At 33.5% G+C, this 72,089-nt stretch overlaps 1 pseudogene; it reads left to right on the top strand.

The window, feature by feature from the left end:
• Positions 1-45,812: 45,812 nt before the first annotated feature.
• Positions 45,813-48,275, top strand: LOC149566833 (G-type lectin S-receptor-like serine/threonine-protein kinase At2g19130 pseudogene; annotated as a pseudogene).
• The last annotated feature ends 23,814 nt before the right edge of the window (positions 48,276-72,089 follow it).

The following is a 72,089-nucleotide window of genomic DNA, read 5'->3' as shown; positions in this document are numbered from 1 at the left end:
TATTTGTTCATGGTTAAAAGTAGATGTATGTACATGTTTTTAATAAATTCACATTTTTATATGTATAATGTGTATATGTTAACTATTGATCTTAATTTATCTTATAACTAAGTGTAATTAACTATATTTAATAACACATGTCTTAAGGGGAGATCCTAAATTATATATAAGAATGTAGATTAAAATATATATTTTATTTCATAAATGTACATGTAAATATGTTCATGTGTTAGATATAGATGTGCATACATATGTTTTCAATATTCATGTTTAAATGTACATATGTTATTATCTTTAATCTCTTAATAATTAGAAGTATATAATTAACTATATAATTCGATGACATGTCTTAAGGGGAGATCCTAAATTATACATATATAAGAATGTAGATTAATTTACATATCTAGGTATGAATATAACATACATGTACATCCAAACCCTAACCCTAACCTAACCAAACCCTAACCCTAACCATTATCCATACCCTAACCCTAACCTTGATCTTAAAATTTAATTTCTAAACCCAATATTATAAATGATAATAAATACCCTAAATCATAATCTTGAACCAAATCATAAACTTCATATGCTAAGTTCCCTTACCCTAAATTCTTAATCATGGACTTTAATATTAACCCATAAATTTAATGCTAGAAATTATGTAAGTTCATGTAAACCCTGACAGTGTCATAAGGTCTTAAATCTTACCCTAAAATTGAGCCTAATTACACTAAAACCCTATTTGAAAACCTAATTGAAGCCTAACTTACATAAAATTAAAAAAGTTGACCCTAATCCTAAATTGTTAAAAATTACATTTGAGATACATTCACATGCATTCAAACACATGTACATACATGAAGTATGACCCTTGTTTTAAATGATATATATGTAACCCAACTTGAAACCTAAACCTTGAAACATTATCATTTAAGAGTAATATAAATAATTTATTACCCTTTAATTGAATTCTCTAATAATACCCCCCAAAGTATAATAAAATCTTAGAACAACAAATTAACTCTAACCATAACCAAACTCTCAACTTTAAAGTTATCTTACAATTATATGCAAATTAATCTAGGTCTGGATGTGTTACAGATTATCTAGGTCCATGATGTGTGATGTATGTTTAATTACATGTGTATAATTTTTAATGTTAAAAATAAAAAATTGTGTACAACAGGGAGTTTAGCTCTTCATACATTTCTACAGATATGGCTTCACACAATATGCTTGATGCGGCTTCTGGTGTGACACCTGATGTAGTTCCTATTGCAGCTCCTACTATGGCACAGGTTGATGCGGTTCTTGTTGCAACACTTGATGCAATTCCCGATATGGCTCCTCGTGCAACTTGATACAGAGACACACCTTGGAAAGCTCAGGAGGAATAATCACTCAACTGAGTTACTTCAAGGGGCACGCACATCACCCAAGATCGAACTGCCGCCAAACTCAATAGTCGATTATCTATATCCTTTCTAAGGCAAAAAATGAAACTTTCTCTATTACCCAAATTCGAATCCATCTCTTACATAGCCAACTAGCTTATTTAAAACTGACTCTCCTTTTCTAATAAAAGGATGAGAAACATTTTTTCGTCTTCTACCCTAAGAAAAGGATAAGAATCTGAAAACTGCCTACTACCTAATATTGGAATCTGACAATCATGCAGTAGGCCACATGTTTTTTTTTCTGTCTTCTATCCAAGAAAAGGATAAGAATTTGAAACTACCTACTACCTATTATTGGAATCTAAAAATCATTAAATACTCCACCTACGAACTAAAAAGAAAAACTATTCTAATTTAAGATCCACACACCTGGTCCTAGGTGGCTATATCTGGAGAGCTTATCGAACTGCTACTCTAGGTATGCCACCACATTTAGGACGTTATTACAAACTTCAAAAACTAAAAGCATTTAAAACATAACATTAAATTCCCTATTACATTTTCAACAATGTTGCCTACTATAGCATTTCTCTTCTCTACCACTGCAGCATACTCCCCTGTAGAATGAATCTCAAGTCCTCTTGAGATGATGTGTTGTAGAAATGAATCTCATTCTTCTTTCGAACTTTCCAATTTCTTTGAACTAGGATGATCATATCTACAAGAAAAACAAAAATAATATCCAACTTCTCCACATTGTAGCTTTGATTCTTTAATGCTGTAAATGTCACAAAAAATTCTCCAGCATGATTCACTATACATGAAATCTGTATCCCTGCATAAATATTATTAGAAGAAAACATATCATCAACATTAAGATTATTTGAGTTCTCTTTTTGAATATGAGCTTCCTTATACACCATGTAATGTGCATCATATCTATCTTCATCAATAGTAACCATAAACTTATTTGCTTCTTGACTATCAACCAGTTTCACATCTTGAATCTTAAGAATTGTATTTATCTCTTCTTCCTTTATTAAGCATTTATCATCATCTTGATCTTCTTTAGTAATCTCACTTTCAAAAATCTCTTTCTTATTACAACTTTTCTCAAGAACAATAACAGTATTGCACTCTTTCCTTTCTTCTTCAAGCTGAGTTTTCGTACTACCGCCATGCCTTTTCCATTCTCCCACAATGGCTGCAAATTTTTCCCATAAATTAGATTCTTCTTTAGAACTTGCTGTTACACATTCCTTAGCTTCATCTTCATGCCATTCCTCTTGACATTTTTCTTCGTTATGAATATTTAAGGCTTCATCAGTTGCCTCCAAAATCTTTTCCGTAGGAGTACCTTCAAGCATTGTACTCTTCTCTATTTTCAAAGGACATGTTACTGTTCCAACCACAAATTGTTCACACTCAAATCCCATAGGACTTGTCTCATTACTACTCTCACCAATAGTTACTTGCTGCACTTCTTCTTTCTGCATTTTATTTTTTCTCAACTTAGCTTCATTCTCTTCAAGTTTCGTTCTCAAACTTTTTATTTCCTCTTCTATCTTTCTTAGCTCTTCTCTTTGTTTTCTCCTTTCTCCTTTCTCTCTTTTCTTCTTTTCCTCTATCTCCTTCTGTTTAGAATCCTTTCTCTGCCAATACCTTCTAAAAAGATACAATAAAGCTGCTTCTTCTTGTCCCATCATTCCTTAGCTAGGTTATTTTCTTCTTATCTAGTCTCCTGGACTTCTTCTCAAACTATTTTTTTCAATCTTTCACAATCACACAAACATATACACAACTACTTTTTCGCAAACCTTTTGCTAAGCTCTGATACCAAAAATGATGCAGAGCCACACCTTGGAAAGCTCAGGAGGAATAATCACTCAACTGAGTTACTTCAAGGGGCGCGTACATCACCCAAGATCGAACTGCTACCAAACTCAATAGTCGATTATCTATATCCTTTCTAAGGCAAAAATTGAAACTTTCTCTATTACCCAAATTCGAATCCATCTCTTACATAGCCAACCGGCTTATTTAAAACTGACTCTCCTTTTCTAATAAAAGGATGAGAAACATTTTTTTGTCTTCTGCCCTAAGAAAAGGATAAGAATCCGAAAACTGCCTACTACCTATTATTGGAATTTGACAATCATGCAGTAGGCCACATGTTTTTTTTTTCATCTTCTATCCAAGAAAAGGATAAGAATCTGAAACTGCCTACTACCTATTATTGGAATCTAAAAATCATTAAACACTCCACCTACGAACTAAAAAAAAAAAACTATTCTAATTTAAGATCCACACACCTAGTCCTAGGTGGCTATATCTGGAGAGCTTATCGAACTACTACTCTAGGTATGCCACCACATGTAGGACGCTATTACAAACTTCAAAAACTAAAAGCATTTAAAACATAACATTAAATTTCCTATTACATTTTCAACAATGTTGCCTCCTACAACATTTCTCTTCTCTGCCACTGCAGCACAAGTCGTGGTGGGGCTCATGCTGCAGCTTCTAGTGGGGCTCGTCATGTACCTTGACATAGGGTTCGTCGTGCAGCTCATGTTCTAGCTCTTGGTGCAGCTCATGTTCTAAGTCAGGCTGCACCTACAGCTCCTGCTGGAGGTCTTGCTGCACCACCTCCATGCATCGATATCGATGCTCTATTTGCATTTTCAGAGCAGGAGGTTGCTAGACTGCAACACTTTATATCAAACTCTGATGATGGTTTTTATAGAGACATATGTACTATAATATGTAGGAGTTTACAGGATTTGACAGCTAGGTTTAGATGTCACCATTCATTTACTCCTGCCATATTAGCTTCCATATCTAGGGAGCTTAGAGCTGAGGTTTTAGGAGATGCATCATTCAATGACATCAAGAGGGTAGCCCCCAAAGATGTCATCCAGAGAGAGCTCTTTCCAGCTTATGAGGGGACACAGGGTAGGGTAAGAGGCTACAGAGTCACACGATGCAGAGACCCTATTATTGCTAGCATGATCTATCCACGATTTTTTAGCTACATGTGGTCATTATCCTAATAACAACCAAATACTCCTTTATTTTGCACAGCAGTTGTATGCTGAGTTCCTTATAGGGCTCAACGTTAGCTACTTGGATATTCCTAATTATTGTGGACAAGGGCATGGTCAGATCGCAGATCGTGACCAGTACTACGGTGTAGATCATCTGCCACCTGTAGATCTTGGACAGTTTTTTGGACCAAGGATGGCCCCTGTAATTCCTACACATGTGGCTATTGCAGATAGAGTTGTCATTGCTTCCTAGAGGGAAGCAATTGACACTATTGGGCACATTACATCTGTGGCAGCTAGTATCACATCAGATTCTATTGGTCGTTATCTTCATAATCGACATCCTCATCCACTTGGTCAACTATCTTCACAAGCATCTAGTAGCACTTCAGGTGCCTCCTCTGATGATGCATATAGAGCTGCTGGGCTACCACTGCCAGACGATAATCATGGTCTTTCAGGACAGTAGACACATATGGATATGGCACTGTATTTTTTGGAGGATATGTTGCATTTTATTAGCTATATTTTAGATACACAGAGGATTCTAGTACACGAGGTGATGGATGTTGTTAGACAACATCAAAGCCCTAACACAGTTCCACAGACACAGGCTGCCACACTAGTGACAGATGATACACCTGTGCATAGCTCACAACATTTAGCACTAGACTCATGAAACTCTACAAATGACTCAAGCATATGAGTTGGAGATGTCAATATCACAGCTGAGGGCCTTGATGATTTTGGTGAGCAGTTGCGAGGCCTATCTGAGATTGATACTAGTTCGACCTTGGGTATTTCATCATACATGGACCTATTATTTGGACCTGGTAGCACTGATTCTACACTAAATGTACCTAGCTAGTTACACAATCCACTTCACTCATATTTACTAGTAGTTAGACATAGAGTTTTAGGCTCACGTGCATCAGTAGATGATATGATGGAGTCTGTTGATCATTCTTCACCTCCAGAGACCTAGGTACATATATAATTTATTTTTAATTTTAAATATATATGAAATTAAAAAATATGTTCATTTATTGAAATATTTAGTTCAGATATATATGTAGATATTTAATTTAATCTTTAACTCGTAATAAATCATGTAGGCACAGGTCGTTGAGCACATGGTTACACATACTATTGGTTTAGGGCATCATATACATGAGAGAGATGATTCTATTGAGGCACCTGGTAGTGCTCAGGTACTTGAGTTTTAAATAGTTTGTTTAAAGTTATTTAAATATTTTGAAAACTAGATATATATCTATATATATATATATATATATATATATATATATATGCAAATTTGTATTTAATTTGAATGTATATGCAAATGATGTACGTATGTATATATATGTTTTAAAGATAGAACTCTAACACATGTATGTATATATGTATATATATTTTCAAGGCTTGGTTAATGTGCCTCAACGAGAGGATGTATAGGAGACTCGATCTGAGGGTCATTCTATTTGTATGCGTCTTGAGGGGTCCTTCTAGTAGTAGATCAGATTTATATATTTTTTGATGCATATATATTGGAGGTCCAGTTTACATGTACACATGTGTATTTCAGTTCCTTGATGACATGCATGTACTTTCACTATTTATTTGATTATTGAGTATTTCAGTGTTAGATACCATCACATGTATGTATATATGATTTTTTATATTTTTCTACATACGTATATTTATTCAAGATTTATAGTTTGCATTTCAGATACATAGAGATATATTAGATCTGTAGATGTTTATTCTTGAGACGTGTAATTGTGTACATATGTGTATGTTTTTGTGTTATAGCTATAGAACATGATCTTGAGACACGTGTGTACATGTATATCAATTATCAATTAGTAAGAAGTTAGAAAGATACATATTTCTTAAATTATCAATTACTAACCTGCTAAAGATAAATATTAGTTTTATGTGGATAAAAATATGTTAATTAGGTAAGCCAATACATTATTTTAGAGAACTTTTACAAAATATAATATTAAAAAAACATATTAATTTAAACTAATTTAAACTTTAAGAGTACATGACCATAGATGTAATAAAGTAACATTAAAATATATAGTTTTTTAATAAACTAACCTAATTGATAACTATGAACTTATAATCTTACAATTTTAAAAACACATACTTTAATTTTCACTTATGAAATTCAATCTAGTTTGAAAAAAAGTTGATAAATGAATTTAAATTATTAAATTCATCCATGGTACAATTAATTTAAATTATTAAATTATATATATTTTTACTAAACTAAATTTGATAATTAAGAACTTATGATCGTACAATTAAAAACACATTTAATTCAAGATGAAATTCAATAGTTTGAAAAAAAGTTGATATTTAAGAATTGTAACATAGATAATGAAAGTGTTGAAGTATGAAAAATACATAGAGAGTATGCAAGAAAAGAAAGAAATGTTTGAAGTATATGATGCAATCCCTAATTTGTGTCCCAAGGAACTAATTGGTTTTGGAGTTCCTAGGAAGCCTATTGGCCAGCCTTCAAAGGAAATCAATGTGTTCATGCAAGGGCCACCTTTCTTCTACTATGAGAATGAAGTTTTTGCATCGAAGGATATTTGGAAGACAATATCCAAACAATTTAATAGTGTTGAACTAGAGTTGGTGGACTCAATGTTCTTTTCAGCTTCCAGAAGAGCAAGAGGGTATGTGCATAACCTTCCAATAGAAGAGTGACTTCAAGTAGAACCTCTCCCCCCATGACTATTCAGGAAGCACTTCCACAAATAAAAAAGTATTGGCTTCATGGGATCAGACGAAAAAAAAAAATTCCATAGACTCAAGATGATGTGGCACTGTCCTTATTGATCAACTGAGAGTTATGATTCAGAATGCACGAGGGAAACTACAAGATAGTGTGCAAAAATATATACTTCAAAAGTGTGAAGAGTGGAATTTGGTATGGGTGGGGCTAGGTGACCTCATCCCTCTAGAGCTCCATGAGATAGAGCTTATATTAAAATTTGATAGAGATCACACTCATGGAACTTCTTGTCTGACTATCTGCTTGTGTTGTTTAGGTAATTCATTCCAAATAGATACAGTTGCATATCATTTATCAGTCTTGAAAGCATTATATCCTGATGGTGTCAAAGTACTTTCTCTATTTTCTGGTATTGGTGGAGCAGAAGTTGCTCTTCATCGATTTGGAATACATTTAAGTTGTGTTGTATCTGTTTTAAATTATGAGTTTCCTCGCATTATGAAGGAAGTGAGAGAAATAATGCACTCAAAAGCCTCAGCTAATAATTTTTCCTGATCAATGTGTAGGCTCATTTTTTTGTAAATAACTCAATGTTAATAGACTACTTGAAAAATGGAAAAGGATTTTAACCAGAAAAAAATGTTCTCTACTGATTTTAAATTGCCAAATCAAAGGATTACATACCCTAATTAAGAATAGTAATTTTTTTCGCTTTCAAATTAATTTTATAAAGGTCTACAAGTAGAAAATAATTTTTTTTTAACGAGAGTTCAATTTTCAGTCATCCAATGAATTTCTTTGAACTGAACCTAAGTGGTTTTTTGTGGAAGCTTATTGTAATAATAACGTTTCTGATCGTCTTTAACGGATGGTTTTTAATTATAACTTTTGGAGGACCTCTATGGGCTTAGAAAGTATCCGTTCTATTTTACAATGATACAATATCACCATATTTATTGTTTGCAACTACTTGAATTTCCTTGGAACTTTTTAAGGTGGAGTATTATTAAATTCATCCATGGTACAATTAATTTAAATTATTAAATTATATAATTTTTTAATAAATTAATGAAAATTAAGAAATTATGATCATACAATTAATCTAAACACATTTAATTCAAGATGAAATTCAAGAGTTTGAAAAGAAGTTGATATTTAAGAATTGTAACATAGATAATGAAATTGTGTAAGTTTGAACTAACTTCTAGCCTATTTATATCGATTTGTTAAATTATTAAATTCATCCATAGTACAATTAATATTATAGTTTTAAAATAAACTAATGATAACTGAAACTCAGATATTCAGATTAAAAACACAATTTCATCGAAGTTGATATTCACAATTTCACCATAGTACAATTGAAAATAGATTTCACCAAAGTTGATATTCAGATTATTATAAAATTAATCCCAAAGGTCTAATCAACCATGATGTACACTTATAACATGCAATAATTTTTCATGATCTTCACTATCTAGTCTCCACTTGCAATGTACACACTTAAGTTTGAATGGATGCAGACAAAGCCCTGTAGCAATGACCAGGTGGTTGTATTGTAAAACTTTGTTGTCAGGTTGATAATCAACAAAGTGTATTCCATGTTGGACTATTTTCTCTTGCTTGAAATATGTTCTCTTTATCACAACAGAACCTGTACCACAAATTTAATTGTTTTAAAATTTGACAGATATGAAGTTACCTATATATATATATATATATATATATATATATATATATATATATATATATATATATATATATATATATATATATATATATATATATATATATATATTTAAATATATATGTGCATGTACATGTATATGTATAATTTACCTATGGGGAACAACATTCCATCACTTTCTTTAGGGTCATATAACTTTTTCCTCTCTATAGTACATCACAATAAATAATAACTGACCCATTCATGATTTCTAGGCTCAACAATCATTGCAAAGACATCTCCTGCATAACAAGTATACATGAATGCATGTGTACAATATATATATAAAAGATAGTTGAACTTGATAATTAAATAAAAAGTTGAGATTAATTTTTATGATACTCACCTACTTTTACCAATCCAGAGATATGATTATAATCATCAGAAATCAATGGAATATCATAAAAAATTTTATCTTCTTTATCAAATGTATCTGTAACATCAAGTGGTACTGAAATCCATGCAACTGTATATCCATGTGTCTGATTGATGCATTCTTCATAGTTTTCATCAATGCAACTATCACAAAAACATGAGTACATTCTCTTGTCTTCAATGTCCAATTGCAATTATCTGTACTCATGACTGAATGTAAGGAATGTGTCTTTTCTATCCTCTTGTAACCATGCATGTTTTTTCTATTGACACCTAAAAGTTCATTAAATTGAAAATATAGAAAAATTAAATTTAAACTTCAACAAATTGAAAAATAAAACTTAACAATAAAATTTTATAATTTAATTGCATAAAAGTTAAACAGACGTACACATCCATACCTGTTATCTCCCAGAAGACTCTATATGGTGCCTGTCGACTCATTGTTGATGATGTCCTGACCTCATCTAATGCAAAATGAGTCTTACACCATTCAACAACATCATGTGCATCATTTACACAAACTCCTTGATAATTCATTTGATACTTTCGCAAAGCATGTTTGATGCAAGCTCCAACACCATCATGTTCACCTTTTCCATAGCCACTCTCAAAGAAATTCCATATGTGTTTTATATTCTCATTGCGATGATATCTACACAATGCATAAAATGGTACAGATGATTTAAACTATGTGGCACATCCATCACACCAAAAATAATGTTTATCAACATTTATGTTTCTTTCTTTCAAATAAGAAAAGAATGTATTGAAGCAATGTTCTACATAGTGAATGTCATGTTCTTTATCATCACTTATATAAAAATGATATTCCTTTATAATTACTCATGCTTGAACTGTACTCTAAACGCCATTCAAATCTAATTGTGCATGTCTATAAAAAACATGTACCATAATAGTGACCTGCTTATTAAAGGAATAATCTGATTGAACGACTTTTTGATGAACAAATGAATAGTTGTCTGCAAAATCAACAACTAATACAATTGTTCCAAGTGGAAAATTATCTCTTAGAGTTTGAAACTGTTGTGCTTGCCACTTTGCAAAAAATGCATGACAAATATAAGGTTGAATCAATTTCTTAAATATTTCCATAAATGTTAGAACAAGAAACTCCTCTTCAACATATTCCAACCTTTTGTTTCTTTCCCCAACTTTGTTTCATTCTTGACATACTTGTAACTTTTTCAATTCAATATTTTTGTTACATCAATATTTTCAGTTTTCAAAGGAAATAGAGCCAATTTACCACATGTTTCACATAATCCTTTGATGCAATTTATTTTACCAGTTGGATAATCTATGTTGTGACACAAAATGGATGATATAAACTCACTTCTCCTACTAGGAGGAGTAGCATGAAAACCATATGTGTCTTCTATAAACTTTTGAAATACCTGATAGTGGAGATCAAACTCAATATGATGATTACAACAATAAGTTTCAAACACTTTGTTTGACCTCCCAAAGTATGGCTTCAATTTTTCAAACAATGTTTGCCCAACTTTTACATTAGGATGTTCATTACAAAATGACACATATAACTCATGTTGTGTTGTGTCCAACCAATGTTTTGTATGATGTTCATATTGACCAGGTGCAATCTTATGCTTGGTAACATCTCTACTATTTGATGAAGGATGAGTGTTATCAATCCAGAATGATATGACTAAATTTTTTAATAACTCTTCAATTCTATTAGAATGAGGTGCTCTACACATGATTGCCTAGTTGCCCTCCATAGTACTGTCATCCACAATTAATCTTCTCTTAACATATTGTCTCATTGTTTTCCTACTAAAACCCATTTCAGATGAAATTGAAGATATTTGTCTATTTTGAGACATATTTTTATTTATAATAGAAATCAACATCACTTTTCTTGCTAGAGACTTATCTTTAGTTCGAGAGTGTTTTCCTATGTTTCTCAAAACTTATTTAACATTGTCAATCAAATCAGTTTGCATGCTAGAAAATCTTCTCTTCTTTGATGTTGTGTTTACACCTAACAATTTCAATGCCTCTTGCAACTTTTTTTGTGTAAGAAAAAGTGAAAGCAACTGAGCTTGTTCATGTGTTTCAGTATTATCAAATTGATTCATAATTTCTCTTATCTTCTTCTTCATTGACCTTCTTGACAAACTTAATGGTTAAACACTAGCTGCAAGTTTTCTCAATTTATCTACATCCATTTTAAGTAAATGATCTAAATTCTTATGAGAAATACCATACTTTATAGATTGGACAATATTTAAGAGTTCATCCATACCAGTTCCTGCACTTGATCTCGACTCTTCTCTGATTTCTATTATTGGAATTTCTACAGGGATTGATCTTGAGCCTTCTCCAACATCCATTGTTTGAGATTCAACAGGGAAAGATTCTGACCCTTCTCCAACTTCTATTATTTGAACCTCTGTAGGGACTGATCTTGAACCTTCTTCAACATTCATTGTTTGAGATTCCGTAGGGAGTGTTGCTAACCTCTCTCCCATACGCACTACTTCTACTTCTATTGAGCCTTCTTCAACATTTCCTTCACCTTGTTTAATTTGATGATAACATGCCACAGTCTTCTAAATATTTCTTTTTTCTATTTCATTAGATATTTTTCTTGCATATTTGTTTTGCCTTCCTTTCTTGTTTCCCATTATAAAATAAATAATAATAATCATTTATCCCTTGCCTAAAGATAAATTTTGCACAATAACCAGATAAAAAAATCACTGCATAGATTTGTTTGTCGCTGTTGGTACTTTTAAATTGTTTGATAGAAATCAATAGAATGCAGTCATCTGCAACAAAGCATAAATATTCTTCATTATAATATGACTAAAATCTGTGAGTTGCTTTCTTTACAAGTGGCAATGAACCGAATCTTTCGTAAGCCATCATTGAATCACAAACAAATAACATGGTATGAATACTAAAATGTTTCTCCTAAAAAATAAATTTCTTTTCATTTTATGAAAATATATTAGTTTTTTTTTTCAAGAATAAATTGCTGCATAAAAGACAATGGCATCAGCTATCAAAAGAATCAAACATAATGATAGAAATCCCCTCTTTCGTTTGTAGCTCTCATGTCCTTCTTTCTTCTCCAAATGATGTGAGTCCTAAAATCAAGTCTTAACATACTTTTGGGATATTTAGGAATTGGTGGTATCTAGTCAAACAAGGGATTAACATTGATGTGTTCAAATGTACCTTAGATGATTTCAATGGTTGATTCTTGATGAGACCTTATAGGTGTCATTATTGCATTTGATAACTCCAAAGGTTGTGTCCTAGTGAGTGTTGGCATGATACCTCAGAATGCAGATGCAGTGGAGGGAAACATAAATGAACTTTATGCCTCTCAAGTGCGTACCTAGACTACCAATTGTGCACTTGAAGTGTCCAGTTGATGAAAAAAGGTTGCAGTTGGTAAAATAGAGTTGCAGGGTGCCTAAAATGAAAATTTTGAGTGTTTTGAATAATTTAGAGTGTTTCCTAAGGTCTTGGGATGCAATGCAAGGTGTGGAACTATAGATTAGGGTTATTGAACCTAGAATGAAACACCTAATTACCAATTGCACCCTAGAACTACCAACTATGCCCTGAAACTACCAACTTCGTCCATGAAGTGTGCAGTTGGTAAAATAGGGTTGCAATTGGTAAAAGAGGTCAAAACTTGATAATTAAGATGTGGGTATGCAAGATATGAGTTTTTTTGAGATTTTTAAGTGTTTAGAGATGTTATGTAATGTGAGGAAATGCTAAATGACATAGGATTTTGATATGCAAAGTGCAAATGTCCTAGGGATGTTATGCAAGTGTAAATGCAAGGTGTCATTTTGAAGGTATGCAAGATGAAGATTATTATATGCAAAATGAAATTTAGGGTTATGTTTCGGACATGGTAAAGATGCTAAAGGTAGGTGTATGCAAAGTGGACTATGCAAGGGATGGTTTCCTAGGATTGATAATAACATTTAGGAAATGTAAAATGAGGATAGGTGATCAAGAAGACAAGTTGGTTGATGGATAATTTGATAGGGTTTGATAGTGTAAAGGATGCTAGGGTTTGCACAATGAAATATGAGGGGGATATACCACTAGGGTAAGTCAAAAATGACATTCAGGAATATGATTATGCTAATGATAGAGGTATACATAAAGTTTTTTGAACTTAGGTGAAATCTTGACAAGGTTTTAACAATGTTTGATATTTTGACAAGGTTTTGCAAGTTTCCAAGGTGTAAATTTGAATGTTAGATTTTATCTTGATTATGTTTAACACACATGCAAGACACATTAAGACAAGAATAGCTATTGTTAAAAGTGAACAATCACACCACAACCTAGGCTTTAGGACTGTATCCACTGAATTCCTACTTGAACCAAAGTTCAACCACGCTTATCTAGAGTGGACAACTTAGGACCTTGGCACCACAAGCTCCCCCTTACAGCACACTCACTTCTTGGGGCTACCAAGATCCTTGTCTCAAGCGGCATGACTTCCAAAGGGACTGTTGTCTCTACTAAGGACTGCGAGAATGTAGGATGTCTTCACAGGCATGGGTGACCCCTTGAGCCAGTGGATAGAAAGGATTTTGGCCACTAAAACATGATTTTTAGTAAGGGCATTCCATTCAACAAGTGAGTGATAAACTTCCTCAGAAGGTCTCTCAGCCTCGAGAACTGGGGTTTAACACACCATAAGGGTACTGAAGGAGAGTTATCACTTAGCAATACTATTGACATAGCTTTTACTGTAATCAAGTTTTATATAGCAGCTACAATGTTGACTTGGCTTTTGGCCCATTACCGCTCTGAGGTCGTCCCCTGGCATACCCAATATCAAGTATCTTGGTCCAAGGCAAGCCTCCTATAAAAGTTACATGGATTTCTCTTACACCCAAGATCTACGAATGGCGAGGGGAGAGGATACATTCAATGCAACTCTTAGGGATTTAAACACTTTAGACACATTAGACAAAAAATAAAAAGTTCATTTTAAGCACCAAATGAAGTGTTATTTAGTCTAATAAATCCACACACATGGTTTTGACAAACAAACAATGGTCTTCGACAACATCTTGCAAAACAAGCATTAGTTGTTTGTTACAAACATGTTTTTATTCCACGATTGCCACATGCTACAAGGAGACCATTAGTAACACAATAAGAATATACATTTTTTAACACCATTAATATGTTACTAATTTTTAATTTAACTTCAATGCATCTGTCAAACAACTTCACTAATGAAAGAAAGAAAGAAATAATTTAAATGTACAATATTTTTACCAAATTGATGCTTTCGATTTTGCAAATGAAATTCATGGCAACTTTACAAATGGAAACTTTTTTGGATTTTTTTGATTGTTCGCACGAACACGTTGAATTACATATATTCAGATGAACATATGCCCAAAATTTTCTAGCAACCGCAAAATTTGATGGCGCATGTTCACGCGAAAATACGTTCACACAAACATGGTAAACATGTTTGCACGAACATAAAAAATCATAAAAATTTTCACCTATTTTTTAGATTTTTTTTTTTGGCTCTTTTGACTTCCATAATTGCAGGAGAATGATCTCCTATTGTAAAATAAAAAATGTAAAAATGTACTACTCAGAGCAAGCTTTCCAATGACTATAATTTTAATACATAATTTAATCATTAAGACTTTCAAATATGAGTTTAACTCATTATAGGTTCATTACCAATTGAACATCAACCGACTTTGACACATCGGGAAAATTAGTAAACTAGGTCAAATTTTTTTTGAAAAATATGCAGGAACTGGTTTATTGAGATACCTTTCTATTAAAAAAAAATGGTTTATGATAAACTGACTTCAAATTATCTATGTCAAACGGAATGTATGTTTGAATTATGATTCATGTCACTTCAAAACTTCATAAACTATACAATATTCAACCAAAATAAATCAAACCAAATGCATCCTCTGGATATTGATGTTACAAATCTAACATCAAAAGAATTACTTCATTATCATTTCTAGAAAAAAAGTTGTGTCAAACAGACTATCACTTTTTAAAATATTGAATTTTATTATGTACCACTTTTCGGAGGAGATAAAAAAATGGACATAAATAAATTATTTTTTAAGATTAAAAAATATGGTTATAAAGTAGGAACAAAGTACTCAAAATCACTAGTTTATGTCATCTTGAAATTATTTATAGTTTTGGAGATATAGTCACTTGAACGTGACGTTTGTTGCAAAAATATTGATTTCAATGTCAAAATTGGTCAAAAAGTGGAACCCATTATTGTGTGATCACCCAAATTTATATATTATTATATTAATATGTATGTTATTAATATATATAATAATGTAATATTTTTATTAAATATAATAACGTAATATATATATATATATATATATATATATATATATATTAATATATTAATATGTATGTTATCAAGATATATGCATATTATTAATATATATGAGTCAAAGGGGGTCATAGGTTGATCTATGATCCCCTTTGACCCATTAAATGATGACATATGTCCCTAGGGGTCCTAGGACCCCTAGAGACATATTAGAATCATTCTTATGGGTCGAAGGGGGTCATAGGTTGACCTATGACCCCCTTCAACCCATTACATGACCGCATATGTCCCTAGGGGTCCTAGGACCCCTAGGGACATATTAGAATCATTCATATGGGTCAAAGGGGGTCATAGGTTGACCTATGACCCCCTTTGACCCATTAAATGATGACATATGTCCCTAGGACCCCTAGAGACATATTAGAATTGTTCATATTGGTCAAAGGGGGTCATAGGGTGACATATGACCCCCTTTGACCCATTAATTGATGACATATGTAGCATACTATATATATACACTATTAATAGGATATTTATATACTATTAATACTATTATAGTGTAATAATAATAATAATAATATAAATAAACACTATATATATATATATATACTATTATGGCATAGTATTAATATATATATTAATACTATTGTAGCATAATAATAATAATAATATAAATAAACACTAAATATTAATACTATTATATCTATCATAATAATAATAATACTACTATAGGTATAATAATAATATTGAAACTATATATTAATACTATAGCTATAATAATAATATATATATTAATACTCTTATAGCTCTAACACTATATATTAATACTAGTAAATCAAAGTCGGTTTCCCTCCAATAATTATTATAATATTAATACTATTATAGAAAAGGTTGTTCTCCCTCCAAATGTCATTGGAGAAAATCAGATATCCAATTTTTCCTGGCACCAATTTCCAACATATCCTTGTCCCTACAGACCTGACAACATCACTTTTTTAGTTCTTTTTTCACGGGTTTTGCAAAAAAGTGCATTTTGGGGCCCAACCAATAAAAAAAAATTCAAAAATATAACCTGAGGTGTTCAAATTTGTCATCTGAATGGGGAGCAACAGTTGTTGAAAGGATAAATGCAAAAGGAACATATCCAATGAAAAAATTGCGGCATATAGGGAAAGAGATAAAATTGAACACCGAAGAAAAAGACAAGGTATGCTAAATATCGATCAAGTTGATGATGAATTAGTCGAAGGTTAAATCATAGAGTCAAATAATGAATATGTATAGTTGGAGAATGAAAATGTACCTATTGAAAATGATAATGCTGGAATTGAAAATTTAGAGAATGAAAATTTTGAAGATGAAATGCCACCGAGTCATAATCCAAATTGCATAGTTGACCATGTCGAACATGACAATGCACAAGAACCTAATGCATAAGAACATTACATATCTCCTAATTATAATCGACACGAAGGTTCTAAAACACCAAAATGGATAATTGAAATTGAAGAAATTTTTATTAGTAGTTTGGAAGGGAAAAAATCAAAAAGAACCATTCGGTTATCAACTTCAAGACTATATCAGATTTTTTTTGGCAACAAGACAGTGGTAGAGCAATGTCAGCTTTTCATGCACTTATTAAAGATGCAAAAGATGAGACCTATGCTTTCCAAATTGAAGATTCATGTCAATAAAAAGTTGGAAAGAAATGTCATTATTATGAAGAATCTTTTTAGTGCTCTCAATAGCATTGGGAAAAATAGCAGGGAGAAGGATAACAGAGCTACTCAAAGGATTATTAAAACCTCTTTGCTAAGTCATCATTTGAGAAAGGGTAGATATATGAGACAAACTTGTATTGATTTGAATCTAAATCGTACTACTTTGAGAAGAGCACTTAGTCGACGAGAGAAAATTGATGATCCTCTTCAAAATGAAACATGGAAATTTGGTGGGAGACTTCCACGTTTTGATAAGAAGCTATCTGATGATGTGAAGGAAGAAATTACACAATTTTTGCACTCTAACTCACGAGTGTCACCCAATGCTAAAGACGTGTTAAAGGTCAGAATTGGCATTAGAGACTGCATGCCACATCCTAAACACTATTTGGAGGTAAGTCAAAGTATGTTGTTCAAACAATTTAGAGAGAGTCATCCAAGTCTTCATATATCACAAAGGGCTTTTGAATCTTTGAAGCCATTTTATTGTGTGCCACTCAAAATTTGAAATACATGTTGTTGCAAATATCATGTTGAGTTTTCTATGCACCATGAAATTTTACGCTCCATCCATTCTACTTTGCATAGTAAAGAAATGTTGGAGGATCGTGGGGCTAGTGGGCTTCCAAAATATCAAGAGACTTGCTAGATCAACTTTTATGTCATAGAGTTGATGGTTGTTCCTTTTATAGAAATGTTTTCTTAAATGAGAAGTGTTTAGAATGTGGCGGCTTATCCAAGTTTGACACATATTTCCATGAGGGGTGCGAACAAGATCTTGGAAAGACAATAGTGAAAAATAGGGTATATGAAACAGTGAAATAAACATTGAAGAGTGGGGGTGAGAGCTCTATATGTCAATTGGTTGGAAAAGATATCAGCGTGGCTAGTTTTATTTCAAATTTTAAGGAAAATCTTTTTTACAAGTATGCAATACATAGTCACAAGTCTCATTGGTTGGATAAAAAATTTAGAATGTGTAAGGAGACTTTTTCCATTGTCACTATTATATTAGTTGTTGATTTTGCTGAGAACTACACATTGCAACCTCAAAATGAGATACAATCACAGTATTACAACTCCATTTAGATTGCTATTTTTGTTCACATAACATATAGACATGCCTCTAATAGTGCAGAAGATAATTGAAAGATTATTAGAGAGTATCATTTTTATATTCATGAGTGATGATAGATCTCACTCTCAGGAGTTTGCGCAACATTTTTTTGAGAATTATTTTGATTTCTTACATGAGCATGCAATTGCTATGGATAGACATATCATTTGGTCAAATAACTGTACAGGTCAATTCAAGAATGCTCGCATGTTTTATTGGTTGTGTAGGATGCACATAGAGAGAGGGGTGCCTCATATTTGGAGTTTTTTTGAGTCCGACCATGGAAAAGGGGAACATGATGGAGTAGAGGCATGTGTGAAGAGAGCACTAGTTAAGGAGCAATTGAAGATTTCAACAACAGAGCTTCTTGATGCTCATAGAATTATTGATTGGTGTAGTTTAGCATTATCATAGGGAGGGACTCTTGATTCAGTGGTACATAGGTTCTTTTGGTTGGTTGAGGAAGGGTCCATAGCTGATAGATCAGATTGTGCTACAGTATGAAACTCATAAAAAATGCACTCATTTTGAAGCTCTAATTCTAGTACATGGACCATTTGGACATGATAGCTAGCTTGTTTTTGTCCTAGTTGTTCTCAGTGTGATTGGGATCCTTGTGAGCCAAGTGAGTGGGTGGACACATGGGCTCCACATTATATTACTCCATTTTCTATCATATCCTCTATTAGAAATGATTGCATGGAAAGTTCAGTTGAGCATAACCATCTATCAGATCTACTTTAGCCAAGACATGTCTTTGCATTGGTTGCACCTCAAAGGAATGATGAGAAATCCAATTATTGGTTAGCATGTTGTGTAAGAGGTAAACAAAAACTTGCACAACTGATCACAGATGATGATGGATTCACATATCCTACTGGTTCAGTGGTTGTTGTTGGAACATGGCTGCGGACATACATGCTTAGAAGGAACATAATTCCTACATTCAAAACTATCAGAAGCACAAAGTAATTCCTGTATATTCACATCTTATTATAGCAAAAAATGTAAAGTTATTGAAGCATCAGGGAAGAACAAAAGTAAAATAACTTTTTACTATTGCTAATGCTAATCATGAAGCCCTATTGGAGACCCTAAAATAGAGAGAGGACCCTATTGGAACACTCGACTAGGTATATTTACTTCTTATGTTATTTTCTTCATAATCATATTTGCATACGATACAAGGCTATAAGGACAATTTTAAGAGCATTTATAACTATATCAAAGATAATTGTTTGTGAATATCTTATTACAAGTTTGGCTTTTTCCTTATTTGACATAAAGCTGACATTATGATTATTAAAACTATTTTTATCAAACTAATCAAATAAGAAAAATCTAGAAAGTACAGATGAACAATTAGAATACTGTGTGATTTGATTTGTAAAATTTTTTGATGTAATTCTTCCCAAATTTAATTTGAAAAAGATTCATTATTGCAATTATCTACAGTTTTTGGGCCTAATTGAAATGACCATGTCCATGACATGTATCACACTCAAATGGGATTTTCTCATAGTTTAGTTAATGAGTGAGGACCACATCTTCTAGTAAAGTAGTCTAAGTTTATGGCTTCACAAAGACCTTTAACTAGATCTAATTCCTAAAATCAAGTAATAGGATAGTATCTCTATAGAGGTCTTGATCAAGTTGCAAAGATTCCAATCTTGTTAATTTTATTGTGAGTTTTGTTCCACTATAACATGCAAATTCAAATACTCAATGAAACACCAAACATTCAATACTCTCTTGATATAAAGTTATCTCTCATGCTAAGATTGCTAAGTAAGATCATGAAATGATTTTAAGGTTCCTTTAATTGTGGATGAACTGACTTAGTGAAATAATGTGATCTATGTCACCGTTTGTGATACAAAAACCTATTTTGGTCAAATCTCATTTTTCTATCGAAACTCAATTTTTTTCAAAAACTAAAAATACCCTTTTATAGATCTCAGATTCAATATCATCATTATATAAATATTTGAGTGATTTGATTATTATAATATGTTATAATCTCATAATATTATAAGTTGATATTTCAACATTTCAAAAGATGCTCTCTCAAAAAATGAAAAAAAAATAGTAAATCATATTAAAAAAAATAAAAATTTATATTTATCAATAGAGGAGAGAATCCTCTTCATAAATATGTAAATTTTTTTCAAGAAGGTATAGATTTAATAGGGAAGTTTTGACGGGAGGAAACAACTGTTCGATTCTGACAAGGTCGAACTTGATTACTTATAATAAAGAAAATATACATCAAAAATAATTATTTCTTTTTTTGTTCACTAGCTATACATGTCATCTATAAAATATTTTCAAATCAGAACAAAAAAAGATGATTTTCACATACTTGTTTGACGGGAACTACATCCTATATTTTTTATAGTTAAAAAAGGGACTTCAAAATAAAATAAAATGAATAAATTCTTAGTCAAAAAAATTATAAAAATTATAGGCATAAAATTCATACAATTCTACACATTTCATCAATTTACATCATCTTCATATTTTAAACACAAATACCATTTTTTTTTGTCATTAATGTTGAACTGTCACATTTTGATATCACATTTCTTTATAAAAGGTGACACAGGTTTGTGCTTTTACCCTTGGGTGACTTACACTATTGAGTTGAGTACTTTCACTAACTCACCACACAAGGCACTCCTACCATCAACAAGAGGCTAATGATCTAGTTTATATTCAAATTGAGCGAGTGCATCCATAATTCTTTCATCCAAAAATACTAATACTAAACAACATGAAATGAAATTCAAAGCTAAGTGAGGAAATAAGGATCATTATGCAATAATGCAAACTTGATGCATGACATCTTGGGTTCTTTAGCAATCTTGCATTCTAGCAAGGTGGTTAATGAGTGCTCCCATAGAATCATTCACCCATCCTACCTTGTGTGAAAACTTGATCACAACAATTTTCCATGCAATACACAACAATGAAAAGTAGAGCAAATTTGGCATTTAATTGGCAACAATTCTCCAACAACCTTGGTTTACAAATGAGAGGGCCAAGGATTTAAATAGGAGCCCCAATTATAATGAACAAACAAGATTGATTCGAAAATAATGATCTAGATTAGTCCATTACAATCTCTAATTAGGGGAACCAAAAATAGCCAAAAAATAAGCCAGTAAAAAACATTCAATCACCTAAGGACCAATAAGAAACAAGGAAGACACCTAGTCATCATTCAACTTATCATCCAAGATGTATAGTCCTCTCTTCCTCTCCCTTTTAGCAAAACCAATGAACTTGAACAAAATTTAACTAAGTTCCTCCATTTCAATGCTGGGAAGCCTGTTATGTTATGACTCTATGACCTTTAACTTCTCCATGTAATCTTTATCTTAATTCCACCTCCTTATTCTTAGGAATTTGTTATCATTCTAGGACTTCTTTCTTTTAGATAGGTAGACTTCATGATGCTTGAATCCTTGATATTTCCAGCTTCATTTTTTGGAATTCTTCTTTTTCATCTTCATCTTTGGGTTTGATCCTTGGAGCAATCCCTTGCATGCATTAACATCTTCCATGGCATATTAAATCCATTTCCTTACATAACTTGATCATCATTAGGATCACTCCATTGATGGGAATCTTATCCTTGCATTCTTTTGTGCCTTCAACCTCAAACTTTTCTTTATGTCCTTGTTCATGCTCCTAAGCTCACTTTGGTGGTAGATCCTCAAATATTCTTGGTGTACTTGTTTGATCCTTACAAAAAAATGATGTAAATAGAGACAATTTTATCTCCTTGTAAGATAGTCTTTGTTCTTCAAACATTTAAGTTTTTGACCAAGTGTAAAGTTGAATTGCATTGGGACACATGAATGCCTATGAATTGAATCCTTGAACTTGTCCCATGTTTTTGACTAGTGATGTTTTGGTCTTGGGATAATTCCTTCAGCTTGATCCTTGAATTTTCTTTCCTTTGCTCCACTTTCAAAGTGTATTATCTTGAAGTATTTTCCTTTGAACTCAAATGCTTTTAACGAGTCCCCTTTCATTGCTTTCCTTGGCCTTGAGCTTGAACTCATGTTTCACCTTGCTTCGTTCTCTTCCTTGTGGCTATCCTTGATTTTTCTTAAAGAGGGCAGTGTTTGTGAGTTGATTCATGTTTATGGTGATAAAACATAGATGTCTAAATTTTGAGTTAGTCCAAGAAGTTTTGGCACGTGTGAGATTGGTGATGCCCTAGGAACAAGGGTTTTGAGAAGGTGAATTGGGGCTTTTGGGGTTAGGGAACCCATAAACTGGTTCTTAGTCCAATAACATTAATGAAATACAAGGAACATTAATGAAAAGCACCTACTCATTTTTCTTTTCTTGATGTAATAAGGTCTAGGGATAGATCTAATGATCTCCCTATGACCATCCACATTTGTAATGGACATAAGACCCCATGGTGCAACTATAAGCCTTAGCCATCAATTGGTCCAATAAAGTGGATTTTTGGTAAATTCAATGTTTTCCAAGTGAGTATAGATGTTTAGAACATTATTAGGGTACCTAGGAGTTTATAGAGTCCATTTGCAATCAAATTTTCAATAAAACTTGTCTTAGCACAAAAATTGCTAAAATTGCAAAAAGTTGCTTAGCAACTTTTGCAATTTTCTTGACAAATTTTCAAAATCTAATTTCTAATGGCTACAACTATTCAAATCATCAATGCCATTAGCTCTGAGTGGGCAGGTGAACCCTAGTGGCAACCTTGTTCTTGCCATAGAGAGGATCCATCGTCTGCGGCCACCCTGTACTGAGGAGTCCCAAAGGTTCTCTAAGTGCATTTTGAGGTCGATCTTTCGAGGGTCATAACATGAAGCTCGTGAGGGCTATTGACGAACTATCAAATGCTACAAGATGGTGATGTTGAGGTCTAGAATAACCTATCTCATTTTCAAGAGATCACATTTCATTTGGATTTGGCACAGCGATCTAGCTCGATGTTAAAACTCGCAATGTGGCTCAGTTCATAGGTGCACCATAGTGTAACTTTGAAACTGCTGATCTTGGCATCAAATCGTCAATGCGATTAGCTCTGGGTGGGTGGGTGAACCCTAGTCACACCTTTTTTCTAGCCACAAAGACCATCCATCATCCATGGCCACCCCATACCGAGGAGTCTCCAAGGTGCTCTAAGTGCATTTCGAGGTCGATCTTTCAAGGGTCATAACTCAGAGCTCATGAGGGCTATCAATGAACAATTGAATGCTACGGGATGGTGATGTTAAGGCCTAAAATAACCTATCTCATTTTTGAGAGATCACATTCCATTTGGATTCGGCACAACGATCTCGCTCGATGCCAAAACTCGCAATGTGCCTCAGTTCATAGGTGCAACACAACACAATTTTGAAATCATTGATCTTGGCATTGAATCATCAATGCCATTAGCTCTGAGTGGGTGGGTGAACCCTAGTGACACCCTTGTTCTATCCATAGAGACCATCCATAATCTGCGGCCACCCTGTACTGAGGAGTCCCCAAGGTTCTCTAAGTGTGTTTTGAGGTGGATCTTCCGAGGGTCATAACTCAGAGCTCGTGAGGGCTATCAATGAACTGTCAAATGCTATAGGATGGTGATTTTGAGGCTTAAAATAACCTATCCCATTTTTTAGATATCACATTTTTTTGGATTTGGCACAATGATCTCGCTTGATGCCAAAACTCGCAGTTTGCCTCAGTTTATAGGTGCACCACAGTGCAACTTTGAAATCGCTGATCTTGGTATCGAATTGTCAACGCCATTAGCTCTAGGTGGGCAAGAAAACCCTAATGACACCTTTTTTCTAGCCATAGAGACCATCCATCATCATGGCCACCCTGTACCGAGGAGTCCCCAAGGTTCTCTAAGTGAGTTTTGAGGTCAATATTTCGAGGGTCATAACATGAAGCTCGTGAGGGATATTGATGAACTATTGAGTGCTATAGGATAGTGATGTTGAGGCCTAAAATAACCTATCTCATTTTCAAGAGATCACATTCTGTTTGGATTCAGCACAATGATCTTGATCAATGCCAAAAATCGCAGTATGCCTTAGTTCATAGGTGCACCACAGCGTAAATTTGAAACCACCGATCTTGGCATCAAATCATTAGTGCCATTAGCTCTGAGTGGGTGGGTGAACCCTAGTGACACCCTTGTTTTAGCCATGGAGACTACCCATCATCCGTGGCCACCGCATACCAAGGAGTCTCCAAGGTTCTCTAAGTGCATTTTGAGGTCAATCTTTTGAGGGTCATAACTCGAAGCTCATGAGGGTTGTCGATGAACTATCAAATGGTATAGGATGGTGATGTTGAGACCTAAAATAACCTATCTCATTTTTGAGAGATCACATTCCCTTTGGATTTGACACAGCGATCTTGCTCGATGCCAAAACTCCTACTGTGCCTCAATTCATAGGTGTACCATAGCGTAAATTTGAAACCATTGATCTTGGCATCGAATCGTCAACACCATTAGCTCGGGGTAGGCAAGTGAACTCTAGTGACACTCTTGTTCTGGTCATGGAGACCATCAATCGTCTGTGACTATCCTGTACTGAGGAGTCCCCAAGGTTCTCTAAGTGTGTTTTGAGGTCAATCTTCTGAGGGTCATAACTCAGAGCTATTGAGGGCTATCGATGAACTGTCAAATGCTATAGGACAATGATGTTGAGGCCTAAAATAACCTATCTCATTTTTGAGATATCACATTCTATTTGGATTCAGCACAATGATCTCACCTGATACCAAAACTCACAGTGTACCTCAGTTTATAGGTGCACCATAGCGTAAATTTGAAACTATTGGTCTTGGCATTGAATCGTCAGTGCCATCAGCTTCAGGTGGGTGGGTGAACCCTAGTCACACCCTTGTTCTAGCCACAAATACCATCCATCATTTGTGGCCACCCCATACCAAGGAGTCTCCAAGGTGCTCTAAGTGCATTTCGAGGTCGATCTTTCAAGGTACTTATATGTATTTTGTTCCTATTATTATCTGTATAAGTAACACATCTTTTTTATGTTATTACAGTTTATGTTTAAAAGACAAAATATATGTCAAAAGCATTTGGTTAGCTCAACCACTCAGAATAAAACTTTTCTAGTGCCAAGGACATTGAGAATAAATATTGTATTCATATGATATTAATTTTTAAATGGGCTAGTGAATTGACTGATTTTGATCTTGAAAATTTTATGGTTAAATAGGTTTGAGTTAGAGTAGTGCAAGGATGGTGATTTTTAAGAAGTTTTTTCATCTATATCAACATTGCCAGAATGCAATAAGTGTTAAATAGACCATACATTCTTATAAGTCATAAATCTGTACAAACCACTACAGATATAATATGAATCAATAATAAAAACTTGAACTGTAATATACCATTTATTAGTAATGAACATATCAAAATAGACCAGCATATCCATAGATAAAGTACTCAAATATATATCAAAATACATAGATCCATATACAAAATGTGGCTGATCATGCCATCAGAATGTGTATAATATCAATGTTTCTTTATACAATCTGGCATATGCCATCTCAAAATGTCTCATGATGCATCCTACGACAACTATACTATCCTAGCGTGCTGGTGGATGATCAAAATGCAGCCTCTTCACTGCACTAGGTGGATCAGATGCGTCCTACATAAACAAAAATGAAAAACCCAAAGTTAGACTACTAAATTTATATGATTCTTTGTATCTAACATTGAATTACTCAAATGCATAATGATCTTTTTTGTAATGAATATTTATACTATCAAAATTTTATAATAAATACCTCTCTCATTGACCTCCTGTGCCAGTCAGGAGTCCTCTCATATGCCCTCGACAATGCTTCTACCTCTCTAATTGTGGGTTGTATATGTTCAAATACGTTTGTTAGATGAATCTACAATTTAAACTATAACATTATAATTCATAGCTTGCTAAATTTATAACATATTTAATCATAAATTCAAATTACAACTTACTATTGTAGGCTCCTCCTTAGGAGAGAGTGCCCACATCATCAAATCTACATAACTCTCCTGTCGGACCTCATGTGCACTATGAGTCTCCTATGAGATACAAAATAGTAGTTGTTAATATCATGGAAATTAGTTTTGAATTCATTTATGAAGATAAGGATAATAAAAAATAAATGATACTTATACATACAATGGGGCTCTCAGTGCGAATGGAAATCCCTGATGGTCTATGACACAAAATCTGTACATGCTCATCGCCAGTAGCCACACCCTATATACAATAAAGAATTTAATTAAATGGGATTACCAAAAACATGTTACAAGAATGCATCAATATTTAATCAAATTGAAAGCACCTAATTACCTTTCCTTTGTCTATGTGTGCTGGCTCACCCTTTGCACTTTGTCCCCCCGAGACAACTGCTACCTGCAAGATTAAAGAAAGTTTAGCAACCATATATGCTATAATATCAAATAAAAAAAAAAATGTGAACACAACATAATGTACTATAGATGTCTCAAGACCAAATGAAATGGCTGAGAGGGTGGCATCATCAATCTGTTAGAGCTCCTCCTCGGTCATCAACATGAATGAAGATCACATACATATAAAAGTCAATATGGCTTAAAAATTAAAATTACTCTATTATAAAAATTAACTTTAAATCACATATTTCATAACAAAAAAATGTATACACGTACTGACACCAAAGGAGTCCATGCCTCTACATTCCCCTCCTCTCTCGCATCAGGGTTTGTAGCCTCTGCATGTGTGTCTGGTGTATCCTCATCTAATAAAAAATGATACTCAAGAAGATCACCTATGGGACCCAGGCAAATATTCTTGCATGTAATGCAAGTGTGAGGCACACAAACATGTGATGAGCTAGCCGATGATGAACTGACACCAACATCATCAACACGAGGAGGAAGGACTGACCTAGCCTGAGATATCATGAGGCTACTTAGCCTATGAGTGGCTCTGATGGTCTAAGAGCTAGCCTTTTTCACAATATCTGGATGATGCACTCGAGGAGGCAGGGAGATGTAAGTGGGGGGGACAAAAGTGCTAGCTTTCTTCTGTTGGGAAGAGGGTCTATCCTAAGGAGCTCCTAGTCTTAAGCCCATGTTGGGCTACATGCTCCAATAGTTCACTTTAAGTTTCAACACAAATTTTGCATATAATTTTCTAAGGAAATAAAATGGTATGTCTAAATTTCCATGTGGAGGGATATCAAAGACCATCCACCAACGATACCAAAAGTTTGCACGTATGACATCATTTGTGGACCATTTAATGGATAGTTTGGATTTTTTTGGGTCGACTCCTAAACCCATTTTTGGGTTTCCAAAAAGGCTAGTCAAATCTTCTTTGATTATGTTGAGGGCCGCAACCTCATCATAGTCCAAATCATCATCAAACATCGTGTGCATTTCATCACACCAACGAAGAGTGACATTTTGTTAGTTTGTAAGGGTTTCAATGTTATCCACTATGGTGTTTAATGTGGATAACATTGGAGTCAATGCGGGTACATTATTATATGTCCTATGCAAACCTCTTAACTCGGTGAGATTTTCATTTATCAAATCCTCAATTTGAGGAGGGTTTTGAGGGGGTAGAGGATGATTTTGGTGGATGATTTTGTGGGGGTACTGGATCATTTGGTGGGGGGTTACAAAGAATATTATTTCCTGCCTCATTGTCATCATTCTGATCAGCCATTCCTATTGAATTGCAAAACATAATATATATTTAAAAAAACCTTAATTTTAACCATTTTTTTCCAAAAAACCTAGATTCAACTAAAACAAACAAAATTATGCAAAAATCTATTGAATTTAGATTAAAAATGAGTGGAAAAGAAAAAAAACCTACTTGGATATCCAATATCTGATATCTAGTCACCCTTGCAAACTGGCCCCTCAAAATACCAAAAAAAAATGCCCGCTGGTCTATTTTTTTTTATATATGCAGCAGATATCGAATATCCGATACGCAACGACATATTGTATATATTATATATAACATATTACATTACATTATATTTTATATTATATTTTATTATTATATTATTATATATTATATTATAATATATTATATTATATTATTATAATATAATACATTATAATATAATATTGTTATCATATAATATTATAATAATATAATAATTATAATATATATTATATTATACTATTATAATATAATATTTTTATATTATTATGATATAATAATAATATTATTATATTTTTCTATTACATCGGGTATCAGATATTTGATTTGTACTCAAATATCCAATAAGGCTCACCTTACCTTCCAAGTTTGGTACCTCGATAGGTGAAAAAAGTTAGAGTGGATTTTGAAGCACTTTTAGACGTCTTCAAACTCGATTTTTTTCACATCACTTTTTGGCACACCATGATCTTGCACATACCCTTAATCAAAATCAAATGATAATATTTTCTAATATAATTATAGATATAAAAATTAAACTCATGCCCAGTGTGATGCATATTTATGGGTATTTTTATTCCAAATAAATAATTTTAAATATGAATTTTCTACTATAACTTTTCCAGAATAAAAATAGTCTCATGTCTAACCACCTTAACTAATTGAAAACTTTACCAATTTTTATTTTTTTCCTTATAGTAGGTGAGGCAAAGAATGTGATGCAACTTTTGGATTTCAAAAATGTTATACCATTTGAAAGCTATAGCTATTTCTCAATCAGTATGTCAATCAACACTTTACAAACATCTTCATTAAAAATTAACTAATAAATAATTATCAAACTCAAAATTCGATAGCAATTCTATCGATGTAATCTTGAGAGTGTTATAAAAAACCCTTTTCATTTCATTGAATTTTGATGAAAATAATATTGTCAAATGGCTACTCGAAGTCTAAATGTTAGTGAGACCTTTCTCAAACATATTTTTTTAAGTTGACCAAATAGGTTTGGTAAATACCAAGCCTAATTGGGTACCTAATTTCAAATCGAGTCAAATCAAGTATCCAATACAAGATTGGATATCGATATGAAATTGGGTACCCAAAAAGTGATGGCCAAAATTCTTTCAAACATTCAATTTTGAAAATTTTGGAGGGAAACCAAAATTTGGAAAGTGTGGGCTTTATTATTATTAACTATTATCATTATATATGATTATGATTATTATTAATAACTAATATTATTATATATTATTATTATTATTATATATAGTAATATATAATTATTATTATGATTATTACTATTAAATATAATATAGTAGTATACATAATTATTATTAAGATTATTATTATTAAATAAAATATAGTAATATATCTAATTATAATTGTTATATAATAAAGTCATATATTATTATAATATTAAAATGTATAGTATTATATTATTAATATTAAATATAATTTTGTCATGAAATGTGTCGAAAGGGGTAATAGGTTATTGTATGACAACCTTTTGATGCATTTGAACCAACCAAATAAGTTCCTAGGGAGATATGTTGTCATGAAATGCATCGAAAGGGATCATAGGTTACCCTATGACTCCTTTCAATGCATTTGAACCAACCAAATGGGTTCCTAGGGGTCATAGGGCCCCTAGGGACATATGTTGTCATGAAATGCGTCGTAAAGGGTCATAGGTTATCCTATGACCCCTTTTGATGCATTCAAACCAACCAAATGGGTCCCTAGGAACATATATTATCATGAAATGCATTGAAAGGGGTCATAGGTTAATGCATGACCCCTTTTGATGCATTTGAACTAACCAAATGGGTCCATAGGGGTCTTAGGGCCCCTAAAGAGATATGTTATCATAAAATGTGTTGAAAGGGGTTATAGGTTATCCCATGATGCATTCAAAATAGCCAAATAGCTCCCTAGGGCCCCTAGAGACATATGTTGTCATGAAATGCATTGAACGGATGCATTTGAACCAACCAAATGGGTCTCTAGAGCCCCTAAGGACATATGTTGTCATGAAATGTGTCAAAAGGGGTCATAGGTTAACTTATGACCCCTTTCAATGCATTCAAACTAACCAAATAGGACCCTAGGGGTCCTAGAGCCCCTAGGGACATATGTTGTCATTCAAACCAACTAGACAGGTCCCTAGGGATCCTAGGGCCCCAAGGGACATATGTTGTCATTATTTGTCAAAAGGGGTCATAGGTTAACCTATGACCCCTTTCAATGTTTTCGAACTAACCAAATGGGTCCCTAGGGGTCCTAGGGTCCCTAGGGACATGGTTTTATGAAATGCATCAAAAGGGGTCATCGATTATCGTATGACCCCTTCCAACACATTCAAACCAACCAAATAGGTCCCTAGGTGTCCTAGATACCCTAAGGACATATGTTGTCATGAAATGCATTGAAAGGGGTCATAGGTAAATGTATAACCCCTTTCAAGGCATCTGAAACACCCAGATAGGTCCTTAGGGGCCCTATGGCCCCTAAGGACATATGTTGTCATGAAATTTGTTGAAAGGACCTATGACCTCTTTCGATGCATTCAAAACAACTAAATATAATAATATCCTATTAAATATAATAATAATTATTATATATATTAATATATTATATTTATAGGTCACAATAATAATAATATTATTATTAATAATCAAAACAATAAAAATATATATTAATATATTATATTTAATAATAATAGTACAAATCATAATAATATTTATAGATAATAATAATAATAATAATAATAATAATCATAATAATAATAATAATAATAATAGTAATATATATTGCTATATTATATTGAATAATAATAATAATAATAATAAATGTCATAATAATAATAATATTAATGATAATAATAGTATAATAACAATAATTTAACATTTGTACAAATTTGTTCACTTTGCCCACACTTTCAAAATTTTGATTTCCCTCCAAAACTTGGGCATCCATTTCAAGTACCCGATATCATATCGGGTATCCAATTTGGAATTGGATACCTAATATGGGATCAAGTACCCAAAATATTGGCATACTTTTTCAAAAATATTCTTTGTCACTGCAAACTAAACAATTACATTTTTTGGGGGCGATTTTCATAGATTTGGAGAAAAATAATTTCTTGGGGCCCATACGATCGAAAAAGGTTCTAGAATATATGATTAGCTATCCAAAACTATTTTCTGAATGGGGAGCAGTAGTTGTCAAAAGGATAAATGTAAAAGGAAAGTATCAAATAAAGACATTGCAACATATAGGGAAAGGGACAAGGTAAATCACCGAAGGCAGAGACAAGGTATGTTAAATGTGAGTCAAGTTGACGATGTATTGATTGAGGGTGAAACCATAGAGTTAGATGATGAATATGTATAGATGGGGAATGAAGATATAACAATTGATAATGATAATGTTGGGATTAAAAATTTGGAGAATGAAATTTTACAAATTCACAATGTAAATAGCATGATTGACCATGTCAAAAATGACAATGCATAGGAACGTTACATATCTCTTAATTATAATTGACATGAATGCTCTAGAACACCACAATGGATAATTGAAATTGATGAAATGATTATTACCAATTTGGCAGAGGAAAAATCACAAAGAAAAATTTGGTTATGGGCTTCAAGACTATATAATATAAGATGTTTTTCAACAACAAGACAATGGTGGAGCAATGTTAACTTTTTATGCACTTATTGAAGATGCAAATGATGAGACCTATGCTTTCCAAATTGAAGATTTGTGTCAATAAAAAATTGGAAAGAAATGTCATTATTGTGAAAAATATTTTTAGTACTCTCAATAGCATTGGGAAAAATAGCAGGGTGAAGGATAAGAGAGTTGCTTGAAGGGTTATTACAACCTCTTTAGTAAGTCATCATTTGAGAAAGGGTAGATATATGAGACAAACTTGTATTGAATGTAATCTAAATCATACTACTTTGAGAAGAGCAATTAGTAGATGAGAGAGAATTGATGATCCTCTTCAAAATGAAACATGGGCTTTTGGTGAGAGACTTCCATGGTTTGATAAGAAGCTATACGATGATGTGAATGAAAAAATTACATAGTTTTGGAACTCTAGCTCAAGAGTATCACCCAATGCTAAAGATGTGTTAAATTTGAGAATTGGCATCAGAGACTGCATACCACATCCTAAACATTATTTGGAGGTAAGTCAAACTATATTCTTCAAAGAATTTAGAGAGAGTAATCCAAGACCGCATATATCACAAAGGGCTTTTGATTCTTTGAAGCTATTTTATTGTGTGCCACTTAAAATTTGAAATACATGTTGTTGCAAATATCATGTCAAATTTTCTATGCACCATGAACTATTACGCTCCATCCGTTCTACTTTGCACGATAAAGAAATGTTGGAGAATTGTGGTACTAGTGGGCTTTCAAAATCATCAAGAGACTTTGTAGATCAATTTTTATATCATAGAGTTGATGGGTGTTCCTTTTATAGAAATACTTGCTTAAATAAGAAGTGTTAAGACAATAGTAAAAAAAAATGGTATATGAAATGGTGAAATACACATCAATTGAAGAGTGGGGGTAAGGGCTCTAGATGTGAATTGGTTGCAAAAGAAATCAATATGGCTAGTTTTATTTCAAATTTTAAGACATTTTTTTTCTACAAGTATGCAAGACATAGTCATAGGTCTTAGTCATTAGATCAACAATTTAGAATGTGTAAGGATACTTTTCCCATTGGCACTATTATATCAATTACTGACTTTGTAGAGAACAACACATTGGAGCCTCAAAATGAGATATAATCTCAATATTACAACTCCATTCAAATTGTTCTTTTTGTCCACATAACATATAGACATGCCCCTGATAGTGTGGAAGATAATTGGAAGACTATTAGAGAGTACCATTTTTATATGAGTGATGATAGATCTCACTCTCACAAGTTTGTATAACATTGTTTCAAGAATTATTTTGATTTCTTGCAAGAGCATGACATTGTTATGGCGAGACATATAATTTGGTCAGATAATTGCACAAGTCAATTCAAAAATGGTTGCATGTTTTATTAGTTGTGTAGGATGAATGCACTAAGGGGGGTGCCTCATATTTGGAGTTTTTTTGAGTCTAGCCATGGGAAAGGGGAACATGATGGAGCAAAGGCATGTGTGAAGAGAGCTCTAGTTAAGGAGTAATTGAAGATTTCAAGACTAGAGCTTCTTGAAGCTTGTAGCATTGTTGATTGGTGTAGTTTAGCATTATCATAGGGGGGCACTCTTGATTCAGTAGTACACAGGTTCTTATGGTTGGTTGAGGATGGGTCCATAGGTGATAGATTAGATTATGCTATAGTCAGAGACTCATCAAAAATGCATTCATTCTAGAGCTTTGATTCTAGTATATGGACCATTTGGACATGACAACTAGCTTGCTTTTGTCCTAGTTTTTTTTAGTGTGATTGGGATCACCATGAGCCCAATGAGTGGGTGGACACATGGGCTCCATATTATCTTACTCCATTTTCTTTAATGCCCTCTATCAAAAATGATGACATGGAAAGTTTATTTGAGCATAACCATCTATCAGATCTTTTTCAGCCAAGACATGTCTTTGCATTGGTTGCACCATAGGGGAATGATGAGAAATTAGATTTATTGTTGGCATGTTGTGTAAGAGGTAAAAAGAAATCTTGCACAAGCAACCACAGATGATGATGGATTCACATATCCTACTAGTTCAGTGATTAATTCTGAAACATGGCTATGAACATACATTTTTGGAAGGAATGGAATTCCTACATTCGAAGACTATCAGAAGAACAAAATAATTCTCATATATTTTCATCTTATTATAGCAACAAATGTAAAGTTTTTGAAGCATCGAGGAAGAAAAAATTTAAAGAACTTTTTACAATTACTAATGTTGATCATGAAGCCCTATTGTAGACCCTAAAACAGAGAGAGGACCCTTTTGGGACACTTGACTAGGTATATTTACTCCTTATGTTATTTTGTTCATAATGATTTGGTGAACCAATGATTATCTTGTTTAATACACTAAGTTACTAATTTTTTTATGATATTGGAATGTACGTACATCATAAAGAGTAGCCATACATGAAGATGAAAAAACTAAATAAGAAGCAGAATGAAGAAAAATATATTCTATTTTTGACATTACTATTATTTTTGATAGTATGATTTTTGATAGTTTTGTATTGATGTAATCATGATAAAACACTTGAGATATTATAAACGTAAACTTGTTGATTTAATGTAAGAAAAAAAGATGATTTTACTTAATGCAATTTATGTGGAGAGACCTAAAAATGATGATATTAATACATACTAACACCAAACTTGTATTGTTCCCAATGTTAAAAAGTTAAGAGAGGTAAAAAGTAATGTTTTTACTTAATACTAACCCTAGTGACACCCTTTTTCTAGCCATGGTGAGCCTCCATTGTTCTTGGCCACCCCATACCAAAGAGTCTCCAAGGTGCTCTAAGAGCATTTTGAGGTTGATATTCCAAGGGTCATAACTTGAAGCTCATGAGGGCTATCAATGAAACATTAAATGCTAAAGGATAGTCATGATGATGCCTAAAACCACCCATCTCATTTTTGAGAGATGACATTCCATTTGGATTTGGCACATCGGTCTTGCTCAATGCTAAAACTTGTAGTTTACCTCAGTTCACAGGTGCATCATAGTATAACTTTGAAACCACTAATTTTGGCATTGAATCATCAATGCCATTAGCTCCAGGTGGGTGGGTGATCCCTAGTGACACCCTTGCTCCAGCCATGGAAAGTCTCCATCGTTCATGACCACCCCATACCAAAGAGTCTCTAAGGTGCTCTAAGTGCATTTCAAGGTTGATCATCCCATGGTCATAACTCAGAGTTCATGAGGGCTATCAATGAAATTTTGAATGCTATGGGACAATCATGCCAAGCCCTAAAATAACCTATCTCATTTTTGAGAGATCACATTTCATTTCAATTCGACACATTGACCTCACTTTATGCCAAAACTCACAATGTGCCTCAGTTCATAGGTGCATCACGACATAACTTTGAAACCACTAATCTTGGAATCCTATCAAAACCATTAGCTCTAGATGAGTGGGTGAACCATATTGACACCCTTGTTCTGACTGTGGAGAGCCTCCATCATTTGTGGCCACCCCCGTACTAAAGAGTCTCTAAGGTGCTCTAAGTGTATTTTGAGGTTGATTTTCTGAGGGTCATAGCTCAGAACTTATGAGGGATATCAACGAGATGTCAAATTCTACATGACAGTAATGTCGAGGCCTAAAATAACCTATCTCATTTTCTAGAGATCACATTCTATTTGATTTTGGCATAGTGATCTCTCTCGATCTTGGCATTGACTTGTCAGTGCTATTAGCTCTTATGGGTGGCTAGAACCCAGTGACACCCTTGTTCCAACCATGAAGAGCCTCCATTGGTCATGGCCACCCTATACCGAAGAGTCTCCATGGTACTCTAAATGCATTTCGAGGTCGATCTTCTCAGGTTCATAACTCGAATATCAATAAAACATTGAATGCTACAAGATAGTCATTCCAAGGCCTAAAATAACTTATCTTATTTTTGAGAGATCACATTCTATTTGGATTCGTCACAATGATCACGTCTAATGTGAAAAATCATAGTGTTCCTCAGTTCATAGCTACATCATATTGTAAATTTGAAACTGCTAATCTTGGCATTTAATCGTCAGCACCATTAGTTTTGGATGGGTGGGTGAACCCTAGGGACACCCTTGTTCTAACTATGGAGAGCCTCCACCATTCATGCCTACCCGCTATCGAAGAGTCTCCAAGGTGCTCTAAGTACATTCCAAGGTTGATCTTCACAGGGTCGTAACTTAGACCTCATAAGGGGTATCAATGAAATGTTGAATGCTATAGGATGGTCATGCTAAGGCCTAAAATAAACACTCTTTTTTGAGAGACCACATTCTGTTTGGATTTGGCATAACAATCTCGCTCGATGCCAAAACTTGTAGTGTGCCTCAATTCATAGGTGCATCACAATGTAACTCTAAAACTACTGATCTTGGCATCGAATTGTTAGTTCCATTAGCTCTATATGGGTAGGTCAACCCTAGTGACACCTTTTTTTTGGCTGCAGAGAGCCTTCATCTTTCACAACCACCCCATACTGAAGAATCTCCAAGGTGCTTTAAGTGTATTTCAAGGTCAATCTTCCAAGAATCGTAACTTAGGGCTCATGAGGGCTATTGATGAAATGTTGAATGCTAAAGGATGATCATGCCAAAGCCTAAAATAACCTATCTCATTTTTGAGATATCACATTTCATTTGGATTTGACACAACAATTTCGCTTAAAGCAAAAACTTGTAGTGCGCCTCAATTCATAGGTGCATCATAGCATAACTTTGAAATTGCTAATCTTGGCATCAAACCATTAGTTCCATTAGCTCTAGCTCGGTAGGTGAACCCTAATGATGCCCTTGTTCCTACTATGAAGAGCATCCATTATTTGCGACACCCTGTACCAAAGAGTCTCCAAGGTACTCTAAATGTGTTTCAAGGTTGATCTTCTGAGGGTCATAAGTTAGAGCTTGTGAGGGCTATCAATGAAATTTTGAATGCTACATGATGGTCATGTTGAGGCCTAAAATAACATATCTCATTTTTGAGAGATCACATTCCATTTGGATTTGGCACATTGATCTCCCTTGATGCCAAAACTCACAGTGTGCCTCAGTCCATAGGTGTATCATGATGTAACTTTGAAACTGTTGATCTTGGCATCGAACCATTAGTGTCATTAGCTCTATATGGGTGGATGAATCCTAGTGATAGCATTATTCTAGCCACAGAGAGCCTCCATCATTTGTGGCCACCCTGTACCGAAGAGCCTCCAAGGTTCTCTAAGTGCGTTTTGAGGTTGATCTTATGAGGGTCATAACTTAGAGCATGTGAGGGCTATTGATTAAATGTTGAATGCTATGTATAATGGTCATGCCAAGGCCTAAAATAACCAATCTCATTTTCAAGAGATCGCATTTAGTTTGGATTTGGCACATCAATCTCGCTCAATGCCAAAACTTGCACTCTGCCTTAGTTCATAGGTGCATCACAACGTAACTTTGAAACTGCTAATCTTGGCATTGATTTGTCATTGCCATTAGCTCTAGATGGGTAGGAGGACCCTACTAAAACCCTTTTTCTAGCCACGAAGAACATCAATCATTCATAGCCACCCCATATTGAAGAGTTTCCAAGGTGCTCTAACTGTGTTTTGAGGTCAGTCTTCTAAGGGTCATAACTCAGAGCTCGTGAGGGCTATTGAGGGAACATCGAATACTACAAGATGTTCATGTCAAGACCTAAAATAACCCATCTCATTTTTGAGAGATCACATTCCATTTGGATTCAACACAATGATCTCACTCGATGCGAAAAGTCACAGTGTGCCTCAGTTCATAAGTGTATCATAGTGTAACCTTGAAATTGGTAATCTTTGCATCGAATCATCAGTGACATTAATTCCAGATGGGTGGAAGAACTCTAGTGACACCCATTTTTTGGCCATGAAAAGCCTTCATCATTTGCACCCACCCCATTCCAAAGAGTCTCCAAGCTGCTCTAAGCATGTTTTGAGGTCAATCTTCCAAGGGTCATAACTTCGAGCTAGTGGGGGCTATCGATGAAATGTAAAATGCTACAAGATGGTCATGCCAAGGCCTATAATAACCTATCTCATTTCCAAGGTTCTCTAAGTGTGTTTGGGTAGGTGAACCATAGTGACATCTTAAGGGATTGCAGAGATTATTTCAAATAAAACATACATGATAGCATTTCAAATTAAACATTGCATCAAAATTTGATAATAAAGGTTGTTCAAATGTTAGTAAAAAATTATTGCATTTGAATTGAATATAATGAACACAATCAAAATAAATGATATTCGATAATAATGAACAATACACATGATCCACAATAAATTGAACAATACTATACTAAATTTTTTTATATATCATTGTGCACATAAATGAAAAAAAAAAAAATATCAAAATACATGTATCCATAAACAAATTACACAAATATATATCAAAGTTCATGCATCCATAGACAAATTATGCAAATATATATCAAAATACCTAGATTCATATAAAAAATATGGTTGATCATGCCATCAAAATGTATATAATATCAATGTTCATGTATACAATGTAGCATATTCCATCTCAAAATGTCTCATGTCACATCATATGACAACTATACTATCCTATGCTGCTAGTTGATGATCAAAATGCAGCCTCTTCATTGCACTAGGTGGATCAAATGCCTCCTACATAAACAAAAAAGGAAAGCCCTTGAAAGTTAGACTACTAAATTTATATGATTCTATGTATCTAACATTGAGTTACTCAAATATCCTCTTTAAATGAAGATTTATAGTTTTAAACTTTCATCATAAATACCCATCTCATTGACCTCCTACGTTGGTTAGGAGTCCTCTCATACGTCCTCGACAATGCTTGAACCTCATTTATTATGGCTTGTGTATGTTCAAGTATGTTTGTTAGATGTATCTATAACTTAAAATATAACATTATAATTCATTGCATGCTAAATTTATAACATATAATCAAGAATTCAAACTAAAAATTACCTATGTCAACTCCTCCTCTTGATATAATGGTTGCATGAACAAAGATACAAAGCCCTAGTGTCCAACCTCTTGTGCACTACATGTTTCCTATGAGATACAAAATACTAGTTGTTAATATCATGGAAATCAATTTTAAATTTATTTATGAAAATAAGGAAAATTAAAAATAGATGATACTTATACATATGATGGGGCTCTCATTGTGAATGGAAATGCCAAAGGGTCTACGAAATGGAATCTACCTAGACTCATCACCAATAGTCATGCCCTATACAATAAAGAATGTAATTAAATTTCATTACCAAAAACATTTTACAAGAATGCATCGATATTTAATCACTTTAAAAGCACCTAATTACTTTTTCCTTGTCAATGGGTTGTGCCTCATCCCCCGCACTCTGCCCCCACCTAACGGGTGATACTTGCAAGAGAAAAGAAATATTATAAACCATATATGCTCCAATATCAAATAGATAAAACAATGATAACACAACATAATATATCGTAGATGTCACAAGGCCAAATGAAATAGCTCAAAGCATGACATTATCAACATGTCTAAGCTCCTCCTCAGTCATCAACTAAACATTAAAGATCACATAATGTATAAGTCACTATGGGTTTAAAAATTAAAAATTACTCTATTATAAAGATTAACTTTAAATTGCATGTCGTAATTAAAAAATGTATACACATACTACCATAGAAGAATTCCATGCCTCTACATGTCCCTTCTCTCTCATGTTAGGGTGTGTAGCCTCTATATGTGCATCTAGTGTATCCTCCTCAAATACAAACTAATACTCAGAAAGATCACCTGTGGGACCCAAACAAATACTCTTGCACATTATGTAAGTATGGAGCACACAAACATGTGATAAGCTCACTGATGATGAACTCATGCTAGCATCATCAACATGGAGAGGCAACATTGAGCTCACTGATGATGAACTTGCCCCAGCATCATCAACATGGGGAGGAAAAATTGAGCTAGCTTAAGATATCAACAGGCTACTCAATCTATGGATGGCTCTAATAGTCTGAGAGCTAGCCTCTAGAATGATATCAAGATGTTGCATTAGAGGAGGGGGGCAGACATTAGTAGGGGGGACAAAATTGTCAGCTTTGTTCCACTGGGAAAAGGGTCTATCCTAAGGAGTTCCTCCTCCTACACCCATGTTGGGCCTCATGCTCCAATAGTTCACGTTGATGTGCAACACAAATGTGGCATACAATTTTCTAATGAAATAAAATGGCATCTCTAAATTGTTGTATGGAGGGATGTCAAAAAAAATCCACCAATGATCCCCAAAAGTTTGCACACATAGCCTCATTTATGCACCATTTAGTTGATAGTTTGGGCTTTGTGCAATCTACTTGTTTACAAGTTTTTGGGTCCACAAAAAGGCTAACTATATCATCTTTAGTTAATATTTAGGGCCGCAACCTCACCATAGTCCAACCCATCATCAAACATGTCATGCATTTGGTTATGTCAGCAAAGAGCAACATTTTGATCATTGTTAAGTGTTTCAATATTATCCATTATGGTGTTTAATGTGGATAACACAAGAGCCAATGCAGGTATAGTGTTATATGTGGTTTGCAAAACCCTTAGTTCAATGAGATTTTCAAATATCATTTGGTGGATGGTTTTGAGGGGGTATTGGATCATTTGGTGAGGGTTACGAGGAAAATTGTTTCCTACCTCATTATCATCATTTGGGTCAGCCATACCTATTAATTTGCAAAACATAATTTCTATTAAAAACAACCTAACTTTCAACAATTTCTATTAAAAAAAATTTTTTTCTAAACAAATTCAATTTAAAATAGCTAATTTATAATAATATTCATTCAAAACATTTTTAAAAAAAAACACCCTTATCCAATACCTGTTCTGAAATCCAATACCTGACTGGAGGTCAGCACTCAAACCATAAAAAAATGCAATGTAAAAAGAGCTCTCAAGTTTTTTATTTAAAAAAAATTGAAAAATCTATGTTATAGGTTTCGGGTATCCGATTTCATATTGGATACCCAATTACTGATTAGATACCTAAAAAGGCTTGGTCCCAGCCTTTTAACCTTAGTATTAGGATGGGTGAAAAAAAGTCAGAGCAGATTTTGAAATGCTTTTAGACATTTTCAAACTCCACCTTTTTTACATCACCACTTTTTGGCACACCATGATCCTGCATATACCCTGCAAGTTACCATGTGATTTTATTGGTCATGGAGTACAAATTCCTAAAAGTCTCAATGAATGTCCCTCAACTTTCAAGAAAGGAGTATAATATGTTTTCAGTCAAAGACAAGAGCAAGTTTGGTTTTGACTACACCTTGAACAGGTTTATTGAACAAATAAAGAAATTTAAGATTTAACTCTTGATGTTGCTTCTCCCAACATGGTCTCACCTCAAGTAGCTCATATTGCACTTTTTTCTTCTGGCATAATCTCCAATATTGTTATATAAGCATTGCTCCATCCCACAACCATAAGAGATTTGGATGTCCAACCCATAAAATCAGATCATTCATGAAGGATTGATACTCATATGAGCATTTGGTCCCATGTCATGGGCTTCTTGGTTCAAGATGTCATAGTGCTTAGGGGATTTCCTTTTTTGCTTAATGATTTTCCATATTATGTATTTGTTTGTCTAAGATGTAGTTATACATCAAACTCTATGATATGTATTATATCTTGGGAAATATTCAAGAGTAAAAGATGTGAGATCTTGTAACCAAATTGATCCTCAGTATTTTTATTATAAGCCCAAAATTCCAACCTAATGTATTCATACTGTATAAACATAAAAAATTTAATATATTATTAAAACACAATATGTAAAAGAATTAAATCAAAGAATTCTATAACTTCCAACTTCAAGAAATAATGAACACTTATGATAATCTTACTAAAATTTGTACCTTTCACTAATATATGTCACTTAGACAAAATGATTTTTAAAAAAGCAAAAAAACTTAACAATTTTCATTACTTAGTGAAGAAAATTAAAATCATAAGGAACATGTTTCTTATCAAGAAGAACACAATCTTGTTTTGTTTTTTAAACTTCCCTTATATTATGTTTTAGTTTAGGATTTAGCCACTACCCATTGTTCATCTCCTATAAAGAAATCAATTGACATTAAGATGCTAACAAAAAAATTATAATATTATCTCATTCCCAATATCTTCTCTCCAATCAAATCACCAAATAAGGTATACATTACACAAATGCCTAAGATAAAAATATCAAGTTCATATTAACTGTTGTAATAATGAGGTTTAGGTTTTGCTTTGGGTAGTTTTGGGCACTGCACTAAGGGGCGCTCTGTCTGTAAATTTCTCTATTTTAGGGTTTTGAAATCATGGTGCAGAGTGGGAAAAGGACCAAAAAGGTCAAGTGGTTCAATTCACATAAGGGTTATGGATTCATTACCCCAGATGATGGCACCGAAGATCTGATCATTTACTAGACATTGATTTGTTCTGATGGATTCAAATCACTGGTCGAAGGGGAATTTGTGGAGTTTTCTATTGACCATGAGCAAGGCAGAAGAACTAAGGCTCTTGATGTGACTAGGCTGAATGGAGCTTTTGTTCAGGGGTGAAGTAGTGGAGGAGGTAGTTGGGGGGGCAGGGGGGTGGTTTTGGCGATGGTGGCAGTGGAAGAGGAGGTCATAGTAGTGGTAGGGGTTATGGTGGTGGGGGTTATGACGGTGGTAGCAATGGATATGGCGGTGAAGGTTATAGCGATGGCGGTGATGGACGCGGTGGTGGCGGCCATGGTGGTGGAAGCTATTATAACTACAGTGATTCTGGCCATTTTGCTTGCTACTATCTTAGTGGCAGTGGTGGAGGATAGTCAAATTTGGGAACGGGTTTAAATATTTATGTTGATTCAAGGTTTTGTTTATGCAGTTAGGGTTCATTTGTTTGTGGAATTTAAAAAATTGAGATATATACAAACCTCGATTTAGCCAAATCAAGGTTTTGCAAATCTTCATTTCAATTTTTGGGATTTTACTTGAACTGTTCGTTTCACTCAGAAGATGCATGTGAAGACACATTTTTATGCGTAAGCTTGGAGTTGAAGGAAAATTTCAAAAAATAGTCTAATCTATTGTTTAAAACTCCTTTAAAAACATAAATAGGTTTTGATTTTCAATTCCTACTTGCTAGTAGGAAATTGGAAAACCTGGTTTTTGAGGCAAAATTGGAAGTTTGGTATGCTAATTGCATTTTGCCAATTTTAAAACAAACGCAAAAAATTTCAAATTTAGATTTTGAGAAAGCCAATTCGTGTCATCTTCTAGGAACCAAACAGAACCTTAGCGAAGAGCTTTGCTTGGCTTTTGTTTAGTTGAAGGCTTTGATCGATTAGCTTTGGTTGGTTATATGTGGATTTTGTTTTAAAGTTTTGTGATGAATTGGGGTTTTTTTCAAATGGGAGAATCGTTAAAGTTTATATGACTTAAAAGTTCTTATTGACTGGTTTTTCCACAATGGTTAGTGAGGATGGTGATCTATTTAGCACTAGCACCATTTGTTGTGCTACTTTGTAAGGTTTGGCTAGCTTTTTGTTAAACAATTTTCAAATTGATGGGGAAAAGAAAAATAACACATTGTTGTAATAATGTCTTGGGATAGATAGAAATATCGATATAATGAAGTCGACATTAACCTTTTCTCCTACATTGCAAGTACTTTAAGAATTAAGTAATATATATATATATATATATATAGAATGAAAAATCATTATAAACATTTAGAAAATAAAATTATAGTTTAAATAAAATATGATATTAAAGACATAGTTAAATGGAATGTCTTAACCTTGAGTTGCATTGTTGGAGCAAAATATTTTCTAGACTATGACACAACTTGGTTGAGCCCAAAATCTTATGCTTTATTTAGAAACTCTTGTTTCATACTCCTTCTTTCTAAACCCTATGGGAGTCCTAATATTTTCTCCTATTGTCATATCCTTGAATTAGTGCACCATATATTTTTTGAATGATCCTTTGCTAAAGAAATATGGAATTTATTGGCTATCACTTTGCAAGGTAATGCTTATGTTCTACACATTATTTCTATATATATTTTGAAGAAATCAATAAATCTAGATATTATTTTTGTTCTACACTCTCTCATCTCATTGTTTGGCTTATTTGGAAATGTAGGAATGACGATACATTTATAGGTAGAACTAGGATTCTTAATGAGTCTTTATAGAGACTCATTCACCGTAATATCTTTGTGCAAGTTACCATGTGATTTTATTGGTCATGGAGTACAAGCTCCTGAAAGTCTTAGTGAATGTCCCTCCACTTTCAAGAAAGAATTATCATATGTTTTCAGTCAAAGACAAGACCAAGTTTGGTTTTGACTATACCTTGAATAGGTTTATTGAACAAATCAAGAAATTTAAGATTTAACTCTTGATGTTGCATCTCCAAACATGGTCTCACCTCAAGTAGTTCCTATTGAAAAATTTTCTTCTACCATCACCTCCAATATTGTTATATAAGCACTACTCCATCCCCCATCAACTCTACCATAAGAGATTTGGATGTCCAACCCATAAAACCATATCATTCATGATGGATTGAGACTTATATGAGCATTTGGCCCCATGCCATGAGCTTCTTGGTTCAAGATGTCATAGCGCTTAGGGGATTTCCTTTTTTGCTTAATAATTTTCCATATTATGTATTTGTTTGTCTAAGATGTAAATGTACATCAAACTCTATGATATGTACTATATCTTGGGATAGATGCAAGAGTAAAAGATGTGAGATCTTGTAACCAAATTGATCTTCAATATTTTCATTATAATTAATTTAAAAAAATCAGTAACAAAAATAAATTATATAAATACTATTAAGACTATTTTTCATATATTAAAAATTAAAATAATTTTTTTAAAATTTAAATTGTCCAAAATTCTAACCTAATGTATTCATACTTGATAAACATATAATTTTTAATAGATTATTAAAACACAATATGTAAAAGAATTAAATTAAATAATTCTATAACTACCAACTTTAAGAAATAATGAATCCTTATGATAATCTTACTAAAATTTGCACCTTTCACTAATATATGTCACTTAGACAAAATCACTTTAAAAAACGCAAACAAAACTTAAAATTTCTCATTGCTTAGTGAAGCAAATTAAAAATATAAGAAACATGTTTCTTATCTAGAGCAACACTGATTTTTTTTTTTTTTTTTTGAAGTTCTCTTATATATTATGCTTTAGTTTAGGATTTAGCCATTACCCATTGTACATCTCTTATAAAAAAATCAATTGACATTAAGATACTAACAAAAAAAAATATAATATTATCTAATTTACAATATCTTCTCTCCGATTAATTCACCAAATAAGGTATACATTTTACAAACGCTTAAGATAAAAATATCGCTTGGTATACATTGTACAAATGTCTAGGATAAAAATATCAAGTCGATATTAACTGTTGTAATAATGTCTTAGGATGGAATAGAAATATCGATACAATGAAGTCGACATTAACCTTTTTTGCTGCATTGCAAGTACTTTAAGAATTAACTAGAAGGGTCAACTGCTCACGGAGTCTGTGAACCCCTTGACACGCAACACAAGAAGAAAATATCGCCGGCAACACAATTTACCGTCTCTATGAACCCTTTGACACGCAACACGACGAAAATTTCAACCGCAATATAATATTTTTGTTGCTTAAATACTGTTAGGGAACCATTGTACTATATCGGCCTCTTCTCTTTCCAGTGAATGTCCATCCTGGAAACCCTCTTTGAAAAATCCTAATGGTGGAGGGGCTTCATCGATGGGAAATATATGCTTATGCTTGCTTTTCACAGTTGTCCTGCTTATTCAGCTCCAGAGTAATAGTGGCGCGGGAGATACTATTTCCTTGGGTGCCTCTCTCACTGGAAACCAGACAATTATTTCAAAGAATGGTATATTTGAGTTGGGATTCTTCAGCCCCAATGGAGCCAACTGGTATATTGGCATCTGGTACGCCCAAATTCCAGAGAAGACGTATGTTTGGGTGGCCAACAGGGAGACTCCCGCCAGGAAACAGCCAGGCCTTTTGAAGCTGTCGAAAGATGGTAATCTGGTGCTGTTCGATGCAGAGGATGCATCTATTTGGTCAGCCAACACAAAAAACAAGGCATCCCGGGCTGTGTTATTGGATTCTGGTAATTTCTTAATGCTGAGTTATGACAATGAATCTAATATTGTTTGGCAGAGTTTCGACAATCCCGCAGATACCTTGTTGCCCGGAATGAGGTTCGGTGGACATCAAAAGCTAATCTCCTGGAAGAGCTCAACGGATCCTGCTCCCGGAGTGTTTTCCCTACAGAGGGATCCGTCAGGGGCCAAACAATTTGTGTTCAAGTGGAACAATTTCGAACAGTATTGGACGACCGGAATTTGGGACGGCACAATTTTCAGCGGAATGCCAGAAATTGCAGACAAACATATGTTCAATATCAGCGTTCAGAGCAATGGCTCTGGTTTGTATTTCACTTACATGTTGGTCCCTAATTTCAACGTCCTGGCACGTTTCGTCGTGACCAAATTCGGACAAGGGCGACAGTATGCATTTGTAAGGGACGGTTGGAGCATGTTCTGGTCTGTCCCCGGAGATGGATGCGACGTTTATGGTGCCTGCGGTGCCTACGCGACTTGCGACTCCAAAAATCTCCAGTACTGCAGCTGCGCGGAAGGCTTCGAACCCACAGACAATCACGCCTGGGTTTCCCAAGATTGGGCGTCCACTGGCTGTGTTCGGTTGAGCCCATTAAACTGCAGCACCGACCGATTCATCCAACTTGGCGTAACATTGCACGATGATTACGCCTTCTCATACCCTGCAATATCAACAAAAAAAGATTGCGAGAAAGCCTGCCTACGCAACTGCTCGTGCACCGCGTTTTCTTTCAATCCGCCTTCAGGCCCCTGCCAAATCTGGTCCGGAGATTTGCTCAACCTGCGCAACTCTACTTCGTCGAGAAGGAATACAAATGTCTTCATAAGAGTAGGTCCCTCTCAACTTTCCAAGAAAAGCAAAAGCAGAAGTATTACGGGCCTAGTGCTTTGGATCGTCGGTGCACTAGCCGTTGTCGTGGGTATCTTTTCAGTTTTCATTTGGCGGAGGCACAAGCAAAAATCAATGGACAGGCGTGCGGATTCCTCGGACTCTTTTCTAAGAATATTTACGTACAAGGAGCTGAAAATTGCGACGAGGAATTTCAGGTCTGAGCTGGGGAGCGGAGGATTTGGATCCGTGTTCAAAGGATCTCTACCAGACGGTACGCTTGTAGCCGTGAAAAAAATGAAGGATTCGAGAGAACATGAGAAGCAATTCCGAGCAGAAATCAGTTCCCTCGGAAACATACAACATGTCAATTTGGTCAGGCTTCGAGGGTTTTGTGCGCAAGGATCGAAACGGCTACTGATCTATGATTACATGCCCAACGGCTCTCTGAATTCCATGCTGTTCACAAGTAATTCCAAGATCGGTGAAGGGAAGGTGCTCGACTGGAAGACCCGATTTGAGATCGCTCTAGGCACTGCAAGAGGGTTGCTCTACCTCCACGAAGAATGCAGAGGCTGCATCATTCACAGTGATGTGAAGCCCGAGAACATCCTGCTGGACAGTAATATGTCACCCAAATTAGCCGATTTTGGGTTGGCAAAGCTGATGGGTAGAGATCTAAGCCGCGTGCTGACGACTACGAGAGGAACGAGAGGATACTTGGCCCCAGAGTGGATCGCCGGTACTCCCATCACTCCCAAGGTAGACGTCTACAGTTTTGGTATGACTCTTTTGGAAATCATTTCTGGGCGGAGAAATCTTGACTTATCCGTGCAAGATTCAAGAAAGCTCTATTTTCCTACATGGGCTGCAACTCAAGTACAGCAGGGGAATATGATGAATATTGTGGAGGAGGGTGTTGTACTAGAAGAAGTAAACATGGAAGAAGCAAGAAGAGCATGCATCGTGGCATTATTATGTATTCAGGAGGACGAGGAAGTGAGGCCGAGTATGAGGCAAGTGCTGCAGATTCTGGAAGGGAAGATAGAGCCTTAAACACCGCAGATTCTGAGCTCAGCACATAGTGATAGCACTGTTGCTAGCTGTTAAGAAATTAAGCTTACTACAATGTCGTTGGTTAAGAGGTTTAGCTTAAACATTAGTTAATAGGTAAATAATGTTAAAACATATTCTATACAAATATGTAAATAATGTTAAAACATGTAAATATTTCATGATGTCTTCATTTTCAAGAGCTCACCAATAATATATAAAAAAAATCTTTTATGTATTAAATATTAAGCAATTTAACAAATTGTTGATTTGAAAATAATGCTAATGTTTATTCTTATTTAATTTTCCATATGTCTATACATTACTGCGATTAAAATATGTAAATAATGTTAAAACATATTCTATACAAATATACTAGCACTTGCACCTAGACTGAGGGCAAGTGTATAGCCAATAGATATGAGGGATATTCTCCCATCACTTCCTCACTACATAAATTCAATAAAAAATGAAAATATATTCTATTCAATTTTAATATTGACACAACTAATATATATGATCTTTTATGTTTAAAATCTTAAGCAACTATTATTAATTCTTTGCTCAAAAATAATAAAAAGTTTATCCTTATTTCTTTCTCTTCTATCTATACATTACTAAAATTAAAATATATAAATAATGATAAAACATATTCTTTGTAAATATATAATTAAACAACTTTCAATTAAGCAAAATGAACCAAATCTCTCACTTGAAAATAATTCTAAAAATATATATATAAACTTTCAAATAAATAAACCAACACTTCAAGAAATATGTCTATTGATACATATGGGTACCTCCCTCTATTTCTTTGTGTCTATCTATAGTATGGTTATATCTTTTCTTTTTGCCATGTTTTGGCTACAAAAAAATTAACTCTTGCTACTTCTGTATGTAAATTAACAATTCCCATTTCTTTTTTTTTTGAAATTAAGGTGAGTAGGATGAATCAAATTTTAAAAAAGTATTTTATGAAGTTAGCTTTTTCTTGGGTGCGTTATGAGTATAGGAACTTGCGAGGAGATTGTTCAAATTTTGAACCTAAAATTACTCAACTATGCACTAAGATAGAATTGGAAAATTGAAGGTGAAAGGGAAGACCCATTTCCAAGTTGATGAGCTAGATGGAAATTGGAATTTATCCCAATGAAACCTCAATAAAAATAAAAAATAAATACTAATATAAAAGGAATTCCATGGAACAAACTTGATATTCTAAAAAATAAATGTGAGGATATAAATAATATGATCAATAGAGCTAATTGGAATATGCATGAACCAAGATCAAATAAACTTTAAATAAATATGATTTCATTCCATCTCTTTGAAAGGAAGCCCCATTAACGAAGGGGGAAAAAAAATTTGGTGACATTGAAAAGGATTTTGGGCATTAAGAAGATTTAGAAACACATGTAGCCAAAAACACCTCTATTTCTTTGTATTTGATACAAAGGATGAAAAGTAATTCAATATTATATTGGAGACACTATTTTTTATACTGAAAAATGTTTATACGAAAAGAAAATTTTCCTCTTGTTAGAAGGGTGGTCTTGACTATGGTTCAAATTTTTTTTTTTAAAAAAAGGAAGAATAAAATCTAGTCTTTATTAGTGATTCATTGGTGGAATTAGGCATCATTTAATGACTGACACTAATGTATATTATCCTATGAATTACAAATTTTATCTTGGAATTTAGGGCTTTTAGTAGCTTGTTTTGACAAAGGGTTGCTCAAGATCATCTATAAGAATGTAGATTAGATGTAAGTTACACTCAAGAAACAAATTTGTCTATTGAAGATATGATTATTATATCCATTATAATTTGGAAATGTGGTCATTGTATATGCATTGGACTCTTGGTGATGATGGCAGAGTGACTTTATTTTAGAATCTTGAAAGCATGTCTACATACCAGTTCTTTTGCTCAACATATTCTCAATTTCATTGATCTAGTATCCTACTTGTATTCAAGTGAAGCTATCCTAGTCAATCATATGGAGGGAACCATCTTATGATAGTAATTTTTTTTTTTGGCTAAAACTCCCACTGTAGTGTAACACTGAACTATTCATGGTATCAAAAAATAAATCTGAAACATGATAAAAAACATCACACTGAACAGTAATACTAAAACTACAATTTCTCCACAATTAGCCAAAACAAACAACATTATCAATATTGCTAATAGTAAAACTTATGCTAACAAAAAAACAACCTAGCCCCAAAAACTACCTCTATGTCCATCATCAGAATCAGGAAAACATGGCTTCAAATCCTAGAGTGCATCTTTATAGCCACTCTTAATTGCATGTTTGGGGATGAGACAACCAATTGTTAAATCCTAAAAGACAGACATAATCTCACAAAATTTACAAATCTCAACAGAGAACCTACAAATTTGATGCAAGTGTGGACTGAAGTTCTGAGATCATTCTCTGAGAAACTGGAAGAAAACATTCTTGGCCTTCATGTCTTTCTATTTATTCTCTATGACAAGCCTACTATTTGTTTAAAAATAATTATTATTCCTTCAGCATCAAAATGGTCTTTCCCTTCGCCTTCACAAAGTGGATGTTATGCAAACAGGCCTTCTTACTTTGCTTGAAACATCATGCGAGGTGAAAGCAATGTTGTACTTATGGTCCTCGCTGTTGATTGGGAAGCACAACTGCATTGCACAAAGTTTGACAATAGCAGCTCCAGTCTGTATCTTATGTACCCATATTTTTGGGTAAAAAACTTTTGATCTCCCTCAACACCTTTTCCAATGTGTTCCACAAGTCTTTTGTACTTTCCAGATTCTCTTGTGCCTCTTACCTTTGAGCAGTGCATTGTCACATACTTCCCCAATGGCCTATACAGATTGGCTGAGCTCAACTTCTTTTCATGTCCTTTTCTGCTCTAGTCTGTTTATGCCCATTATAATGAAGGTTTTAACTCTCATCTTGGCCTACTCTACACTTTCACTTGGCTGTGATAGACTGCTCTATTCTCTATGATCTTACATGTTCTGATACCAATTGTTAATTTAAGACAATTGTTAATTTAAGAGATATAAACTAAGAATACACAAAATAAAACAAGAGACAGGATATATTGTGATTCACCACAACTGTGGCTACGTCCACACCAAGAGTAGATAAAATATATTATTCAATCATTGCAGCTTACATACAAAGGGCTTTGCCTTTATATTTATACATTAGTTCTTCAAGAGAAGACGAAGAGACAAATAAGAGGAATGTGAAATGAACAGACATGACAGTTGGACTTCACATCCAACAGTTAAGAGGTTAAGCTTAAACATTAGTTAACAGGTGAAATCAATCTTATAGTGGTAGAAATGTTACACCTACTTAAGAATTTAATCTTGATCATTGGTTAAGAGGGAAAATCAATTCTAGCTAGTCAACAAATATATATATGTCACTCTTTTATATTTTTCTTATATCCATGATGTCTTTATTTTCAAGAGCTCACCAATAATTTATATATATATATATATATATATATATATATATATAATCTTTTATGTATTAAATATTAAGCAATTTAACAAATTGTTAATTTGAAAATAATGCTAATGTTTATTCTTATTTATTTTTCCGCATGTCCATACATTACTATGATTAAAATATGTAAATAATGGTAAAACATATTCTATACAAATATACTTGCACTTGCACCTAGACACAGTGCAAGTGTATAGCCAATAGAGATGAGGGATATATATTCTTCCATCACTTCCTGATTACATGAATTCAATAATAAATGAAAACATATTCTATTCAATATTATTATTGATACAACTAATATATATGATATTTTATATATTAAATCGTAAGCAACTATTACTAATTCTTTTCTTAAAAAATAAAAATAAATGATCCTTAATTCTTTCTCTTCTGTCTATACATTACTAAAATTAAAATATGTAAATAACATTAAAACATATTCTATGTAAACATATAATAAAAAAACTTTCAATTAGGCAAAATAAACCAAATCTCTCACTTAAAAATAATTCTAAAAATATATATATAAACTTTCAAATAAATAAAACAACACTTTAAGAAATATGTCTATAGTATGGTTATATTGTGATTCTTTTTTCCATGTTTTTGGCTACAAAAAATGTAAATTTTGCTAGTTATGTATGAAAATTAACTTAAAAAATCCCCTTTTCATTTTTTTTGGTAATAAAGGTGAGTAAGATGAACCAAATTTTAAAAAACATTTTATGAAGTTAGCTTTTTTTTTGGTGCGTTATGAGTATAGGCACCTACAAGTAGATTGTTCAAATTTTGAACCTAAAATTGCTCAACCATGTCCTAAGATAGAGTTGGAAAATTGAAGAAAGGGAAAACCCATTTCCATGTTGATGAGCTAGATGGAAATGGGAATTCATCCCAATGAAATGTCAATAAAATAAAATTGAAATACTAATATAAAAAGGATTCGATTGGAACAAATTTGATATTCCAAAAAACAAATGTGAGGATATAAATACTATGATCAATAGAGCTAATTGGAATATGCATGAATGAAGATCAAATAAACTTTAAGTAAATATGATTTCATTCCATCTCTTTAAAAGGAATCCCCATTGTCGAAAGGAAAGAAAATATTTCCATGACATTGAAAAGGATTTTGGGCATTAAAAAGATTTAAAAACAATTGTAGCCAAAAATACCTCTATTTTGTTGTATTTGATGGAAAGGATGCAAAGTAATTTAATGTTATATTGGAGACACTACTTGTTATAAAGAAAAATATATGTATGGAAATCAAATTTTTCTCTTGTTAGAAGGGGGGTCTTGACAATGGTTCAAATATCGAAATAAAAAAAGGATGAATAAAAACTAGTCTTTATTAGTGATTCATTGAAGCAATTACGTGTCATTTAATGACTAACACTAATGTATATATCCTATGAATTACAAATTTTATCTTGGAATGCACGGGTTTTAGTAGCTTGTTTTGATGAAGGGTTTCTCAAGATCCTCTATAAGAATGTAGATTAGATGTAGGTTAAACTCAAGAAACAAATTTTTCTATTGAAGATATGATTATTATATCCTTTAGAATTTGGAAATATGGTCATTGTTATGTTTTAGACTCTTGGTGATGATGGTGGAGTGACTTTATTTTACAATCTTATAAAAATTTCTACATCCTAGTTCTTATTGCTCAACATATTCTCAATTTCATTCATCTAGTATCCTACTTTTATTCAAGTGAAGCTATCGTAGTCAAAAATATGTATACACCTTAAAATGTAATATGTAAGGGTTCACTTTGGGTGGATATTGGATTTATGCAATCTCTAATGTCTTCTCTAACATATATATTAGGAGGGTATTTTAATGGAATAGATAGTATAAGTGAAGAAAAAAGGAGGCATCAATTATCTACAACCTTTAATTTTATCCATAGTGAATAGATTATTTCTTAATTTATTGGACATGGCTTCAATATATGGTTCCTTTAATAGACCAGTTTAATATGTAGAACTTACTCATTGTACAATATATTAAGTACATTATTATTCTATGATTAATAATAGATAGACTTACTTTGTAGAATTATAGGTTGGAAGATATCTAACCACTTACCAAGAAAATTATCCTATTTAATTTTATTACTCTAAAAAAAAAATTTTATAATGGTCCAGTTTATGTAGTATAGATTTATGTCATGTCCCTTTTTCCAATAATTAAAAATAATAATCTTTTCTAGGCAGGCAGGCCCAAAAAGGTGAAGTTTCAGAAAAAGGGGATAATCTTTGGAAGCTAATGGACTAATAAATGAAAATTATTATTAAAATATGTTTTATTAACCCCTCTTGGACGTGAGTTAGGGTTATTCCCTCTTTTAAGGAGTTTGGAGGCATTTTGGGCTCATTCCAGAACTTGATTTTTGCGCATTGCTTTGTTGTTCTTCAGAGGCTGCCAAACCTGTGAAGAAGGAGACCCAAGAATGGGATTTTTCAGGTTTCTAGGAAGGCTAAGGATGGGATTTTGAAGCCATTCCATGTGCATGCTCATGCAGAGTTTTCCTTTGTGCTGAACAGTGCAGATTTGTGGGTTTTCGGGTGTATTTTTTGGTAAGAGTTTGGTGTTTCCGGTTGAGTATTTCATATCAGTTTGGGTTGCTGCTGTATATCAGCCTTTTAAATGTTAAAATAGAGCTAAATATATGTATTTGGATATGATTATACTTCTGTGATAGATTATTAAGTTTTTGTGTTGATTCTGGGCTATTTTGTGCTATTTTTGGGAGCCCGATGAGCATTGTTTTTGTCCTCAGTTTGGGAACTATTGTGTGCATGTTATAAAGATCTAAAAATATCATTTTATAGGCTGTTATGCTGCTCAAATTTCTGTAAAAATGTCCACTTTCAAATTTATTAATAATAGGTGAAGCTGTGAAGCTTTTGACACTATTTATGGCATACCCGATTTGGAGTTTATTGAGAAATTGGTGGATCTTTGAAATATTGGTTGTTTGATTTTAAAGATCTGATTTGAGGCTTGAAATATCATATAAAATCAGAAAAGGGACATTTCAGTGGTATCAGAGCTATGATCTTGCCAGCCTAAGGGTTTGTAGAAGTTTGCATGTCAGTTTTGACAACTACCCAAATCTTGCATGTCATAATTTATGGCTGCATGTTGCTTCTAATTAGTTGCATGTCAAAATCTATGGTTGCATGATACTTATAATCATTTGCATGTTAGTTCTTGGTAAATTTGGTGGTTGCATGTTGCTTCTAATCAGCTGCATGTCAAAATCTATGGTTGGATGCTACTTCTAATCAATTGCATGTTAGTTCTTGGTGTTTGAAGAAGTTATAACCTATTGGGGTTACACTCTACTTTATCTAGAATGGATAGGTATAGTACAGAGTCTCAGAGGACATGATCTTGGACAATTGATATCCAGAGTTAGAACAATAGAAAGGATGGTTATTTAGACATTCGAGATAAACTTAGGAAAATAAGCCATTACATGCCTGAACAGTTGGTTGAGCACTAGCATACGATGAATGACATGTTTTCCAACCCACCTAAGGTGGATAAGTTGATTGGATTTCTATTTGGAAAATTTTCTCACAGGGCAGATGACACAATTACCAAGAACTTGCATGAGTTTGAGAAACTAGCTTATAGCCAAGAAGGGGTATCAGATTCTACTCTGCCATAGGAGGTAGTGGGTTTAGATGATGATTATGAGGATGTTTTTGTGCATGATGGTGAGATACCTGGTAGAGATGAGAAGACATTGAGAATTCATGGCTTTTCTGAGAAAGAGTACCAGGCACAGTTAGATGCTTCATCACATGAGGTTGAGGCAGGTAGTACTTCACATGATTTGTCCAGCCAGCTGAAAGTGAACAAAGACAATATTGTGACTTCATTATCTCATCATGACAGGTATGTGGAGTTAGTTGGTATTGGTCATATTACTCGGGTGAGGAGTTTTCTTGAGTTACCAGCTGATTCTAGTTTACAAATATGGACTCAAGATTGTTATATTGGCATTTGGGATTCAATTGACTGGAGATCTTTTACACTTTTTGGTAGCAGTGTTTGTTTGGGTGCTATCATGGATTTGATTAGCAGATTGCATGGTGTTGTCTTTTCTTGTGCCAGTAGCTTGTCCAATTTTGGTATTAGTTTTTATACACTGGTGTTGGGCTTTGTTCATATATCCAGTCGACCATACTTGCTGGAATGTGTTGATGATCTTTCATATTTGGCAGTGTGTATAGATGAGTCCCAAGATCATATTGGCATTGATGACATCCAGGAGGATGCAGTGGGCAATTTTGAAGACTTAGTTTCCTTGGGTACAAAGGAGTTGGATAGCAGTGCTACAGTTTTTGATACTCTGTATGTTGATATGAGCTTTAGAGTTGATTCACATGATATGGATGGTAATACTCTAGAGACTAGTAACTTTAAGGATACTCCTTTAGACAGTGCATCAGAGGAGGTTTGTAGGAGATAGTCAAGCCAGTGCCATCATGTGTCTAATCAGTTGAGAGTTAGTGAGTGAGACATTGCTATTACTTGCCAACATTTCAATGCTGCTCGTCAATTGTTCGCAGTTTATGGATGGGGTTCTCCTACTAGTGATGAGTAGAGAGACATTTATCTTTCCTTGATAGAGTTCCACTCTTTATGGGAGGCTATCCGAATTCTAAGATAGGATCATATGTAGTTGGCAGCCGACAGAGATTATCTTATGGAGTGGGCCAGTACAACATATGATGCATTGTTGGCCAAGGAAGATGAGGTGAGTGACCTTACGGAGCAGCTTGAGGTGACTTCTGAGATTCTTGAGAGTACACAGATGGCTTTCAAGGAGTCGCAGTTTCATTTGGCTAAGGTGACCATGGAGTTAGAGCAACTATAGTCTTTACTAGATTCTGTACAGTCACAAGCTATGGTGTCTGATGATCTGAGAATGTCCATGGTTGAGATTGGCAAAGATAGCGGAGATGGGGATGCATCCATCCTTGATACTAACATTGGCATATCGGGTTCATCCCCACTAGAGTCAGGTTCAGTTGAGTTGGGTGCTGTAGCAGATTGTTGTGGTGTGCCTGACATGGTGGTGACCTCTAGCACTAATGGAAAGAAGACTAGAGATGTTGTATCAAAGACCATGTGTGATGTTGGTGAGCTGATAGTTGGCATGGTTCTTGCTAGTAATACTACTCCCTTGGCGATGGCTTTAGAGGTAGTAGTCAGTTGCAACTTGGTTAGTGATCGATTGCAGTTAGTTACATCTGGATTGCAGTATGAGCCACTGATTGAGATTGGCACATTCTATTAGCATTACATTGTGAGGTATGCTCATCAATTTACCTTTGATGACCATGTTGATGAGATGATGATACAGAGATGTACTTTGGTTTCTAGTACTTATCATCAGTTATGGGATAGTTTGATGCCTCAGGATGAGAGTTGTGATGGGCATGACATGGCGATAGGTTCTACAGTTGATAGCTTGATAATACATGACTTAGAGCAAGATTTTCAGGGTGATGCTTCAGTGGGTGTTGTTATTGATTCTACTCCTTTGGATATGACATCTCCTGACTTAGTTGGTGATCAATCACAGTGGGTTGTATCACTTGTTCATGGTGAGCTATTGACTGAGGTTGGTTTTTGTTATCAACATTATATTGCAAGGTATGTACATTAGTTAGCATTTGATCCTTGTGTTAAGGAGTTGATAGCATGCAAATTTGGTTTGGGTTCCAATTCTTGTTGTTTATCTTGTGATGGCTTTTCACCATCAGGGGTGCATGGGAGTTATGGTTATGAGACAGTGGTCAGTGATCTACAGAGTTGTGTTGATTGCAGGAGTTGTACAGTGTGTGGATTCTCCATACTTGGTAAAGTTTCATTTGGGAGCATTCACCATTGTTGCAGAGTTGGATTGTACATTCCGTATAGGCCAGTGGAATGCGTTGATGGTATTTACTGTGTTGGTAGTTTGATTTGTCCACTTTACTTGGGTTTTGATGTTCTAAGAGTTTGTGTCTCATGGGTTTCTGACTGTGGAAGTTGTGACTTTGGAACTTGGTTGAGCAGTAATTGTCAGTTTGATTATGGATTCCTCTTGGTTATATTGCAGAGGATATTGCAGGAGCCTGTGTTAATTGACAATAGTATAGTTCATGACTACATTTGGGATCCAGGTGGATTGATTGGTTTATTGTTCATTCATTGCTTGAGGACAAGCAATATTTGAAAGGGGACTTGTCATGTCCCCTTTTCAAATAATTAAAAGTAGTAATGTTTTCTAGGCAGGCAGGCCCAAAAAGCTGAAGTTTCAGAAAAAGGGGATAATCTTTGGAAGCTAACAGACTAATAAATGAAAATTATTATTAAAATATGTTTTATTAACCCCTCTTGTACGTGAGTTAGGGTTATGCCCTCTTTTAAGGAGTTTGGAGGCATTTTGGGCTCATTCTAGAACTTGATTTTTGCGCATTGCTTTGTTGTTCTTTAGAGGCTGCCAAACCAGTGAAGAAGGAGACCCAAGAATGGGAGTTTTCATGTTTCCATGAGCCTAAGAATGGGATTTTGAAGCCATTCCATGTGCATGCTCATGCAGAGTTTGCCTTTGTGCTGAACAGTGCAGATTTGTGGGTTTTCGGGTGTATTTTTTGGTAAGAATTTGGTGTTTCCAGTTGAGTATTTCATATCTATTTGGGTTGCTTCTGTATATCAAACTTTTAAATGTTAAAATAGATCTTAATATATTTATTTGGATATTATTATACTTATATGATAGATCAGTAAGTTTTTGTGGTGATTCTGGGCTATTTTGTGCTATTTTCGGGAGCCCAATGAGCATTGTTTTTGTCCTCAGTTTGGGAGCTATTGTGTGCATGTTATATAGATCTGGAAATATCATTTTATAGGCTGTTATGCTGCTCAAATTTCTTTAAAAATTTCCACTTTTAGATTTATTAATAATAGGTGAAGCTGGGAAGCTTTTGGCACTATTTCTGGCATACCCGATTTGGGGTTTATTGAGAAATTGGTGGATCTTTGAAATATTGGTTGTTTTATTTTAAAGATCTGATTTGATGCTTGAAATATCATATAAAATCAGAAAAGTGACATTTCAATTTAAATTTACTGACCTCACAAAGAATTGATGAGTTAATGGGAGTTCTTATCACAAGACAACTATGTATTCCTTTTACAAGAGGCTTGAATTTGTTATATAGAATCTTGAGAATTATAACAAGTGTTGTTTCCAATATAATTTTTCATTCAAAATTTTCCCTTTAGAGGTAGCTAGAGAGAATTTTTTCCTCAATAGAAGTGATATTAAGCATGATAGTGTAATGGTCAAGAAATGTATTAGTTTTGGTAAAATGACATTAATCACTAATGAAATTAATGATTTATCTATTACTAACCATCTCAAACATTTTGTAACTTTTAAACATGACTAGATCCCCATATCAAATAGCTCTTTGTTTTATGTTATATTACTACAATATAAGTATGAAAAATAATTGAAGATAGATACAACATCTTTATTATAAGATGAATCTAGTTTAGACTTACCTTTGTATTTTGCATGACTTATCTCTATTTATTTTTTAAAATAATGAAAAATATATGTAAACTAGGATACTTAATTAACTCTTCTTAGAGGTAAAGAAGAAAAAGATTTTACAAAAGAAGATCTAACAAGAAGCTACATAAAATCTCAAGGGAAGCAATCTAGATACTCATATACATCAAAAAAATAGTTAATAGAAATAGAAAACTATGGGATTCTAGAATTCAAGCCAATTAAATAATTTTTTTAGAAAATGTGCAAATTGATTAGACTAATAGGATGAGATCTACTGAATTTCAACCTTGATAAATCTCTTGATATAAGGATAGTCTTGATGAATCAACTTTATGTCAAAATACTATCATTGAAATTTATCGCATGATATATTATCAACAAAGAATATGACAAATATTTAAAGAAAGTGGGAGATAGAAATGATGGTGGATAGACTCTCTCAAGGTACAAAAGAGATCTACAAGTAGCCAAATTAAATTAATGTACATACATAAAACTTCAAAATTAAAATGGAGAAAGAAGAGAAATGACGAGGCCTTTTACAAACTAATCTCACAAATTTAATGTAATGCATCATTTAAAGATAAGAAAATCCACTCATGTGGAACTAGGGGATAAGCAATTTATAATGAGATACCATAGCTCCAAATTTTTAGTTAAATCTCCAAAAGGCATGAACTAGAATATATTCTCATTAATACTATGATTTGATCTATATAGCCTAATTTTGCCTAAGGCTGGTTAATTTGTACTCTTAAAAGAGAGGTCACAAATCCCATAGGGGGTTAGGGTATGTGCAATCTGATTATATCATAATCAATTTCCTCTCACAAGAAGTGTGAGATAGTCTATTAGAGAATCTCAAGTTGCATCCTTAATTTAATGGTATATCTTTGTATTTTGATAGGTATGTCTATTAGAAAATCTCAAATTGCATCCTTAATGTAAGTATTAATCCTTGATATAATCATTATTTATAGGATGACATACTCATAGGCTTGTGTATTTTATATTCATAGAAATTGAGAAGGACTTAATTAACTCTTTCTGTTAAAAAACTATTTTTTTAGGAATATAAATAATTTTGATTAGGAGGAATCGTGCATTAAATGGATTCTTTTAGAATTAATATATTATGCATAGGTCATGTCACCTATACTTAACCACCATAACTTCACATGATAAGACATATTATAAATAACACTCAAACTAACTTCCCTTAATAGTTTATTTTACTCATGCCATATATGTGTATCCCAAATGGAATAACCTTCATCATAAATAAGGAAATTGGGATTTTTGACACTCACTATGACCTTTCAAATAGTGTGCTTGTAATAAATGCAACACAAGACATCATATTGGCATCATGTGAGCAGATATTCATGTGCATATTGATAAATTACCTGACAAATGCTAGCTTATTTTCTAGTTAAATATGTACTTGCATTATATATTTTCTACAAAGATTTCTAGGATTTTCTTAGTTAGCATGACACTAAGAATAAAATATTTGGTTGTCCAATATTCAAGACCTTAACTTTCATAATTTTATTTACTATATGGCTTAGCATAAATTTGCAAAATTAATCTCTATCGTTTCAAGATCTAATGGACATTTGGAAATAGTGTTGACTCACCATTTCATCATTATAAGCTATGCAAGAACTATAATTAGATATCTTTCCATTTTTCTATGGTTTAGCTATTTTGAGCCAGATATGATTGGTGCAATCTTCGTTAAAAATGTTGTAGCACTCATTTCAAACTATTTGGTAAAATTTTCTAAGGAAAATTTTTCTTTCTTGATGAATTTTTTTTATGGCCTTCTAGTTGTTGCTAGATTAAATTTATTAAGAACAATGGTCCTTAATGCTTTTTTTGTGGTCATTAGAAAGCTCTTAAGTGCATTTTATTTTATTTTTCTTTAGAGCTTAGACTACATGGGATTAGTTATATGATTTTTTTGAGAGATAAGACATTCTCATGCATTATGATTTTGTTAAGAAAATAACCTAGAACCCCCTCTACATGGTATTTGTCACATTTACAAGGTAAAAATTCAAGTTATCTCTCATATGGATGAATATGAATTCTATTGTAATTTATAGATATCTAGTTGATATAATTTCTCACTTTATACAAAGACAATGATTTGTTCTAATATTTTTAAGAAAATCTACATGAAAATATATAAGGTTGAACTTGAGGCACTGATATATATTTTAGAGACTTCCTAAACCATTGGTGAAATGATCCATGAATAATTACCAAATTCCCTCTATTACTTGCCTCTATTTGAGGTCATTCTTAACCTCATGAATAAGATGTCTTCTCTCTTGCTTCTTAGTCTTCTATGGAAAGATTAAGACAACAATCTTGGAGAAGATTATCCTTTCCTATTTGCCACTTCTTTTCTATTTTATAGGATCCTTACTATGGTTTTGGTGGTTCTCCAAAGATTGAGAAATTTTCCCACATTGTGGTTGATATATTATACATGCTCATGATATTTAGCCCCCTAATGAAGATAATAAAAAAGATAATGATGAAAATGATGGTTGGTACCCTCTCACAAATATTATAGACCTCATTCATAAATGAAAAACACTACCATTTCCTCCTTACATATTAGCCCTTACCAAATAATAACTACTTATTATTTTAATTTTAAATTCAATCCTTTACTAACCTTTAAAATGACTTCTTCTACAACCTTCTTTTATGAATAAACATAGCTTAAACCTTCTTTTATTAATAAACACAACTTATTCTTCAAATAGTAATCCTTGAACTTATTAAGTAAATATAATGATATAAATTGAAATTGAAATAACTATTTTCTCATTTATAAATTATTAAAAAAGTAGTCAATGATGCATAATGCCTAAATTGACATTTATAACTTATTAAAAAAGGATAGTCAACAATACATAATCCCTAAATTGAAAATTGAAACAAATCTCACACCTCCCATATTGTCTTCTGGAACTACTCAAATTGTCACATATGCTAAAATTGATTGGACTTGTGTTCAATAGATCTTATATCATCCCTTTGACATACAAAATGAGCTAGAGGTATTTACTCTCTGCTGAATTCTTTTGGCTTAAATACAAATAGTTCAGTATCCATTAAATAAATGTCATTATGGTAGTGACAATTTTCTACCTCATATATTCACTTGTAAATATAATGACACAAGGACGTTAGCAACTTAAAAAGAAAAGAAATATTATGTAGCTACAGTGTTATTTTAAAAAAAATTGTTGAAGATACTCTTTTGTTGGACATTTGAATTGGGATTCCTAAGTGCAAATAGAAGTAACGGATATATACATTATAGTATGCAAACATAACAAATAAGATGATTTTTTCAACATTGTCTCTAGCCTAAGAAAAAAAGTGACAAGAATCCTGAAATTCCATGAGGAAAGTCTTTTAGATACCTATCTTGGCCTCTCACTCACTATTAAGGAAGTATCCACACAGTACTAGAATGGGTTGGTTGAACACTTTTAGAAAAAGCTTGTGGGATGGAATGAAAAGATCTTGAGTAGTGTAGGAAAACTCTAGCTTCTCTTAGCCTCTTTGTAGGGAATTCTTGTGTATTTCTTCTCTATGTTTAAACTCCTAGGAAGATATAGTTTGAAAAAAATACAAATAAATTTCTTGTGGTCTGGATCGGAAGAGAAGACCATAATGAGTTTGGTGAGCTACAAATTTTTTTATCAACCCAAGGCCCTTGGGGGACTAAATATCATAAGGATATGGCATCTGAATAACATCCTCCTGACTAAGGTCGGTTGGAGATTGATGAACTCCTTGCATAATTGGTGCAATATTGTGAAAGCTAAGTATCTTGGAGGGGGCTCATTCTTGCATTACCTTTGGAACCATGATCTCCCTAGGCTTATAAAATTTGGAACAATGTGGTACACACCGGTAAAATTCTAAAGATGGGTACTCACTAGTGGTTGGGGATGGAAACAACATCAACTTCTGGGAAGACCAATTGATACAAGATGACCCCCTCACATGCACACTAGGTTCTAACCTTGAGAGAGGCTAGTACTAGATATAATGGTACTCTGATTCAAACCTATATCACCTCTGATAGGCAATGGAAAAGAGTTTTTAATTAGGAGAATTTTTGGATGGGGCTCACTCTAGAGCTCCAAATACTACTCTAGAGTTATTGAATCCCTTCCACCCCTTTTAGTGACTCTTTGGTTTGGCGAGTTACCCCATTAGGATACTTTGCATTGAAATTTCCTTATCTTTGTTGTCTAAGGGTGGATGTGGACTTAGGGGATTGGAGAAAGGTTTGGCACCCTTGGATCTTGCTAAAGATAAATTTCTTCTAGTGGATGGCCCTACATGAGATAATTGTCAGCATTGATAATCTCCAAAAGAGAGGTTGTTGGTTAGCCAATAGTTTTGTGTTATGCTATAGAGAAGTGGAATCTATCCCAGACCTCCTCATTCACTACCCTTTTGCATCAAAAGTCTAGAGGGGGGTCCAATGGTGTGTCATTGAGAACTTACATCAATTTTTCCACTAGGTTGGGCCCTTTAATTACCCATATGTGAAAAAATTATGCAAAACTATTCCCCTGTATATTTCATCAAAAAATTGGAAGGTGGGAAATAACAAAATATGTTAGAATATATAGTCCAACAATAGTTGTTCACACTAAACAACTTGCCATAGATCAAAATTCCTCATGTTGCATATCTTCCCCATAGCTCAATATTCCTCCTTTACATGAATCTTTCTAAATCTTTGTAATAAAGTAGAGATATCCATGCACTCTTCTCATACACAATTAGGAGATGTTTTTCATGCATATTCTCCACCATTAACATCAATGACGAAGGCCTCATTGTGTCAATTAACTACTCCAAGTTTTCAATCAACTCAAGTGTTTGAGGACACTTCTCAAATGAAATACTAAGAGTCCTTAATGACTCAATTCTCAATAGATACTCCCCCATACAGGAAGGATCAAAATTCACTCCAGTCTAACAATAATGCTTTGTACCACTAGACTAATGCACTTACTCTATCATCTACTATGAAGTAAGCAAGGGCATAACCCCAAGCATACCTCTCAAGTACTCAAATGTATTTTAGGTAATGGCTTCGTAAAGATATCTACAATCTAATCTTCAGTGCTTGCATATTCCAACCTAATCTCTTTTTATATTGCCTTCTCTCTCAAGACAAGATACTTAATAGATATATGCTTCATTTTAGAATGCAATACAAGATTCGTAGACATACTCACTGTACTTGTGTTATCACAATATATGATAACAAGTTTTGTAAACCCAATCCCAATATCTTTCAACATCTACTTCATCCACGTACCTTGATTACAGTTATTTGTTGCTACTACATACTTTGCCTTGGTTGTACTCTGTGAAATACAGTCTTGTTTCTTGCTCAACCAAGAAACCAATCTTCCTCCAAGGAAAAATGCTCCACCACTGGTGCTCTTTCTATCATTCATGCTGCTTGCCCAATTTGTATTAGTATATCCACATAATGTGAAATCACTTGATCTATCATACCAAATCCCATAGTTAGATGTTCCTTTTAAATATCTAAATATCCTTTCTATTACTACATAATGATACTCTTTTGGATAATCTTAATCCCAACTACATTTTCTATACCTGTTCTAGCGTGAGTCAAATATTGCAAACCTCCAATCATGGATCTCTATTTCTTCTACCCAACTATAAGTGTCTCATGCTTGCTAGATACTTGTGACCAATTATCATAAGTGTACCAACAAGCTTACAACATTCCAATCCAAATCTCTTCAACAAATATTTTAAGTACTTAGCTTATGAAATGAAAATACCATTACTATTCTACACAATCTGTAATCTTAGGAAAAACTTCAATTCTCCTATCTTACTCATTTCAAATTCATTCTTCATTTTCTCAGCAAATTTATCACTTTCTCTATCATTACCTGGAAATATTATGCAATCAACAAATATTACTATGATAAAAAAACCATTATCCATTTCTCTCAAATAAAAATTACCATTTGTCATACCTTTGACAAATCCAACTTTGGTAAATACTTATCCAACCTTGCAAACTAGGTTCTAGGTGCTTTAGACCATGTAGAGTTTTCTTCAGTCCGCATACCATCTCTTTGTCTTTTGTTAGAGGGAAAATTTTAGGCTGCTCTATGTATACCTCTTCTTCAAGTTCTCCATTCAAGAAAGCTGATTTAACGTCCATCAAGTATACTTTGAATTTCTTATATACTGCATAATCCAAGAATATTCTTACTACTTCCATTCTAGCTATAAGAGCATAAGTATCCTCATATTATATGCCTTCTTGTTGTGAGTACCCTTTGCATACAAGTCTAGCCTTGTTTCTCACAATTTCACCTTGTTCATTGATCTTATTTTTGAATACCCAATTTCTTATAACATTCTTGTATTTAGGTCTAGGAACTAACTCCCATGTCTCATTGTTCATAATATGATCCAGATCTTCCTTCATTGCTTGAATCCAATGATCTTCTTTACATGCTTCATTTGAACTCTTAGGTTCAATTTGAGGAATCAGACATAATTCCTCATTAACTATGTTTCTTGTCATCACACCTTTGTCTTTACTTCTAATTATCTATTCTAGAGGGTGATTCTTTGTCATGTTCCTATTAGAGGTAGGAGTTACTATCTCAACTCTTAAATATCATCTCTTGATTTAGACCTATCTTTTCCTCTTTGCTTAGTTATCACATCATTCCATAGATCATTGTTAGTCTCAAAGAAAAATTCAACATCTTTACTAACAATTCCATAATTATCTTCTTCTTCATGAGAATTATAATCTACCATCCTTTCCTTAGTTCCAAACTTTTCATCAATCTTTACTTTTGTGCATTCAACTATAGTCTTGGTTATGTGATGAAAACATTTGTATGCCTTACTTTTGAATGAATAGCTAAGAAACATACCTTCACCACTTCTTGGATCAAATTTACCAATTTCATCGTCTCTTTTAATGTAACACTTACTTCTAAATATTCTAAAATATTTAACTGATGGTGAATGTCTAAACCATAATTCATAAGGGGTCTTGCTCATACCTTTTCTAATTTGGACTATATTCAAAGTGTACACTATTGAATTGGTTGCTTCTCTCCAAAATGTCTTAGATACATCATTCTCAAATAATATTGCTCTTTTTGCCTTTGAAACTAGTATGTTTCTTCATTTTGAAATCTCATTTTTCTTAGTAGTCTTGGGTGAAGATAACTATCTTTTAATTCCATTTTCTTCACAAAACATGTCAAACTCTTTAGAGGTGAATTCACCTCCTCTATCTAATCTTAAACACTTAATATTAACACCATATTCATTCTCAACTCTATTCTTAAATATCTTGAACTTCTTGAAAGCTTCATATTTTTCTTTAAGAAATGCTACCCACATCATTCTAGTGAAATCATCAACAAAAATCATCAAATACTTTTCACAATAGAATCCTCTTGTTTTGGTAGGACCACTCAAAACTATGTGAACAATTTCCAACTTCTCTATCATAGTGAACTTCTTGCTAGGAAAGTATACTTTCTTTTACTAAGCCAAAATGTACTCTCTACAACAAATATTAATAGGCTTTACTATCTTAGGCAAGTCTCTAACTACAAATGTGCTACTAACTTTCACAATATTATCAAAGCTTATATGACAAAATCTCATATGCCATAACCACTTGTTATCCACTTTTGAAACCAAACATGTTATTTCAATAGGATTCAACTAAAATATATTATCTCTGGACCTAGTTCCAATTCTAATCATCTTATCATCCTTATCCTTGATAGTGCAAGTCTTCTATGTGAATTGAAATTGATAACCTTTCTCCACCAACTATCCAACACTCAAAAAATTATGATTGAATCCATCAACAAAATAAACATCATTAGTGTTAGTTCTTCCATCTAAAGTAATGGATCCAATCCTTGTAATATGATAGGCTACATTGTTACCAACTCTAACAATACCTCCATCATAGTTCTTGAATTTAACAAACTTGTTTATATCACCAATCATGTAATGTGAACAATCACTATCAATTATCCAATTTGATTTCTTTTCAACTTGGGAAACTAGATCTTTTTCTTCTCTAATGTCTCTATCAAGATCATCTTCCTTAATAACCACAAATCCTAATTCATCATCACTTTCACTTGGAGTTCTTTCATTAGATTCCTCACCTTCATTAGCAAACAAACAATTTAAATATCTCCTAGGCCTAAAATCTCCCTTGTAATTTATCTCTCTTTTAGGACATTTAGATGCGTAATGACCAAACTCATTACATGTCCAACATTTAGAGATATTCTTGTACCATCTTTTTCTCTTCTTACAAGAAGTGCTATACCTTCTTCAATCTTCTTGTCTTCATCAGATTTGGTTCTCTTGCTACTAGCAAAATCTCCAAGTGTACTTGCACTTCTAGAAATGTTTGGCCAAATATTAAGGGCACTGAAGGTTGTCTCCACTCTTGTTATTTCTCCAATTTATCTCAAAACCACTTCTATTGCTTCCAATCTTCCAAGAAATGTTTCTTTGGTAAATTCCTCAATGTAGGATGTTAGTAACTGAATCATTTGAGCTACTTGCTTGAATGGTGGTGTTAGATTCTTCAAGATCTTCCATAAAAACTCATTTTCTTCCTTGGTTCCATCACATGGCTTAATTCCTACAACAATCTTTGATATCATACCAATATATAGTTTCTTATAGATTCAGCTTCTATCATTTTTCCATCTTTAAATGTGCATATCCAATTCTACAATCTTACTCTCTTTGTATGTGTATCACCTTCAAAAATCAATTCTAATGCTTTCCAAATTTCATGAGATGTTTGAAGTGACTTTACAAGACTGTACTCATTCTTAGGAAGAGTTGATAGTAAAGCTTCTCTAGCTCTCATTTTACACATGAATAGATCTCTTTCTGCCTCACTACACTTCAAGCTTTCTGTCTTTCACAATCTCCTTCTTACTCTTTGTCAAGAGTCAATAACCTAGACCCATGCATAACAAAAAAGTCTTAATTTTCTCCTTCCAACTATCATAGTTGTCTCTGAAAAATCTTGGACTATCCTTTCTGTAAAGTTTCACCATTGATCTTCCAAAGCTATTAAGCTTATCCTTCATAGACCTGAGACTGTGATACCAATTGTTAGAATGTATACTCTGCCAATAGAATTGAGAGGGTGGGGTGGATCAATTATCCAACTAATATCACAATTATAAAACTTATTATCCTTTAACCATATGAACAATATAATTAGAAACTACTACATGATACTCATACACAATTAACACCAAATATGTTAACTAGAGAAACCCTTGATCAAAGGGAAAACCTCAGTGGGGATGATACCCACAAGATGATGTACTAATATAAATACTCCTTGCTAGAGGATGGACCCTATTAGGAGTTGTGGAAGATAGCTGTACCCAATGCCCAAATAGCTTGAAGGTTAAGATCAATGAAACCACTATCCAGATGATCTCCATATTATTCCTTGTAGAATAATAGAAATGAAATTTCCTTCCTCTTCCTTTTCCCTATCAACTAGACTTCTGCACTCCTTGAGATCTTGTAACCAAATCACATAATTCACATCAAATAATCCCTTTGATCACTTACATGCATTTGGTAAACACTCTTCCCTTTTTCACACTCCACATATGCTTGAATCATTTAGTCATATTATGAAAAAGGAAAATATCTTTGGACTTTATACCATACCTTGAAAATAATTCCTTGAGTCAACTTCAAGGCTTTCCCAATTAATTATAACAAGATAATTAATTAATTACAATTACAATAGTACTATCGTCTCATAGTCTACACAATTTCTCACATGTGCAATACTTGGACTTGCAAATCCACTGAGATCATCATCCAATGGTCATGAGTCACTAATTGACTGCGCATCTTCTCATGACATCTCAGATAAAATACATCAAAAAAGCATCACAAGCTAGTTTCCAAGCACTTTGTCTCTATATTTCTCTCAGTAAAGCATGTACAACTTATGTACATTATTAACTTTCATCATGTGTGCTTAACCATGTCATCAGGACATAGTGAAGAACGTGTTTATGACAACGCATCACCAGACAATCAAACCATTGTCCATACAGATAGGATCTCTTTCCACTATTCTTGAAATCTTTATAGACTTACTGCTATGTTGACATCAATGAAAAATACAATCATGAATGCAACATGTCACTACTCTCCAATGCTTAGGATACTCCCCAAAGTAGTATCATCGGCATTCATGCTAACAAAATATTCATGGAAAAAGTTACTCCTAGTTCGATAGTTACTCAGTAGGTAACAAGGCTCTTACAGGAATGTAGTGCAATCTGGTGATGAAACCACACACCCCCCTCACCAATCCCCTAGGAAGACAAGATATGAAGTGGGCATCCTCTTGGGATTTAAGCTCGATGCTGCTAAAGTTTGATAACTGCAAAGCTATGGCCAGGCGAAGAACAACTTGGCACCCCCTCCCTAAAACATGGATAAAACTTAATTTTTTTGGGTTGACTATGGTTGGGAGCACAACGGTCATGGGTGTCTTCTCTAGAGAATAATTTTGGGAAGTTGGTGGTTGCCTATACTAGGAACTATGGAGGGGGATCAAACAAAAAAATTGAAGCTCTAGCTCTACTATCGAGAATTAGAATTGCAAAAGCTAGACAAATTAATAGATTGGTAATCAAGGGGGATTTGATGTTGATTACTAAAGTGGTGAAAGGTGAGGGCTAGTGTAAAGGGGAGGGTCGGTGTAGCTGGAAGTTCAAAATGATAATAGAAGAAATATGCATGTTGATGCAAGGGTTTCAAGAGGTCCATGTGGACCACATCTACTATAAAGGAAATGGAGCGGTGTATGATTTGGCCAAATTCAGCCAGAACATCATGAAAATATGTAATGTCCCCACTTCTTAGGACAAATTTATCTATAGAAATTATGTGAAAAATATAGATTATTCAATTCAATTCTAGTGATTGATATCTAGGGACTCCAGCATTTCTACGCATCTTTGAGGATCCTTAATTTGGCTTCCTAACCCTTTGGGAGGATCCCTTGTGTTCATGAGGAATGACCTTCAATTATTGGGCATTCTCCCTTGAAACTACCTTTTAATTTGAGCTTTGTAATCCTTTGGAAAGACCCCCTAGGTTTCTCAGAACAATCCTCAGTTAGTTAGCCATCATGCTTCAAAGACCTACGAGACCCTCTTAACACTGATACTACATTTCTCTTCAATAGATTCATATTAAAATTTTAATGTAAATTATTACTCTTCCTACATTTAAAATGATTAAATATTTATCTATTTATTCATATTATGAATCCTAATTTTGACTCCTATTGAAACTATATAACAAATTATTAATAATTACACTATTACTATATATTATTGATAGTTCTAACAAAATAATTTGAATATAACTAACTACCAAATATACTGCTTATTATTAAGTAATAGTAAAAGTACAATTACACAATATAATATATAAATACAATATTCTTTATTTCCTAAATAAAACATTACTACTTGCAACTAAATAAATATTCCATTATACCTGCTTGCCAATGAGCCCTAATGCCCTGATGCATTGGCTCTGAACTAATTAATACTTTGTTGTATGTGTCTTGTATAGGTTGTTGACCTTTCCAACTACCTATCATGTCCTTGGTCCATGGAGATTATTTACCTATGTCAACCCTACGTTATAATTGGTCTTTTCTATTCCTCATACTCTACGGTGATTGCAATACAAAACGTCCTTATCACTTTGCCAATCTTCATAGTTGGATGTAGTGTACTTCTTTGGTCTTTCTTTAGGCAACATCTATACAGCCACAAAAATGTACTTCCTTATGAAGGAGAGGACTTGGTCAATTTTTTAAAAAGTTAGAAAAAACAATGTAAAGGAAGTGCATTTTCATGGCTGTATAGCCACGGGCCTTTCTTTACATGGTTGTGCTTCCATGATGATGTGTCTTCTTTCCATGTTAAGCAGTATTCCTCCTTGTCTCATATGATGTGTAAGACTTATGGTTTCATGTTTCAATGTGTCCTTTTGTTCTCCCGCCTTTCTTCAATATTCTCTCATACATTTATATGTGTATGTGTTTGAACGTTTCATGCCTCTTCATTGATTCATGATGTATGGTGTAGGGGTCCCATGTGAGGATTATTTAATTATTCATTTTCTTCATTTTTATATATTAATATTCAATTAGCTAATATATGTATTTCTTAAAAATAATTTATTTGTAGATTGATTTGAACTACTATGTTAACATTACTTATTTAGTAATGATTCCATTATTATTTTACATTAATCATAAGTAAGATTACATTATGTTATGGTGTATTTATCATTAGATAAATAATTTATACAATAGCCATGTTTTGATTACAATCAATTTGGAGCTCATGACAGTCCACCCTTTCTAAATTTGCTTGTCCTCAAGCAATTTTTATAGTCAACTTAACATAATTAATAGTATTGTATCCCTTGGAAAATCATACTTTTATTAAATATTAAATTCGTATTCATCAATCATTGTCCTCTTATTAGGAACTTCATCATCATGACTTCCTTC

Source organism: Cupressus sempervirens, chromosome 3 (genome assembly GCF_028749045.1).
Source record: "Cupressus sempervirens isolate cs-2001-9-10 chromosome 3, ASM2874904v1, whole genome shotgun sequence".
Classification (NCBI taxonomy): domain Eukaryota; kingdom Viridiplantae; phylum Streptophyta; class Pinopsida; order Cupressales; family Cupressaceae; genus Cupressus; species Cupressus sempervirens.
The sequence above is the reverse complement of the archived record's forward strand: the minus strand, read 5'-3'. Positions and strand labels throughout refer to the sequence as shown.